Genomic DNA, 71,745 nt, shown 5'->3' with positions numbered 1-71,745 from the left:
CAGAGCACGAGGACGTGGGCATGAATTGTGCAGCCTAAGTTCCCCAGGGTAACTTTGATAGTTCTGCTATAGTAGTTACTTTTTTAAAGGTCAAGATTTACATGTTTATTTTGACTGGTGTTTCTTGGCCTAATCCAGATGGGGGTTCAAAAAAAAAAAGAGGAAGAAAAAGAAGAAGAAATTGACACAAATGGATGAAGGGCTTGCAAGTGAAATCGACAGCACATTTTAGGAAATCTCCCAGGAGAGCTTTGCTTTATTTCATTGAAAAGGTCAAGAAAGAGTGACATTTCTGCGCAGCTCAGGGTGCCCAGGGGGGCAAAAGGCAAGTCCCAGAGAAGAACATCTGGTTGGCTAATTCAAAGAACATAGCACCTGCCCACTCCTCCCATGTTTACTCTGTGACTGGTTGTCCATTATCCACACAGAATAGGTTTCGGGGCTGGAAACAGTCTGTCCGAGCCAAGAAAGTCTGGAATGATAAGGCAGCCTGTTTAGTTTGGAATTCTCCCCATCCCAGCATGGGCGGGCCCTGCTGAGCCAAAACAGCTTTGGAACATTTTTTTGTGCCTCGCGCCTCTTTGCTGAAACCCCAGCAAGTTTGGAGCTGGAGAGCAGAGGAGGGGCGTTGGGGGGAGCGGTGGCGAGAGCGTGGAGAACGACTGGGGCCTCAGGATGCGGTTAGGTTATTATTTATTCCTCTGTGATGATTTTCTGGCGGGGCTTTTCATGTCTTAGCCTCTGGAAGGAGTTGCACATATCAAAAACAACACCAAAACAAACCACTTTAACACCCACACTTACAGGAAACTTTACCCCAGGGGCCCAGAGCGCTTCTAAAGGAACAAGGAAGGCTGCCGTCCGCAGCTCTGTCCTTGGCAGCCACGGCTGACAGCCCCGAGCGTGATTTGTCCTGTCCTTCTTTAAAGCAAGTTTGGTCTAGAAAGAAGCATCCCCTGCCCAGACCCCACTGGAAGCAGCCATTGGTGTCCGTGCAGAAGAGGTGAACCCCCTCACTGCCAGAGGACCCCAAAGCCAGCATCCTGACCTATTATTACTCTGAGTCAAAACTGCAGCAGGAATCTTGGGGACCATTTGAAGCCTAGAATGAAGACGTGGGAAACACGTGAAAAAAACAGCAGAACTCCTATTTATTGGCGTCTCAGCTGAAGACCAGTCGGGACACTTCGCACATTGCATGCTTCTCATATGTTCTCCTGACAACTCTATTCTCCTTATTTCATCAGCAAGGGAAAGGATGCTTTGGGAGATTAGGCAATTCCCCCAAGGTCATGTTACTCAGCCAAATGGAAACACCTGGGGTTTCGATCCGGGGCTATCTGGATTTTTCTCACCACATCACATGGCCTGCAAAAGGTTGCCATGCAGGGATATGTTCCTTTTGCCTCCAGATTTATTCCGAAAGACCCAGCGTGGGGCTGGGTTGCTTGCCTGTTTCTAATGGCAGAGCCTGGTCTCCGTTCTTTCCCTCAAACCTTCTCATCCCAATCTGAGAACAAGAAGAAGGTTCTAGAACAGTGAAGGGGGCGCTAGACTAAAACAGTGAGGAGGGCTCTGTCCTCTCCCTCTCTGTGCTTCGGTTCTCAGTCCAGGCCTGTTTCACACAAGAACCGCAGTGCGTGATGCCTTATATGTTTGCTGGATTGTCTAAGGATGTTCAGTTTGACTCTAGAAAATAAGAGAAACAGACCAATGAGGACAGAGGAGATAAAGTAGAGACACAAGGCCCTGGGGAGACACACTAAACACAGAGGAAGTAAGTGGGGCATGCTGGTGCATACTGGGGGTACGTGGGCAGGATGGAATACTTAAAATGGCACTGAGTATATTTGAGGCACTCAAAATTCACCAGGCCTTAAATAGGCCGTTCGTGGGGGCACCTGGGTGGCTCAGTCAGTTAAGCAACTGACTTCAGCTCAGGTCATGATCTCACAGTTTGTGGGTTCTCGCCCCACGTTGGGCTCCACATTGGCAGTTCAGAGCCAGCTTGGGATTCTCTCTCCCTCTCTCTCTGCCTCTCTTCCTCTCTCTCTCTCTCTCTCTGTCTCTCTCTCTGTCTCTCTCTCTCTGTCTCTCTCTCAAAATAAACTTTAAAAAAATTTTAAAGGAAAAAAAATATGTTGGTGGGTGTTGGGGTTTCAAGAGGAAGAGTGGAGAAGAGAGCCTGGAAGGGAATGGTCTGGAATGAGAGTGTTGGGGATACCTAAAAAGACAGGGAATTGGGGCGCCTGGGTGGCTTAGTCGGTTAAGCGGCCGACTTCGGCTCAGGTCATGATCTCGCGGTCTGTGAGTTCGAGCCCCGCGTCGGGCTCTGTGCTGACAGCTCAGAGCCTGGAGCCTGTTTCAGATTCTGTGTCTCCCTCTCTCTGCCCCTCCCCCGTTCATGCTCTGTCTCTCTCTGTCTCAAAAATAAATAAACGTTAAAAAAATTTTTTTTTTAAAGACGGAAAAAATGATAATGCCAAGAAATGAACTCCTTGGGATAATGGGGCTTCGTCTGAAGTCGTTATGTATGCATGTGATACTGTGACTTCAAATAAGAAATATATATTTTGTCTTCATCCCTATTCTTAGCACAGAGCTCCTAAAACCCTCGAAATTTATGTTAACGAGGTGACTTTGGAAAGCTCCCTGATAACCTGAAGATGAGAGCTGGTTACCAGGGTAACCAACCATGTGATGAGAGGGTTGAAACTTTCAGCCCCACCCCCCCCCAACTTTGGCAGGCGGAGGGCTGGAGATTGGGTTCAATCACCGATGGCCAATGGTTTCATCAAGTGAGCTTTGTAAGGAAGCCATTGTAAAAAGCAAAAGGACAGGCTTCCGAGAACTTTCAGGCTGAGGAACGCCTGGAAGTCCTGGGAGAGTAGCATGCTCAGGAAAGCTCAGGAAGAACATGGAAGTTCCACACCCTTTCCCCATATCCTACCCTCTTCCATCTGGTTGTTCCTGAGTTATACGCTTTTATAATAACCTGGTAATCTAGTAAGTAAGATGTTTCTCCGAGTTTTGTGAGCCTCTCTAGCAAATCAGTCAAACCCAAGGGGAGGGTTATGGGAAGCTCCTATATATAGCTGGTTGGTCAGAAACCCAGGTGAAAACTTGAACTTGAGATTGGCATCTGAAAGAGGGGATAGCCTTGTAGGGACTGAGCCCTTAACCTGTAGGATCTGATGCTATCTCCAGGTAGACTGTATCAGAGTCAAGTTGAATTGTAGGACATCCGGCTTGTGTCAGAGAATTGCTTAGTGGTATGGAAAACACACACACACACACATCACAATGCATCATCTCATTAAACTTTATCATCACAGATTCCATGAAGTATATGTAATTGTGTCCAAATGACAGGTAAGAACACTGAGGCCCAGAGAGCTAAAGACCTTTCCTTACTGTCCCATGGCACCCTGAATCACAAAGGGGTGCTGATGGGTGGGGAGGAAAATGGAAAAGCCTATCAGGCAGGGATGTAATGGATCTTCCATAAAACACCAAGTGTTTGCATTAATCTTCATTTGACCAAGACACAAAAATCAAAGATTTAGATAATTAAAACTGAATGCATTCGCTTGAAAAAGGTAACCCAAAGGTGAATGAAAACATAAAGGAGAGTCACAAATGAGGGCCCAAAAGGTACTTTGCAAAGTTTCTAAACTTGCATCACCCTCCACCTCACTGCAATTATCCCTAAGATCTTGCCCCACAACTGCATGCAATTTGCACCCAGAAATTGCATCGCACTGGAGGAGTTTGGTTATGAACTCACAACTGCCTATAGGAAGGGCGCTGGGGTGGGGTGGGGTGGGGAGGGCGGACGTGGAGAAGCGGGCTGGAAAAGAAAAGATAATTTAATCAGGCAAGGCTGAGCCCCTGAGGTATGATCTTTGAAGAAGATGCCAACCCAAAATGCTGCTGCCCTGGAACTGTGGCAACTGATTGAGGCAGCCGTCAAGTCATGCGCAAAATGGCCTCTTAATCGGGGGGCGGGGGGCATTTCCCTGCTTTTGTATCCAGTTCGCGCGTACTCCTTGAGCCAGATGAAGCGATCTGCGCCGAGGCTCCTTGTGTTAAGTTGTCAGTGAATGCGGTTAACATCCCATCTGCCACAACTATGGAGTTTCCAGAAACTGTGTAACTTAAAAAAATAATAATAAGGTCGGGTTTATGTTTGGCTGAGCCCTTTGCTCACTGTGTGGCCTTGGGCCAGTCAGGTGACCTGCTTGTGTCCTGATAAGTCAAACCAGCTGGGAAATTGAGTAAGAAACAGGGGCCTCCCTGGGAAACAGATGCTACAGCTGAGCTGAACATTTTTTTTAGTAAATAAATTGGGGGCCAGCCCAAGGAGGGAGGAGGGAGTGGTGACTTGTTTGAAATACTCAAGGGCAGCTCCGAGCTGAGAAATGGAGAGTAGTTATTAGAACCTCTTTCCAGCAAGGTTACCAGGGGTAGGTCTTGTTTAGCCAACATGGCGGCCCACCCCGGAGACAGAAAGCAGAACCTTCTGGCACCATTAGGGTCCCAAGATTCTCTGCAAACGCTATTGGATCACAGGTGGCCTCCCCTTAGACAACTTAACCCTTGAAGTGAAGATCTCAGGGATCATATTTGTTAAAATTATCACCTCATTGAAGCTGTTCTGATGCCTCTTGAAATTGTAAGCCCTGGGATGCCTGGGTGGCTCAGTCAGTTAAGTGGGAGACTTCAGCTCAGGTCATGATCTCACGGTTTGTGGGTCTGAGCCGAACGTCGGGCTCTGTGCTGACAGCTCAGAGCCTGGAGCCTGCTTCGGATTCTGTGTCTCCCTCGCTCTCTGTCCCTCCCCTGCTATTGCTTGGTCTGTCTCTCTCTCTCTCTCAAAAATGAAGAAAGAAAGAAAGAAAGAAAGAAAGAAAGAAAAAGAAAATAAGAAAGAAAGAAAGAAAGAAAAAGGGAGGGAGGGAGGAAGGGAGGGAGGAAGGAAGGAAGGAAGGAAGGAAGGAAGGAAGGAAGAAGGAAAGAAAGAAATTGTAAGCCCCCTTCATCCTGGGACTTCCTGGTCTTCTCCCATGTATATTATTGGCCACTGCCTTCATTGCTACCTAGTCTAATGTGGATTACTTATGTTCCTGCATCACCCCAGTAGTATGTGAGCTCTTCCAGGGAAGCGACTTTAGTCCAATTCACTCACTGCTGTGTCCCCATCGCCAGGGATGATCCTCGTGACCAGTCTGTTTTCTGTGGGCTATGAAACCAGAATATTGAGTGTCACAGTTAAGATACACAGAAAAGCCACTAGTATGCTTATTGAACCACTGGTCCGGTCAATCTGGAATTAAGTCGAGTGTGTCCTATCAGAGGTGGTCAAGGTGACAGGGCGAATGCTCCTGACATGACAGTAAGAGACCTACCTGAGGTCATATTGCCCACACCTGAATCTATGAATCACTGGGACCTTTAGGGCCTTGTTCCTACTCCCCTCCCCCCAGGCTCCCCGAGCTCCAATCTAACCCCAACGTGCTATCAACAGGCTCTCCCTGAAACACGAACCTGACCCTGTGTTCCTCCCGTGTGGCTCATCAACTGTATGGTAAAGTTCCGGTCCACACAAGGCTCCCTCTGGTCTCTGCCCAGTCTACCCTTCCTGCCCTCATTCCTGCCCCTACCTCGTCATATTCTCCCTACCGGTCACCCTGCCCCCACCCCTTCCACTTTGCAGGATGGGCCATGTTCTCCAGGTCTTTAAGCATCTTTTTTTCTGCTCTTCTATCCCCAGGCCCCATACAGGTGCCCCTGGCATCTTGGGAGGGGCTCTATGACACTGTACTGCATTGTCTTTTAGCCGCTTGGATTTTCTCTTCCCTGCTAAACGGTTAAGGTCCCGAACTGGGCACATGTACGGGCTCTCCGCAGTGATCAAATGACTGAAAGTTCAAGTCAGCCTCCTTCCTCAGGTTTAAGGGTTCTCTGGCTTCCTTCGCCTTTCTAGATCATTCTAAGATACCAAGTAGGTAGTGGAAAGCTGCTACAATACAGAAAGAAAAAGAAAAAAAAAGAGCTCTTTGGTTGGAACGTCCATCAGGTGTGACAGTTTTGTTGTTCTCGAATTCCCAGGTAGAAAGTTCAGATCGGGGGTGTTAAAAGAGAAACTGAGACATACTGAAAATGTTTTCCGAAGAGTTTGGTTGAGCAAAAATTGATCGCAATCAGGTGGTCAGGGAGCACTCCCCAGACAGGAGCTAGAGGAAAGATTTACAAAGTTCGGAAACAAAGAAAGGAAATTATTTGATTGGCTGTAGCTGAAAGCCTCGTTGGCTGTCCAGGATTGATCATCATTAGGGTTTGGATTTCAGAACACTGGGGCGTTTACTGGCTTAGCTTGTGGTTGGCTTACATAGGCCACTGTGGCATTAGAGTCACCTAGGTCTGTGACCCACCTTGTTTAATTTAACAGGAGTCTTGAAGGGCTAAGTCAAACAGATGCTTACAACCAAGGTGCCTTGCTAGAAAGCACAAATGTGTGGGTAGCAGAGGAAGGGAAAAGGGAGAGGCAGGAAGGGGAGGACTCAGACCAGGTAACTAACAGCCCAGGGGAAATCAAGGCCTGTCTTGGGGTTGGGATTCAGCGCCTCCCAGCTTCATGACTTCCAGAAGTTCCTGAGCACTGTTGGGCCTCCTGGTGGCCTCGGAAGATTTTCCTAACAACCCCCCAGAGGGGTAAAAGCTCCCTGTGACAGAGCCATAGAAATCTGAGAAATCTGAAACCATAGACATGCTTAGGCTCTACCTGCACTGTGCTCTGTGGGCTCTCCATTGAGACTTGGCCCCTTCTGGCTTTTGTAGAGTATGAGGTAATGCTGGGCCAGGGTTTCCTGAAGCTCACAAGTATCTACAAGATTCTTCAAGACTCCATTTTCATGCCTGAAAGTGTACATATTGCAACACCTGTTTAAAGGCTCGCCTTTGTTTCTAGATAAAAAGCTGCTCGGCAGAAGGGGGAGAAAAAACACTTTCAGAAATGAATTTTCTTTAAGGTGGGAGGAAAGAACAATCTAGAAACAAACGGATAAATTTTACTTTTCAAATGAAATGTATCAGAGAAAACTTGCTTCTCCCCCAGTCTCGGGGCTCACGCCTTTCCTTCTCACGCACAGGGAAGACAGCAATGGGGACACAGACATTGCCATTCCAAGCCCATCCCTCTCTTCCAGAACTCACAAGTCCCCTGAAGACGAGGCCAGTTTCCTACAGAGGGAAGCTAACCATGGAAGCACGTGGATTCAGAAGAGCCTGAGCTGACTCAAGGGCAGGGATTGAGGGCCCTTATCTGACCAGCCCTCCCAACATTCCCCATTTCTTGCCCTCACCATTTTCTCCCCAGCCAGCCATCACTCAAAGTACTTGCCTCTTGAATCTGAACTCCCCCCACCTGTGCTGCTCAGGTCCCAGCTTGCTTCTGAAATAATAGATCTAAGTACCATGTGAGCAGGGGACTCCACAGTTTCTACTCAGCCACGCGTTGGCCCCCAGATCCAGCCAGCTCCTGCAGCAGAACGGGCACGCTGGAAATGTCTGTTGAAGAATAAAAGCTAGGCTGTGTGGATTTTCTTTATGATTCCTGATCCCTTTGCTGCCTCTTTAGCCCATGAAAAGGTAGCCCTAGATATACCCTCATGGGCATTCTTCAAAATGCCTTTGCAACTGCTATTTCCCAAAGGACGGTGAAAAAAAATAAACTCCAGGAACCAGAAAGAAAGTAAGAGAGAACTTGCTTACATGGCCCCAGGGCTCAGCAAACCCACTGGTGCCATTGGAGCAGCACCCAAAATGCCCAAAATACCCAAGAGGAGGGATTGCTCTCACCTTAGTCATTCTCTTTATACAAAGTGGTAGTTTGGCTTGGGCTGGTCTTGAGTCATGGATCTGCCCTACAGATCATATCTTGTGTTTTAAAAACCATCTGTGTTTTCAAACTTCTTTCTTCTATTCACGTCCTTCTTTTTTTCAAATTTCTTTTAATGTTTAGTTATTTTTGAGAGACAGAGAGAGACAGAGCACGAGCAAGGGAGGGGCAGAGAGAGAGGGAGACACAGAAACGGAAGCGGGCTCCAGGCTCTGAGCTGTCAGCACAGAGCCCGACGCGGGGGCTCAGCATGGCGAGATCATGACCTGAGCAGAAGTCAGATGCTTAACTGACTGAGCCACCCAGGTGCCCCCACCTCCTTTTTAGAAACCTTAATTGGTTGATACCAAAGTTTTCAATATTCACAAATCTCCTTTCAGTACTATAATCAAAATTCTTCATAGGTCTTCACATTAATTTTCTTGGGTTGCTGTGGCAAAATACCACAGATTGAATGGCTTAAACAACAGACACTTATTTCCTCATAGTTCTGGAGGAACTATGAATTCAGACTAAAGAAGTCTGAATTCAAGGTGTCTTCAGGGTTGGTTCATTCTGAGGCCTCTCTCCCTGATGTGCAGATAGATGGCCACCTTCCCTTCTGAACATCATCTTCCTTCTATGCATCTCTGTGTCCACATTTCCCATTTACATAAGGACACCAGTCATATGGCATTAGGATCTCCCCTAAAGACCTTATCTTAGTATGATTACCTGTATAAATACCTTATCTCCAAATAAGGTCACATTCAGAGATATTAAGGGTGAGGACTCCAACATATTTTGGGAGGATACGATTTAACTTATAACAGTCTTTCTGCACTATTTGAAGCAGTTGATTGAGAATTAGAACATAAAGAAGCTGTTTTTAAAATTTTTTTTAACGTTTTTATTTATTTTTGAGACAGAGAGAGACAGAGCATGAATGGGGAGGGGCAGGGAGAGAGGGAGACACAGAATTGGAAGCAGGCTCCAGGCTCTGAGCCATCAGCCCAGAGCCCGACGCGGGGCTCGAACTCACGGACCATGAGATCGTGACCTGAGCCGAAGTCAGACGCTTAACCGACTGAGCCACCCAGGCGCCCCAAGAAGCTGTTTTTAAAAATCTCCACAATGCTGGAAATTAACTTATTGTACAGATCACCAATTCCTTCATCTCCAACCCCAAACTAAGAGAGAAAGAAAGAAACAAACAGAAAGAAAGAAAGAAAGAAAGAAAGAAAGAAAGAAAGAAAGAAAGAAAGAAAGAAAGAAATTGAAAAGAAGGAGGAAGGAAGGAAGGAAGGAAGGAAGGAAGGAAGGAAGGAAGGAAGGAAAAAAGAAAGGAAGGAAGGGGGAAAGGGGGAAAGGAAGAAAGGAAGACTACGTCCCCAGGTGCCTAACTGCCCTTTAAAGCAATCCAAGCTTGCCTGCTGAACTTCTCCATTCCTGATGGGTCAATAACCCTTTCTCCTTGCTTCTATGTTATTAGAACCCATTTCTGTACATCAGGCCTGTCAGCTTAAAGTAAACCAGTGGGCTTGACTATTATTAGGTAAATCCAACCAAAGAGGAGTGTTTCCCTGACCAAGGTCGGTAATTAGGCATGAATTGCTGAATGCAGCCCCATGAAGCCAGAAAGAAAAAAAGCAGGCCCACCCCCAAGAGTTCACACAGAGAGTAGCCAGCGCAGCACATCTGGACTGAGAGGCAAGAGCCAAGCTGAGGGGGTGAGCTAAGTTCAGTGGTCATAGAAAGACAGTAACAATCGATACGCAGCATTCCCAAAGTCAGAGTCAAGTTCAACCTTTGCGTGGAGAGAGGTTTGAAGAGTTGCTATGGGGACCTCCAACTCCATCCTGCTAGATGGAGTTCTGCCGTTTGGGGCTATTTTTCTTTTCAATGTTTTATTTATTTTTGAGAGAGAGAGAGAGAGAGAGAGAGACTGTGTGTGTGTGTGTGTGTGTGTGTGTGTGTTTGTGTGCAGGGGAGGGGCAGAGAGAGAGAGGTCAGAGGATCTGAAGCGGGCTCTGCGCTGACAGCAGTGAGCCTGATGTGGGGCTCCAACTCACAAACCGTGGGTTCGTGACCTGAGCAGAAGTAGGACGTTCAACAGACCGAGCCACCCAGGTGCCCCCATCTTGGGCTATTTTAAAAGGCCATTGGGATGTGCCAAATATTTCTCAGATGTCTTTCTGTTTCAGCGGTACTTGGCCATTTAGCCACTGACCACAAGTAAATTACACACCTTTGTTAATATCACAGTCCCATGGAGGAAGTGCCAGGGAAACAATAACAATACTCCTGGATCTCTCTGGCAAACCTATTTTCCTGTCTATTACAATATCAAATAAAAGATAAAAAGCAAGGCTGAACCTGCTGGTCTAAATATCTTTGCTGAGCCCTCAAAGATTGCTCGGAAGATACTTGAAGACATCACAAATGGCTATGCTTCCAAAATACTGAAGTTTCTTATAAAATTTTAGGACAGCAGGGGAACACATTTCACAGTGTGTTCCTTAACAGTACGAAGATTAATAACAGACAAAAGAAAACACTGACTATAGTCTAACACTTTTTAAATGTTATCCTTTGCTCTTCAAAATGGCATTTTTAATTGAGCAGGGCTGGTATTATTATCAAACTGCATTCTCCAAAAGGGCTGTTTCCTGATCAAAATACAGTCTATGATAGAAGATGCAGATTTTATATAATATTGAACTGTCTGCAAAAAAAGGGGGGTGGTGCCTGGGTTTCGCAGTAGGTTAAGCACCAGCTTCAGCTCCAGTCATAAATTCAGGGTTTGTGAATTTGAGCCCCACATCAGAACCCACTTTTGGATCTTCTGTTCCCCTCTCTCTGCCCCTACCCCACTCATTCACTCTCTCTCTCAAAAATGAATAAACATGTAATAAAAAAATAAAATAAAATAAAATAAGATAAAGTAAGATAAAATAAGATAAAATAGAAATGTCTCCATTATTAAGAAAAATGCTAGATGCTGATTTTTTTAAATTGATTTTTGAAATCTGAATAAAAGGGGCACCTGGGTGGCTTAGTCAGTTAAGTGCCCAACTTCGGCTCAGGTCATGATCTCACAGTTCATGAGTTCGAGTCCCTACTTGGGCCCTGTGCTGACAGCTCAGAGCCTGGAGCCTGCCCCGAATTCTAGGTCTCCCTCTCTCCCTGCTCATGCTCTGCTCATGTCCCCTGCTCATGCTCTGTCTCTCTCTGTCAAAAATAAGCACTAAAAAAATTTTTTAAATAAATAAAATCTGAATGAGAGATTAACAAGGGAATGTGAGCACACAGGTTTTCTTGCAAAGGGGCAATAATAAGAATACTTTGAAATTTTACAAAGTCTTTCCAGAAATTCAAGATTTTGACCTTAGATTGGGCCAATAACCAATGACCACAAGTCTAATCTCAAAGAGAGAGTCTTCTGACCTTTTAGAGAGGTGGAAAATTCTGCACTGTTTCTACATCCCTTGAACAGAGCCATTTTGCTTTGACAAGAGCTGTTTTTCCAGAAGAATTCATTTTAAAACACTGTCTGGCTTTCAAAATCTACATTTCTATTTTGAGACCAGGAAAGGTATCTTTATCAAAATTTTCAAGTGTTTCAATGTGGGTTCAGGTTCAGGTAAAGAATCAGTAAAAGGGACAGAACAGTCTCTGCTTTCTCCCCACTAGAAGGAATTACAGGCAGGCAATGTCTGAGTTTCCTGCAAGATGTGTGTGGGTTTCCTTCGCTGGCAAAAAAGAGTCTCACTGTGTGGGTGTCCTCGACGGGCCTTAAAGGGTCTCTCCCGCTCGGCTTATTGGCTTACGTTATGGAAATATCTATAGCTTTGGGCCCTATAGCAGTCTTCTCATTAGAATTATTTACTGCTGGGAAATCAGCACAGATTATGTCACCAGGACCCCAATTCAATCACTGAATACAAATAGGCAGGCATCTGCCCAAGGGCCAGAGCGGAAGCTCTCATCCCCATTTATAGACGTGCAGAGTCACAGTCTGAAGTTTCCATGCTCGGCTTTGATTTATGTCTCGTGATTCAGGGAAATGGACTGACCTAAGAATCCTGGTCTCATTCAGTTGACCACCAATGCCAAATGGATTTGGAAGAAAGGGCGATCTATAATGACCACCCCCCCTGTATTAAAGAAAAAAAAAAAAGTTCATCTTTCTCTGCAGGGGTCAACTCAGGCCCATTCCACTATTATTTCCTCATTATTGCCCTACATCTAACAGTAACCTTGTGGCTAAACAAAACCAGCAGGGCAATTACATTTCAAACTTCTCTCGGAATCTAGACTCCATGGTAACCCTACACCTCGCGCTACTGACCTCCTGGGGAGGAAATTGGCGTCCTCTGCTTTTGGAGGAAGTGAATTACACCCCCCTTCCCCCCTCAGAGGCCCCGGGTCACAAGCTGACATTCCATTCTGTTTGTGGGCAAAAGGGTTTCTTTTTTCATTATTTTGCTATTGACACCAGTAGGCAGTGATTTCGTTGACCTAAAAGTGAAATCACCAGAATTTAAGAGAAATCGACGGTTCAAGATATGTTTAAATTCTGGCCAGTAAAGAGATGCCAGGCATATTGCCGATTGCCTACAACTCCTTTTTTTCAGCATGTGGCCTAACTTTCTATTAAAAATTTCATCAAGACGTTTGCTAGAATATGACCCATGTGTCTGAAACATACAACCTTTCGGAGGTTAAAAAAAAAAAAATCTTTAACTCCCCAGTACGAGCAAAATGGAAGTAAAGGGCTGATCCTTTTAAGCCAAGAACAATGGCATCAGATTCAGAGCGTTGACTTTTGTTCCCGTGTCGGACAACAGATTTTCTGCAACGTTCTGAGGTCACTCACACTCCATATTTGTAATCAGATCACAAAAAGACAGAAAAACTGTTTCAGGTACCCATAAAAAAAAAAAGGTATTTATTACAATTTCTTTTTAAAATAAAGGAATTAAGTCACACTGCAGATGGGTACTGGGTTTCTTTTTAGGGTAATGAAAATGATCTGTTATTGTGTGTCTACAATTCTGTGAATGTGCTAAAAAAAATGAATTGTGTGATATGTGAATCACAACTCAATGAAGCTGTGACATTAACAGAAAGAACTAAGTTGCATTGATAGTTTCCTCATCAAACAGTTATTTTTAAGAACTAAGCAAACAGCCCTTTTCATAACGACTAGAGTTTGGGAAGGAGATATTTAAAAACTGTATTAGCAGCAGTTTGACTACCTCAGCAATACATTTTTTAAGATTTTCCACTGAAGGGATCCTGGCTGATTCAGTCTGTAGAGCATGCGACTCTTGATCCTGGGGTTGTAAGTTTTGAGCCCCATGCAGGGTGTAGAGATGACTTAAAAATAAAATCTTTAAAAACGTAATAACGAAAATAAAATAAATAAATAAAATTTTCCAGTGAAATGAAGAATAAATTTTCTATCTGTACATGGAGGGAACACTATATTGTTGCATTATTGTTACAATTTTATTTTGCCAAGTCTATCTGCTTATTGTAAATCTTGAGTGTCAGTATCTGCCTATGTGACCCAGGATGTTAAAGGAGCAGTCAGGGCTCTTGGAGGGTAAAGGAGTCATTGCAGCGAAGTGGATATATCACTGCAAGATTTACAACATGATTTTGAACTGCTACCGCAGATCTGTTACATGGCAGGTGGGAGTATAAACTGGCCCAAGCCCTTAAGAAAGGTAAATAGCGGGGCACCTGGGAGGCTCAGTCAGTTAAGCGTCGGACTTCGGCTCAGGTCACGATCTCATGGTTTGTGAGTTCGAGCCCTGCATCGGGCTCTCGGCTATCCGCTCAGAGCCTGCTTCAGATCCTCTGTCCCCCTCTCTCTCTACCCCTCCCCCACTCACACACACACACTAACACACTCTCTCTGTCTCTCTCTCTCTGTCTCAAAAATAAACATTTTTTTTAACAAAGAAGGGGAAATAGCAAGAAGTATAAAAAGGTTCCTAAAAGACAGCCATGCCTTTGACCCTGTTTTCACACCTGCAGAGATCTATCCCAGTGAAATAATACAAAGAACTACGACCAAAAAATGTGTATCGAGCATCACTTCTGGTAATAGACTTTTGACCTATGACAAGAATGTATGTATGTACATATGTAGAGCTATGTATTGGGGGAAGTTATGAAAATCCACTTTATGGTATAGTGTGCAGCTGTGAAACATTTTTTTCATTATGTTAAAAGGGGAAAAAAAGGGGGGCACCTGGGTGACCCAGTTGGTTCAGCGTCGGACACGTGATTTTGGCTCAAGTCATGATCTCACGGTTTGTGGGTTGGAGCCCCGCGTCGGGTTCTGTGCTGACAGTGCGGAACCTGCTTGGGATTCTGTCTCCCTCTCTCTCTCTCTCTCTCTGCCCCTCCCTTGCTCTCTCTTTCTAAATAAATATTTTAAAAGATAAAAAGCAACTGTATATGTACTACAATAGTACATATTTTAAAGATACGGCGTGCTGCTTTCCAAGGGATGCCCACACCTTCTCTGCTACTCCTTACTTTTCAAGAATGGAACGTAATCCCTCCTTCCTGGAGCCCGAGTGGAACTCAGCGACCTGCTTCTCGTGGGCAGAACCCGGTAGAAGTAGAGGAGTGTCGACTCTAACACGGACTGCCGTTTCCAAGTGGGGGTTCAGTCTCTCCCCGCACTTCCTGCCTCTCCTCCACTCGCTCTGGAGACAACCCTCCCGAAAGGCCATCCTGCCTAATGGAGAGGCACCTGCCACGTGTGGACACTGAGGCAGCCTGTGGAAAGCCGACTCGTGCTGAGAGACCGAGGCCACCCGACAACCACGTGCGTGAGCTCAAAAACGGATCCTTCCCCAGTCGAGCCTTGAAGCAGCCCTGGCCGACAGCTTGGCTGTGGCATCATGAGAGAGGCCATCAAAGCCCCCCAGATAAACCACCCTGGGAGGCTCGACCGGCAGAAACTTTGAAATAACAGTGCCTGTTGTTTTTAAGCCACTCGTTTTAGGACCATCTGCTACGCAGCCATAGACAACGAATACATATAACAGAGGAAAGAATTACGGGAACATATACCAAAATGCAAACGGGGGTATCTTAGTCAGATGACACGACATTTTCCCTCTTTTTGTCTCTCTTTTCAAAGACGCTATAACGGAAAGTGTTCATTGCAGCCTGGTTGACAATTTTTCAGTCCCTTTATTACACAAACGGTAATTGAACTTTTTCCCCCAAGTCCTATGAATCTAAAGGATGTGAACTTCATTACTGTTCAGAGATACACGTGGAGCGGGGAGGGGCATGACTGCCCCTTTCAGATGCAGCGGCTCACGACACAGACATTGACGCATTCGCTGCTGTATACTGTCCCTTTCTAAAGACGCGACGGATTCAGCCACGGTAAGGCAGTTAGTGAACCATTTACCTGCTCCTGTTGGAGTTTATGCTGACGCAGCCACATTCTGTTATCCAGCACTTTTCGGACAAATGCTATGGACTCGTAAGCTGGCCATTTATTAGCTTTGTAATCTTGGGTATTTTATCACTCTGTGCCTCAGTTTCCCCGTGTGTAAAATGATGATAGCCCTACCTTTCTCACAGAGGGGCCGTGTGAATTAAATGAAAATAAAACACCCCAAGCGTCTCCTACAGGGCCTGACGCAGAAGGGTTTGGCTGTGGCAGTTGTTAGCATTCAGAGCAACAGGGGACCGTGAATAACAGGTTATCCGAGAAGCCTGTCTGATGGCGGAGGCCGAGGGCTAAGAAATCTGCCATGGCACGTGCTACTGAGCCAGGCTCACTGCGTTTGTGGATAACCCGGACCATGCCTTCTGGAGGAAAAATTATTCTGCTGACCTGTACCTAGAGCTAATTGGTCTCTGCTGGGAAATGATTACACGAACTCAAAACCTGTGTCCCTTTCCATCTGCCTCGATGTGATTTTATTTTTTAAAACATCCTCAAATTATGGATGTTTATTTTGATCCTGTCTAAAATCGATTCCTCCCGTCAGGAGAATGTGATTCCAGCTCTTGCAAAGCCAAGAAGTCATTAGGTGAGGGTGCCCGCTAGCTTACGAGCCACCTCGGCTAATTATTCTTAAGCACCAATCTGCATTTAATCACAGCATGGAAGCGTTTCACTCCAGAGGTGAATGTGTTCGTAAAAGGGCCCTTAGCCCCGTTTGTTCTTCAGGGCAAAGGACCTTTTCAGGGTTTAATCAAAGACATCGAAAAAAGGTGGAAGTGTGTGAACCTGGCTAAAACAGCGAGTATTTTCAAGGAATCCGAAAGTGCCACTTTCACTTAGGAAATCACATGTACATTTTGGTGACACGGAGTGGAAAAATCATCATCACCGTGGCGTTACCAGGGAGATGGGCGGCCGTGTGCCCTAGGGCCTAACCAAGAAAGACAACCAAGGTACAAAGTAGGGACATCATCTCACCAGCTGCTTTTTTGGAGAACTGTGCCCCCTATACCCCAGAAAACTGATCATCTGAGCCCAGGGAGTGCTCAATTCTGGCCCTCCACAGTAAGGGAAAATGGAAATCAATCTAAACTTCCCAACAAAGTCAACATTAACTTTGGAATTAGAAACAAATGAGCTGCTCATCAAGACGGACCATACTGCTGGCACCAGAGTTAATCAATTCAATTCACTGACTAGATGGACTTAGCGCTAAGCCAAACAGAAGACAAGAGAACAGACTGGAAAGAAAAACTACTTCGAGATTCAGGTAACCCAGGTTCTAGTCCTGTTTCTAACATTTACTAACTGTATGACGTTAGTCGATTCTCTTACTTACCAACTCTGCTGGAAAATGGTCCCATGAGCCCAAACCTTATGACCATTACCGTTTGCATCGATGGGATTTTATCATTTTAAAAATCCTCGGGGCGCCTGGGTGGCTCAGTCGGTTAAGCGTCTGACTTCGGCTCAGGTCACGATCTCACGGTTCTTGAGTTCAAGCCCCACGTCGAGCTCCGTGCAGACAGCTCAGAGCCTGGAGCCTGCTTCGGATTCTGTGTCTTCCTCTCTCTCTGCCCTTCCCCTGCTCTCACTCTGTCTCTCTCTCTCTATCTCAAAAATAAATAAACATTAAATTTTTTTTTCAAAAATCCTCAAGCTGTGAATGTTATTTTTGTCCCTAACTGGAATCGACCTCTGAATTTGGAAGGGTATGATTCCAGCTCTTAGCTCCCTTCTGTCTGAAATGTAGGAGGTGCACTAGCCCAGCAGTGCTTAATTGAATCTCCTGAAAATATCAACTTCTCAAGCCAAATGTTATTCGGGACACCTTGAATCTGGCACTTCTGGGGCTGGGGACTTGGCATGTGTTTCTTGAAAACTCTCCAAGTGGTTCTGATACATGTTAAGAACCAAAAACAGGATGAACTCTGGAGGCCATCCATTCCCATCATCCCATGGGTCTGTCCCTCCTTGCCCATAAAATTTCTCAACGGCTCACTTCGCTTCTTCCAAGAACATTGTGGGAGCCATTTCTTTTCATCCACAACACAAGGCCCTGAGCGGTCCCTACTTATCATGCAAGGAAAGCGACAAAGAACAATTAGGCCACTTAACCAAGGTAAAGGGCTCCTGCTCTGAAAACAAAGAACACAGACATGAAATGGTGAACCGCGGCTCTCCTTGGGAACACTGAAAGTGTGCATACAGAAAGAAGGGTGCAGCAGACAGAAGCCTGGGACTCTCTCACCTTAGTTCTTCACACATCAATCTTACCTGTTCGCTTTTGAATGAATACTGGTCAAGCACCCATCCACGGGAAAGGGACCCACGCCTCCCAAGTAACCAAACTTGGACAGGCTCTTACATTTGAAAACAAAGAGGCTCCCGGTGTTCAGGAACACAAGGAGGCACGTGACCTTGAAATGCTCTAGAGGGGTCGTGACTGTAGCAAACTCCACGACTGAGTGACACGTTCAGTCACTCAGGGGCTGCACTCGAAGCCTCTGCGGTTGGCTTAAGGCTCCGCTATCGCTGTCTTGAAACCGTTAACCCTTTTTTAACATGGGGCCATGTTTTCTTTTGCACCGGCCCCCACAAATTACATCGCTGGTCCCAGCCATGGCAGTTGTTCAGAGGAATAGAACTCTAAGGATATTTTCCACGACATGAGTTCTCAGCTCTTAGAGCATATATAGCATCAGCTGGGTTGCCTGTGGAGAGGCCGATCTCGTCATTTGCAGTTTGTAGGACGAAGATGTGGTCTCCAGGCTGGCCGCACCGAAAGCCTGTGACCCCGAGGCGGAGAGGTAACGTGACTTCCTGGGACACAGAAGGACAAGCCACCCAGACTTAAGGTCTTGAGCTCCAATCTGGTGCAAACGGGGTCTGTCACGGCAGCGAGCACAGGTCTTAGAAAATGACTCTGGCTGTCACACAGACAACAATCACTGTCTTCTTGGCCAGACTAACTCCAGTTCACGGCATTGGCCAGCATGGCTCTCTCCCTAAAGCCCCACAGCCCTGGAGGGCTAACCACAGGAACACCTGTGAGTGCCAAGGCGGTCTGCATGAGGGGGTAGAGAGCGGGACGAGAATGCAGAGGCCCAGGTTTGGAGCGGAGGCGAAGGGGACCAAGCCAGCGCTGATTCTGTCCCTCCTTTTCCCCTTAGGAAATGTCTGAATATGAAACACAGACCTGGAGCCAAATCTGTGAGGTCGAGTCTGGGGAGAGAGAACCAGGCTGCAAGAGGGAGACAGGCGGAAGGTGCAACCCAGCACACGAGAGCAGGAATGAGATGGTCACGTGCTCCGGGGGAAGGAGGGTTGACATAGCACCCTGATGGGGCGGTCTCAGAAAGAAAGCTGCGGGATACACAGCTCCTAGAAGGCCTGGCCCTCACAGTCAGCCACGTGGGAGGGCTCCCTCTCAGTCAGGGCCTGGCCCTGGAGCTGCCCGCCCAAAAGAAGCAAGACAGACTGCCCCAGCGAGAGAGGCTCATCAGTGCAAAGACACTGGGGCAAGAACAAGCTTAATATGTCCCAAGAAGAATGAAGACCAGACAGCGGGGGGAGGGAGAGAGGGGGGCATTTTGGATGCGGGCAGAGGCCAGATAAAACGGAAGCTTGGGTCCCCAGGACATCAGAAACACCTGTCCTCCTACATCTGAAAGACCTGCTCCCAGAGAACCCTTTACCTACCCCATTCACAGAAGCAACAACTGTAAGGGGGCTGTGCACGTTGCCTCGTGGGAAAGTCAAGGGCGAGGCCGCCTCAAGTCATCTGACTCACCCCGAGAAGCTGTGACCCTCACACCAGAGCCTGCGTCCGCCAGGCCCTCGCCTCGTCACCCAATTCCCTCAGCCGTCTAGAGATTGGTGCTGCGTTCCCATTCTGCAGATAAGAGCACTGAGCCTCGAAGAGGCCAAGCTCTAGAGCAAAGCCACCCTGTCTGCCAAGTAGCAGAGTCAAAGCTACAGTCCAAGCAAGTCTGGAGCTACCCTGCTTGCACTCTGTCTGCCAGGCTACACCCTGACCCTTCCGGCCAGCCTCAGACTTTGAGCCCACACCCGACAGATCCCACTGTCCCCGTCCACTGCTACGGTCCACGCCGCCTCCCTGCGCTGCCGCTGGCCGTCGCTGCCCTTCCCCACCCCCGTGCCTTTTCAGACCCGAGAACCTTAAAGCAATGGAAGCGTTGTTGGAGTCAGAACAGTGGTTTTCAAGCAGCTTTGAAGCTTACTTTCCTTAGCCCTTTCGCTACCCAAGGTGGGGCATTAACTCAATACCATTAATGGTGTGGTTTTAGCCTTCACCACCGACCAAACGCACCGTTTATACGTGAACAGATTTGCCTCGGTGAGGGATCTTATCATTCTCACCAGTGAGGTCCCAACCCGACTATGCTTCCTGGAGTCTCATGGAAGAAACACTCCCGCCCTCCATACAAGCTGCTATCTGACCAGGTGCCAAGAATCTGGATTAAAGTAGGCTACCGGTGCTGATCCCCACATGTCATGGGTAGGGATGTAGAAACCCCATCCTAAGATCTAATTCCTTGTTCTCAGCACAATAGGCCAGTTTGCTTGGTGCTTTTGTGTCCGAAAGTTTGGCTGCCACAGGCTGAGAGAAAGAGCATAGTTCTTTTTTTTTTTATTTTTTAGAAAATTTTTTGGGTTTGTTTTTAATTTTTTTTAAGGTCTATTTATTTTTGAGAGAGACAGAGACAGAATGCGAGTGGGTTAGGGGCAGAGAGAGAGGGAGACACAGAAGCCGAAGCAGGCTCCAGGCTCCGAGCTGTCAGCACAGAGCCCAATGTGGGGCTCGAACTCACGAGCTGTGAGATCATGACGGGAGCCGAAGTCAGACACTCAACCGACCGAGCCACCCAGGCGTTCCTGGATTTGTTTTTAAATGCTTATTTATTTTGGAGAGACAGAGAGAGAACACAAGCAGGGGACAGGCAGAGACAGAGGGGAACAGAGGATCCGAGGCAGGCTCCACACTTAGAGCAGAGAGCCTGACACAGGGCTCGAACCCACAAACTGTGACATCACGACCTGAGCCAAAATCGGACGCTTAACCGACTGAGCCACCCAGGCGCCCCAAGAGCATAGCTCTTGAGTCCCTGCTCTGCCACTCCCTGGCCAGGAGACAACACCCAAGTCTCTTCCAGGCACTGAACCTTACTTCTCACTGGCAAATAAGAATTCCAGCTTCCTTCCCTGGACCAGTGGTCTGAGCGACATCGTGAGCTAGACTCCATATGCCTTGGGTCTGAAACTTCTAAAAACTCTCAAAGGTGTTAACGTTATTTTGTCCCCATTTTAAAGATTAAGAAACTGAGTCTCCAAGAGATGATGTAGCTTGCTGAGGGTCACATAAGTAACAGGTAAGTGAGCCAAGTTCTGAGTCAGGGTCGGTTGGCCAACGAAGTCCGACCCCTTCTTAAACTCGTGACCTCCCCTACAGAGCCCCTGCAGATGCCTGTTCCTGGAGAAGCAGAAGCACACATAAGGAGGAGGGAGAAGAGTCACAGTAAAGGAGCCTGGGTCCGGACCCTGCTTATGTGCGGCCCACCTCCCACGGACGGGCCTGCGCTGGCAGTGCTCGTGCCAAGGACACGCAGACGCCCAGGCCTTTAGGGGGCATTCGTCTGCGAGATAGGCCAACAGCCTTCCCCAAACGTGGTCAGGCTCACAGACGGTCCCAGGACTCCGTGCAAGCGAGACGGCAGTCGGAACTTCTGGAGTGCCTGCGTGTGCGGCAGGACCCCTGCCCGACCGAGAAAACACTCTCCCTCTAGTTGCTAATTATGTCTCTCTTTCCGTGAAAGATAAACCAATAGCTGCCCTTGACAGCTGTTTTCTCCGGGGTCATTCCTTCTATCCGCCCAGCTACTCTTTCTTTGGGGATTTGAGCGATGTAATGTTAGGACTATCAATTTCATTCAGTCCCTCCAAGGTAGTCTACAGGGACTGGGGAGGCAGCCAGGCCGAATGCCCTTAACCATTTGTGCACTGCGCAAGCCAGAGAGGGAGGGAACGAAGGACGTAGAGAGCAAGGTTCCAAAATAGAACACAAACAGACAAACAAACTTCTAATCCTGAATGTGTGGAAAGTAGACAAGGAAGAATGGGGATTGGAGGCAAACGAACTCAGAGCAAACCCTGTCCGTTACCGGGGCCAGCGGCCAGCTCGCAGTGCCTGCCTCCAAAGAGACACCGAGCCGTGGAAGCACACAGAGCAGGCACACCCAGCAAATTATCGAGGGAGTCCGCTCCCTTGCCCTTTTAGGTGGCTCATTTTGGCCATTTCATTGTAGAGACACCTCGAAGGAGATCCAGCCTGTGGATGCACGGTGGAAGGGGTTCCTACACCATGGGACGTTGGGTTGGAGGTGGGGAAGACAGACTCGGGTTTTCTGGGAATTGAGTGAAGGGGTCGGTCAGCATTCGACCAGCGTTAACTCGCGGTGACCGTGAAGGGCAGACGCGGTGATCGCCAGTGTCCAAGTGGGTAAACTGGGGTTCTTGGAGTTTTGGGTAACTCGCCAAAGACCGTGCAACTGAGAAATAACATGGCGAAGCGTAGAATAAAGGGGAAACTAGTGATTCTCACGCGGGGGTGACTTTGTCCTCCGGGGAACTGCGTCAAAGTCTGGAGATGTTTTGGGTTGTCGCGGCGGGGTGCCGCTATTCGTGTCTGGCGTGTAGATTCCAGCGACGCAGCTAAACATCCTATAATCCACAAGACAACCCCTGCAACAAAAATTTATCCAGCCCCACATGCCAATAGCGTCGTAGCTGAGAAACCTGGGTCAGCTGACTCAGAGTCCATTGAGCCATGAGCGTCGGGGAGACCCGCGAAGGAACGACACAAATCATTCAAAGTAACTCAAAACTGCCCATAGCGTTTCATAATTTTCATTTTTAATCAGGGCCTTGGTGCCTCCCCAACTGAATGGGGCACATGGAGAAGGGACCTCCCCAGGCCCTACAGATGCTTTCCGTGCATGATTATGATGGCTTGTCTTGTAGAAACCATGCGGACAAATCCTCAGGCAAAGCCTTGACGTTTCCTCTCCAAGTTCTTCCCTTGCCTGAACTAAATTCCCTCAACATGTTGCATTTTTTGGATGGTGGGGGGAAACAAAAAAAACCAACCACCAAACCCTTCCTGCATGGAAAATGAAACACGGGTCCGGTGTGGCAAGGAGACCCCTTGCAGAGCTCTTCGGAGGCATCTTTATGCTTCAGCAGCCCTCGGGGCTGGAGTCAGCCTGACAGTGGCCCGGGCTCTTGTTCCCCAGCAGAGTACGCGCCCCGACGCAGGCCTGGAACTCCCAGGGGATTTCCTTCCAGCCTGGGAGGAACACAGCCCATGTAGAGACCAGGGAGAAAAAAACACCTGCAAACAGAGTAGAGGTGGAGGGAGGGCGCTCACACCAGGTCTGGAAATAGAAGGGCCCGTACAGTGAGGTAAGCTGCAAACACTCGTTAAACCCCAACCCCGCCCCCCCAGTCCCGAGGAAGGGGGGCCCTTCCTGATTTGGCTCCGTGCAGCCCACCCCAGGTCCCCCCCTAATGACCGCCCTCCAACCCCCTGCAGGGGCATCTGGCCATGCTGGGCTTCTCTGGAAGCTTCCTTGTAGCCACCCTGACTCATCGGCCTGGGCAGTCAGCCTTCTTTCATCCGTGTTCCTACAGCACTGGGGTCCTCTTCGGTGGGAGCGCTGGGTTCAGCTCCCCGCCACATCCTCAGGCACAGAGCCTTCCTCTTGCACATCTCCGTCCCCAGCACTGGCGGATGGTATAGCTACTTCAGTAAGATGAGCGGATGAAGAAAAGGTGGGGGGGGGGGGGGGGGTTGTCGCAAGTCACAAGTGGCGACAGATACCAGATACTCACTCAGTGACGCTTTTGGGTCAAAAGGCTTGGGAGTCAGAAAGCTTAGGTTATCTCGCACCTCAGCTATGTCACTACCTTGGGCATGTGACTTAACCTCTCTAGACCTCAGTTTCCTTATCTGCACAGTGGAGGATGAAAAGCTATGCCCATCAGGGTAGGATTATTTCGAGGACCCATGAGATAATGCATGGGAAGCATTTAATTAGCGCTAGGCCTAGAGAAAACACTCCATTCTGAAAAGAAAGAAAAGAGAAGAGAAGAAAAGAAAAGAAAAGAAAAGAAAAGAAAAGAAAAGAAAAAAGAAAGGAAAGAAAGAAAGAAAGAAAAAAGAAAGAAGAAAAAAGAAAAAGGAAGGAAGGAAGGAAGAAATGTCTCCTTTTGGGGGGAAACGTGACACTGCACAGCAAGAGGCATCTGACTTTAGTTCCACATCAATGAACAGAGAATTAAATGGACTCATCCAGAATCCCAGGGTCCCGGTCTCCCTTGCCACCAGGCTGGAGAGGGGTTTGCAATAGGGTTTGGCCAGAGCGTGGCTGTCACATGCCCTCAGTAACCAGCGGCTGATGGAAGGGAAGAGAAGGCCCCACACACTGTCCAGCAAGGGCAGGGCCAAATGCAAGCCACAATTGGTGTAGCTGAGAAAGGCTCCATGCCTTCTCTGTCCTGGAAGAAACAGAACATCGTGTCCTTAAAAGAAATGGCCCTTTTCTCAGGCACTTCGAAGAGAAGGAAGCCATCTCCATCACTGGGGAAGGGAATGAGTTGAGGCAAAACTACAAAATGCTTTTTCTGGAATCCTACGCCCCCCTCCCTGCCTCCCCCTGCCCTGTGTCCCAGCACCCCCCCGCCGCCCGCTCGTGGGGACCACCTTCTCTGGTGTCCACTGCGGGCTTCTCATTAGCGCTCTGGGGAGGCAGGGAGGTGTAACCAGACCAGGGCGGGCGATGCTATCAGCTGCCCCCGGTGACGGGCACTTTGACTAAAAGCCTCCTCCCTCCTCCTGCAACTGTGATTGAGTTTCCCCCTCCTGGTCCCCACCCGCCCCTCTCCTTAGAGACAGTGTCACTGCCAAAGGGCCGGGAGCTCGCCACCCCCGCCCTCCCCCACCAGCCTCGCACCTGAGAACGGGAACCAGCCAGCTCGTCTGAATTGGGAAATCTCTCCTGGTTGGGCAGGCGGCCCTGTTAGCCCTGGGCAGGCTTGGGAGCGGGACAGAGGGACCCTGGGTGCCTGGGATTCCGGGGTTCAAATGCCGGGAGGAGGGACAGGCGGTAACAGGGACCTCTCCGCTGCTGGATATCTGAAGGCAGTCCCGAGTGCTGGAATCGGAAAGAAGCAGGAGGCCCAGCGGACACAGAGCCATTTTCCTGCCCCAGCAAAATGGTGACGAGGGTGGGGACCCCAGTGCTATCAGAGGAACTGGGCCCCTGAGAGGTGTAGCCAAGAGCCCCCTACTGCTGATAATCGACAGGCAAAGCCACCCCCAGGGAGAGAGAGGGTTCCTCTGGGCAGAACCAAAACCTCTGCTTGCAACCTTCACACAAAACACGAATGACCCTGTGCCATCAGATGCAACGTTTCCTTCTTACCATCCCCCCCTCCTCCCAGTCTCTTATTTTTTTTTTTAATTTTTTTTTTTTAACATTTATTTATTTTTGAGACAGAAAGAGACAGAGCATGAACGGGGGAGGGTCAGAGAGAGGGAGACACAGAATCTGAAACAGGCTCCTGGCTCTGAGCTGTCAGCACAGAGCCCGACACGGGGCTCGAACTCACGGACCGCGAGATCATGACCTGAGCCGAAGTTGGCAGCTCAACCGACTGAGCCACCGAGGTGCCCCTACCCAGTCTCTTATGATAATCGACTTGTCAGTCCCCCATAAGGCCACTTAAAAAAAAAAGGCTTAGCAGAGCTAAATCTGCTGAGAACAACTTCAGCAAGAAAGGCCCAGCTTCATCAGCCAAAGGCAGCGCAGCAGTAATCCAAAATTCAGCTGCAAACTTAGCCATGCTGTAGCCCCGATGTCTTCATTTAATTTCCCAACAATAAATTTAGAACTTACCCGTCCCAGGAGACAATGAGCTAACATTTATGGGGATCCTACTGTGTGTTGGCGGGGCCCAAACATCACCTCATAGAATCCACACACTGCCTGGGGGACTGGGGTGCGGCCGGGGCGGGGGATGGGGGGGAGTAGTTTCTCTCTCCCCATTTATTCGAAATCTCATGAAAACCTGGGAACTGCCTAGCAGTCTCCCCTCTCTGCTGCTGTCAGCAGGCACCAGGCACTATCAGTTTTCCGTCCCCAACGGTTTCTGATTTTGTTCCACCCGCCCATCGAACTTCTGCCAGGTTTGCAAACAGCCGCGTAATTCCCACCTCCTCCAGGTGGCCCACAAAGAGCTGGGTTCCCCTCTGTGCTCTCTGCCCCCAGCTTTTGATCGCCTTTCCTTTTTATTCTTTCAGTCAGATCCTGTAGGGTTTTTTTAGTATCTGTCTTTCCCTAACAGGCCGTCAGCAGCGTGCAGACGTCAGCCTTCTGCGTCCAGCACAGGTGGGATGAGGGAGGAAACCAAGATTTGCAAAAGCAAACGGTAGACACGGCCCCCGGGGCCCGGATCCTCACCAGGGCTGACTGCTGCAGAGCCTCGGGTTAAATCTTATCCTACAGCCAGCCCTGCAATTCAGCAGCCTTATGGGCTAGGAAAGCTTTCGCAGGCTATCCTACAAAGGTCATCAACCTCGTTTCTGAATCCTGAGTGATTAATTCATAGCATTTTAGATCCCAAAATGTGCTCAGTGCTTGATAGACACTAGCTTGACTGATCTTCCTAAGGATCCTTTGAAGTGGTAAATATTATTTAATCACTCCTACTTTAGGGGGGAGGAAAGTGAAGCAAAGAGTAAGGGATTTGTCCAAACAATTTCGCTCCAAAGTTCCCTTAACCCCTATGCCGAACTTCACCTTACTTAGATGTCAATATATGTTATTTAGAAGAAGTTTAGAAAATATTATCTGGAAAAGATCCAAGAGAAAATCTAATATAATCGCCATTAAATTTGGTTAAGAAAAAGAATGCCTTCCTTCATAGCCTATTTACTCTTAGTTTACACGTAATTCTAACAAGTTGCCTTGCTTCCTGATCAAAATACACAAAATGCAGCAAACTACAGAGGCAAGAAAGCTGTTATGTATTAGCTAACAGCCTAATCTGTCAGGGAAAGGGGGAAAAAAGCATGTAACGGCAGGCTGAAAATGCACAGCAATGGGGATATTTGTAGAAGGGCAAAAGCCTTACAATGACCGTGCTTCAGCACAAGACCCGACTCATGTCCATCATGATGACCTTACATTAGCAAGAAAATGGTAAGTTATGTTACCATCTATTTAAGAAGGAAGGCGAGCACACAACACATTTAACAAAGATTTCCATCAACAAAGTTAAGACACTAAGGAATTTTTTATTGTAAGGGAGTGAATTGGTAGATTCTAATCCTGTAATTGAACATATGCCCTATAGTAGATGTTGAATAGAATTAAATGAAAATAAAACTTACATGGATGATCATTTTCTAGACAAAAAAAAAAAAAAATTATTTAGGGAAAATTACCTAAAGTCCTCAACTGGCCCAACACTTGATGAAGATTGGTAAGCCAAAAAGAAAGCTCCATTCCATAGAAATGATATACACGCTCAATGAATCTCTTAGTATCACTTGTATTTTAGACTTTAGCTCCTTTCAAGGTTGGAAACTAGCCACCTATTCTTACAGGGGTTTTATACCCAAATAGCATTTCATCTGAGAGGCCCCTCCCTACCAACTTCCCAGCATCCCTCTTTCCTTCCACCCCATCCTGGTGGCTTCTCCCGTACTGATGTGGCCTGCACTCACATGATCTTTTCATCAATCTTAAACCAAAGCACACCAGTCTGGTAATTGGGGGCGTTGGAAACCACATGGAATGGTCCAGATTCGCTGGTGCTTTTAAATTAGAAACCGATTGGCAAAACAGAATAGATAGATAGATAGATAGAGATAGAGATAGAGAGATAGTAGAGATAATACACATAAGATACAAAGAGTCCTAAACTAATGAGCACCCACGGACTCCCCTCCAGGGTAGGAAAACGAACAATAAAATGGTCTCTGAAATCCCTTTCAGTCCTTTTGAGATACCGTGCATTCATTCCGTCCTCACCAAATGTAGCCACTCTGCTGACTTTTGCCGTTCTGTGTAATCTTACCACATTGTTTGCCTGCATGCACCCCTTCTGCATGTTTTTAAATTTTAATGATGTCAAAGACGCAATATATATTCCTCTCTCGCTTGCTTTGATTTTTTTTAACTCCATTTTATTTTCTTGGAGTTCAACCAGGTTGCTGCGCAAGGCTATAATTCATGCTGTAAAATACGCCATTGTATGACTATACATACTTATCCGTCCTATTATTGATGACGTTAGAGTTATTTTCAGCTGTTGTTATCATCCATAGTGCTGTCATGAACAGTCTCGTTTATTCCTCCTGGCTCACACATGCAAGAACTTCTCACAAAATGCCTCCTCTCCCGTGACTGTCTAGTGTTTTAGTTTGCTCCTTTTTGAGTCCCACGGAGTATTATTCTTTTCTTACATAGTCAAAGACTGCTTATGTTAAGCCACAGATTTTAATACCCTTAATTTGCTCCTATCTCTCAAATCTCCCATCTGGCATCGTTTTCTATCTGCTTGTGTTGCGTTCTTGACACTTGACTAATTTAGGAAAAGCGTATTAGGGAAAAAAAAAAAAAGTTTGTGTTTATGTTTGGGTGACACGGCTTTCATTTGCCCCCATTTATAAAAGATATTTTTGCTGAGTATATAATTCTAGTTTCTCAATTGCCTTCCCCTAGCCCACAAACTTACATATTTTATTGTTGCTGTTCAGTAGTATTATATAGTTTGGCTGTCATTTAAGATATTCAATACATTCTCACAGGCTTTTTTAAGATCCCCCTGTCTTGGGTAATATCCAGTTTTTCCAAGACGTTTCTAGATGTGGGTTTGTTTTCTTATGCTCAGAACGCATTTGGCTTCTCATGTCTGTGCATTGATGTCTTTCAAAGTTCTTGAAAATTGTTAACCATTTCCAATATTGCTGCTATCCTGATTTTTTTCCCTGTTCTCCTTCTGAAATGCAAGAAGGAGAATATCTCTGAGAATATCTCAGTTCATCCTGTTTGTGTATATGATTAACTGTATATGTATATGTATATATACACATACATATATGTATGTGTATATAACTGTATATGTATATGATAGCATTAGTGAGGCACAATTTACACACAAGATACACCAAGGGTATGTGTGTATTTCAGTGAGCTTTGGAAAATGTACTCAGTTGTGTGACCACAATCATGAGAATTGTAGAATACATCCATCACCACCAAAAAGTTCCATTGTGGCTCTTTCAGTGAATTCCCTGCCCCTTGAGGCTTAGAAATCACTGATCTGCTTTCCATCACTATCCTTCTTCCTTGGATAGAATTTCATTCACATACAGGGAAAATTTCGAATACAATACATATTCTTTTGCATCCGTATTCTTTTACTGATCATAATGCCTTTAAAATTCATCTTTGTCGCGTATCTGTGGTTCCTCCTTCCTTTTTATTCCCTTTTATTGCTATACTACAATGTTTATCCATTCACTTGTTGATGAAGATTTGGGGTGTTGGCAATTTTCAGCTATTGTGAACACAACTGCTCCAAACTTTCGAGCACAAATTTTTGCGTGAATACATGCTTCCATTTCCAGTGAGTAAGTAAACTGTTTTTCCAACGTTTCTGTACCATTTGATATTCCAGCCAGTCATATATGAGAATCCCTGTTGCTACATGTGCTTACCAACACTTGCCATGGTCAGTCATTTTAATTGTAGCCATCCTGGGGCAGCTGGGTGGCTCAGTCAGTTAAGCGTCCGACTTTGGCTCAGGTCATGATCTCTTGGTTTGTGAGTTCGAGCCCCGCGTCGGGCTCTGTGCTGACAGCTCAGAGCTGGAGCCTGCTTCAGATTCTGTCTCTCTGTCTCACTCTCTCTCTCTCTCTCTCTCTGCCCCTCCCCCACTTGTGCCCTGTCTCTATCAGAAGTAAATAAATATAAAAATTTAAAAAAATAATAATAATAATTGTAGCCATCCTAATGAATTTGTAGTGGTACCCATTTCATTATGGGTATTTTTTTAAGACTTTATTTTTAAGTAATCTCTACAGACAACACGGGACTCGAACTTACAAACACGAGGTCCAGAATCGCATGCTCTACTGACCGAGCCAGCCAGGCACCCCGTTTCATTATGGTTTGATTTTGCATTTCCCTAATACTAATGATGTTCAGCATCTTTTCAGGTGGTTATTTTCCAATTGCACATCTTGGTGAAGTGTGTATTGAAACTTCTGTCCGTTTTTTACTTGGGTTGTTATTTCTTATTATTGAGTTGTAAATGTTCTTAATTTATTCTGGCTACAAGTACTTTATCAGGGTTCTGTTTTACGTGTATTTTCCTTCATTTTATTGATTGCCTTTTCATTTTCTTAACAGTGTCTACTTAGGAACAGAGTTTTTACTTTTGATGAAGTGTGATTTATCATTGTTTTCTTTGATGGTTTTATGTCCAAACTATGAAATCTTTGACTACTCCAAACTCACAGTAAAAAATCTTCTGCTATATTTTCTTCTAGACATTTTGTCACTTTACCTCTTATATCTAGATTTGTTTTCCACTTTGAGTTAATTTAGTGCACGATGTGAGATAAGAGCCAGGGTTCGCTTTTATAAATATGGATATCCGGTGGTTCAAGTAAGAGTTGTTGAAAAATTGGTCCTTTCCTCACTAAATCACCTTGGCATCTTTGTAAAAAATTAATTAACCAAATGGATCTATTTCTAAGTTCTCTATCAGGTTTTATTGTTCTATATCTTTATCCTTATGCCAATAGCACACCCCCTGACTACTATAAATTTATAGTCGGTCTTTAAATCAGATTGTGCAATTTTTCCCAATTTGTTCTTTCTCAAAATTGTTTTGGTCTCTTCGAGGTACTTTGCATTTCCACATAAATTTGAGAATTTGCTGCTGACCTTCTGTTTTTAAAAAAGCTTGCAGGGACTTTGAGGTTCCAACGGACATAGAGATAGGTCAAATTTTGGAAAATCGATAGCCTGATGATAGTAAGTTTTTCAATCTATGATCATTGCTTTTATGTAGCTTTCCTTTCATTGCTCTTGGTAATATTTCATCATTTTTAATGCATAGGCATTGCATATGTTTTTTAAGTGATCTCTCAATGCTTTAGGTATTGATAATATTTTAAATGATATTTTTTAATGATATTTTTTAAATTTCCATTTCTGAGTGTCTTGCTAGTATGTAGAAGCACAACGGACTCTTTTGGTTCCGAGACCTTTTGCCAAATTCACCTATTCATGCTAGTCATAGCTCTGTAAGTTCCCTAGGATTTTCTACATAAACAGTTATGCTCTCTGTGAATAAAGACAGTCTTATTCCTTTATTTTCCATCTGTATACCTTTTATTTCCTTGCTTTGCCTGGACTGCACTGACTAGGACCTCCAGAATAATACTGAATACAAGGGACAATGAAAAAGAATAGCCTTACCTAGTTACCGGTCTTAGAAAAAGAAGCATTCACTCTTTTACCATTAAGTAGGATGTGAGCTGTAGGGATTTTATTATACATGTCCCTTATCATGTCGAGGAAGTTCTCTTCTATTACTAGTTTCCTAAGAATTGTTATGATGAATATATATTAAACTGTATCAATTTTTTTCAGGATCTATCAAGATGATTTTTTTTTTTTTGCTCTGTTAATATGGTAAACTACAATGTTTTGTGAATGTTAAACTAATCATGTATTCTTGGCATGAACTCCACTTGGTAATGATCTCTTATTCTGTTTATATGTTGTTAAATTTGATTTGCTAAAATTTGTTAATTTGTTAATTAACTTTGCCTCCTTGTCCGCGAGGTGAATCAGTCTGTAGCTTGCTTTTCTTGAACTGGATTTGTGTTGTTTTGGTCTCAAGGTCAGGCTGAACTTATAAAGTGAGTGAGGGGATGTACCCTCCTCTTCTATTTGCTGGGAAGAGGTTGTGTAGAATTGTTTACTAAAGTAAACTGAGAAGCCCCTCTCTGTAGGAAGGTTTTTCACCATAAATTAGAATTACTGAGTAGATAGAAAGCTCTTCGGGTTATTTATTTCTTCTTCAGTGAGCTCTGGTAGTCTGTGTCTTTCTAAGAATGTGTCCGTTTCATCTAACTTGTTGCAAATATCGGCATAATGTTGTTCACGGTATTCTTATCATCCTCATACTCTTAGGATCCCTGTCAGTGCTTTATCAACCCAGACATTCACTTGAGTTTTTACTTTTGCCTCTTAATCACCCTGGCTCATGTCTTATCAGTTTTATTACTGCTTTCAGAGAACCAGCTTTTGGGTTAACTGACTTAGATTTATCAGTTTTATTTCCCTTTTCAAAGAACCAGATTTGGGGTGTATTGATTTTTCTCTCCTGTTTTTCTATTTTATAGATTCCTGCTTCACTTTTATTCTATTTTTTTGTTTTAATTGTTTTTAAATGTTTATTTATTTTTGAGAGAGAGCAAGAAGAGAGAGAGAGAGATTGAGCACGGGTGAAAGAGGTACAGAGAGAGAGGGAGACAGAGTATCTGATGGGCTCTGCACTGACAACAAAACGTCTGATGCGGGGCTCGAACTCACGAACCTGAGATCACGACCTGAGCTGAAGTCGGAAGCTTGACCAACTGAGCCACCCCTCTATATAGGTCTATTTTCATAAGGTGGATCTGTAGATTTTTGACTTGGGAACTTTCATTCTTTTCTAATAAGTATATGAATTTGCAAGGGCCACCACAACAAGGCACCAGAGAGTAAGCAGCATAAGCAACTGAAATTTATTTTCTCACAATTCTGGAGGCCGGAAGATCAAGATCAAGGTATCAGCAGGGTCGGTTCCATCCGAGGCCTCTCTCCTTGGCTTGCAACTGGCCATCTTCTCCCCATGTGTCTTCCTTCTGTGTGTGTCTGTGTCCTATCTCCTCTTCTTATAGGGACGCCAATCCTATTGGGTTGGAGCCCAGTCTAATGGCCTCATTTTAACTTATTTACCTCTTTAAAGACACTCTCCAACTTCAAATTCTGAGGTACAGGGGATTAGGATTTCAACATAGGGATGAGAGGGGGACGAGGGGAAGAGACACAGTTCAGTTCGTAACAGTAAATATGCAATGCCACACGTCCCTCTCTAACCATTGTTTCAGCTGCACACCCCAAATTTTGATATGGTATCTTTTTTTCTCTTCATTCCCTTCAAAACAAGTTCAAATCTTCTTTGTGACTTTGTCCTTGACCCATGGTTTATTTAGAATGATTTTGTTTACTTTCCAAACATTTGGGGAATTTTCTTCAGACCTGTCTCTGTTTCTTCTTTGTGGGTTCATGTTTTTGTAGGCAGAAAACGCACTTTGTGCGACTTCGATACCTTACATTTATCGAGACGTGTTTTGTTCAGTGTTATGGTCCATGTTGGTGAATGTTCCTCGTACACTTGAAATGAATGTGTCTCTTTCCAGTTTGGGCGATTTATAAATATCAGTTGGAGCACATTGGTTTTGGGCTTGTTCAAGTCTTCCATACCCTTACTGATGTTCTGGCAACTTGTTCATTCAATTCCGGATATATTAGTGCTGAAATCACCGACAGGAATCACGGATTTGTCTATGTGTCCTTTCAGTTCTAAAAGTTTTTGGGTAGCATATTTTGAAGCTCTGTTCTCATGAGCATGCACGTTTGGGGCTGTTATATCATCCTGATCAGTATGAAAATGGCCCTTTTTATCACTGGTGACATTCCTTGTTCTGAATTTTACTTTGGCTGATATTAACATGCCAATGGTAGTAGTTTGATTAGTGTTTGCACAGGATGTATGTTTTCATCCTTTTGCTTGTAAACTATCTGTATCATTATGTTAAGGTGTGTTTCTCACAGGCGGCAGATAATCAAGCGTTCCTTTTGTTCATCCGTAACTATCTGTCTTTTGATTGCACTGTTTATATCATTTACAGCTCATGTAATTATGAATATAGCTGGGCTTAAATCTGTCATTTTGTCATTCGTTTTCTACTTATTCTGTCTTCTGTTTGTCTCTTTTTAAATTTTTTCCCTGCCTTCTTTTGCATTCTTTTTTTAACTGCTTACATATTTTTGAGCGGGGTGGGGGGACGGAGAGAGAGAAAGAGAGAGTATCTCAGGCAGGCTCTACACTGTCAGTGCAGAGCCCAACTGAGGACTCGAACTCACGAATCATGCATGAGATCATGACCCGAGCCAAAATCAAGAGTCGGGCGCTCAACCAACTAAGCCACCCAGGAGCCCCTAGTGTAGTATTAATTTAGATCCATTATTAAGGTGATACCCTTTTGAGGATTATTCTGACGTCTCATATATTATGAGGGCTTTCCACTCTGCTTGATGGGAACCAAATTATTCTAATTCTTGTTGAGGGCTGAGAGGTCCTTGTCTGCCTGCTGCCCAATGTCTAAAAACTCGTGTTTCTTATGTTTGGCCTCCTTTTCTAGTTGTTTAAGGCAACAGTATAAAAATCTGGTACCTGTCACTCAATTCTGACTGCACGCAAAAACATCTAACCCTTGAGTTTCAAATTTCAGTTATCTTTAATTTCTGGACTATCTGATTCTTTTACAAATCTCTTTGTCCTGTATTCAGTTTCAGGTTGTTCTTTTGCATTTTGAAACTTATTTAACAGATGTGTTTTTCTGCATCCGATAACTTCCATATCTGAAACCTTCAAGAATCTGATGTTTCTGTGTCTGCTGGCTTTCACTCCAGGTAGTTTGTTTCTGCGTGTGTCTTGTAATTTTTTTTTTATTGTGAGCTGCTGATTTTCTTCCAGAATTTAATTGAGAGGGAGGATGAATTCTTCCAGATGGAATCGGCGTTTGCTTCTGCCAGACATGTATGGAAATTTCCAGTCCAGAATCACTTAAGCTAAATTCTCAAACTGAGACTCTAGAGACCTGTCAGGTGGCAGGCGTTGGGGGCAGCAAACAGGCAAACGGTGAAGTTTGTTACAATTTCTCAGGGAAAGTCCCAGCTCCTCAATTCGATTCCAAGTGTTACGTCCAACGTCCAATGGTTATTTTTGCAGTCCCCTGCAGATGTGGGAGGTGGGTTTTTCCGGTTTGCCCTTAAAAGGATAATTTCTTTAGAATCACAATTGCATGGAGGGGATCTCCTATTCAAACCTGCAACCTGCATGGATGTTGGGAATTGAGTCCTACCCATGACTTTGGAAACCATGCAAGCAATGGCCTAAGCCAACACCTAACTTAGGATCTTAACTCTTCGAAGACATGACATTCATTGTATTTTTGCCTTCATGTTCTTTATATTGTGTGTCATCATGTACGCATCTGGGGATTTTAAAAAATACATTTGCTCCAATATTTCTAGCTGTGTTCAGCGACAGAGCCATTCCAAATGCCTCGTTCATCATCCTGGCAGAAACCCAAATATCACCAGATTCTTAATTTTGACTCTAACGTGTTTGGCAAAGATATTTCTTTTTTTTAAGTTTTTATTTATTTATTTTGAGGGAGGGAGAGAGAGAGAGTGGGGGAAGGACAGAGATAGAGGGAGAGAGAGAATCCCAAGCAGGCTCTGCACTGTCAACGCCGAGCCTGACGCAGTGCTAGGTCTCACGAACCATGAGATCGGGACCTGAGCCGAAATCAAGAGTCAGAGGCTTAACCGACTGAGCCCCCCAGGCACCCTGACAAAGAGAATTCAATGAAGCGCATTTTAACATCCTTTTCCTTTGTATCTACTATCATTGCTTCATATTAAGTGATCCAAAACAAAATAATAATTCTCCGGGGGTTGTTTTGTCCCATATACTTTATAGCTTCATTATTTATATTTATCTATTTGATCATTTGATTTTCTGAAAGATCCAAATTTATGTTTTTCAAAATAGACAACCATTTGTCTTGGCACTTAAAGGTGAGCAATTTGTTTCCGGTTTGTGCCGTGATCTGTATATCCTTAACTGTCACATAGACGGTTATCTGTCCTGAACTAACCGTATTGGTTCACCAGCCCATCCCTGGGTCTTTGCAGTAAGCCCGTGAGTTCCTGCAAATATTAGGATTTGATTCACCCTCTGGCAAGGTAAGCTGCACCTGTTTTTATTCTTTCCTGCACTTTTTCTTTCTTCCTCGGTGAACTTTGCCACGGTCTTCCCAAGCTCACGGTGAGCCAGATTTGGACTTAGGATGTCATCGACGTGTGTAAGCTCATTTGGCAAGATCTGAAATTGGACTCAATTACAAATGAACTGTACTCAGTTCTCATACCAGCGCTTCATCAAGGGTCCTTTTACACCGTTCCACCAAGAAAAGCCAGCCTTCCCATGACTTTTGTGGCCACTCTTAAGAAACACGGAGTCCTGCGGTCGCTTTGTCATAGAACCTTCTCAGTCCAGAAGTTAAAATGTCACGTCATAGCATACTTTACAGTTCAGTCTTCTTCCATATTGACCCCTGTCCCCCAGGACCCCCAGCCAGGGCCTGCAGGGAGGCAGAGACCCGTGGACAGGACAATGGTGTGAGCTCTGCTCCTCCCCTCTTCCCCGTTCACCTCTCCCTCTGCAAATACATGCAGTGCTGACCCCTCCAGGGTTGGCTGGATGAAACAGAGGGAGAAATAAGGAAAGTTCTTACTGCCCCCAGCACTGTGAGAAGCTGGCCCGGTGTCCTGGGCGTGGCTGATGTTTCTACCTGATGGGACACTTTCACCATCCTTTAGAACTCACCTCCGGACCATCAGAAACCATCGCTTTCTTTTAGGTGCTCAGACGCTTGGCTTCTTCAGATGACCCCTTACTCCTGTGGTCCCCCGGAAGCCAGCACCCCCTTCAGCCTCTCCCCACGGAGTTCCAGTTGCCTTCACGGTGAGTCCTTCCAAACGAGTCCTTAGATAACCTCACATCTGGATTCACACAGGGCCCACCACTGGTGCACAAAAACAACCTTCTTTGCCCCAACCCACTCTGGAAACGCTATGCAGGCAAAACAGCCACCTTCACCCACACCTGCCTGGCTCGTTTCCTGTCTTTTACTCAAAATAGGAGCCAGGCACCAGCCACTGTGGTTCTTACTGAAAGTGACATGTGTAACTTTTTTTACACGTTTTTGTTGACCTGAAGTGATCAACACCACACACACACACACACACACACGCGCGCGCGCGCGCTTCTTGCTCTGTATGAGGAAGTAAAGTGTCCTCAGCAAAGTTCTTTTCAAGAAAAATTCTCAAAAAAATTGCCTTCAAAGTCTGGTGTGTGTGTTTTTTTTGGTTTTTTTTGTTTGTTTGTTTGTTTTGTTTTTTTGGCTATTAGATACATTTACTGCTATGCTTGTCCGCTTTTCCTTATTGATTTTGATGTGATGTGCTCCCCATTTCAAATTGGGCTCTTGAAGTCTTCGATATTAGCATGCAACTATTTCTCTTTCAATTCAGTTGATATTTACTCCTATATTTGGAGGACTTTTTTTTTTCCTAAAGGTTACTTACTTGTTTGTTTTTAAGTAATCTCTCCACCCAACATGGAGCTCGATCTCACGAGCCTGAGATCAAGAGTCATAAACGCTCCTCTGACTTAGCCAAACAGGTGCCCACCCCCCGCTTTGGGGGGTAACTTTCATGGGTGTTTTCAAATGTTTTACATACGTATATGTATTTTTGGTAATTTACCCTTACCAATACCTTATACCCTTCTTTGTCTATTGTAAGAGTTTTTGACTTCGAGTCAATTTTTTTTTTCAATTATTATAGACCTCACATCTCTCTTCTCTTTCACTCCTTACCTAGAACATCTTTTCTCATACTTTCATTTTCACCTTTTCTCAATGTGACATCTAAAGCAAATTATAGGTGGACAAGACAAAATTGGATCTTGGTGTTTCCCTTCCATTCCGTCACTCACTGAATTTTGGAAACTTTAACACATTACCTGTAATTACTAAAGAGGACCTCTGCCATTTTTCTCTTTGATTTCTTCTTTTTTTTTTTTTTTAATGTTTAGTTATTTTTGAGAGACAGAATGAGCAATCCAGCAGGGGAGGGGCAGAGAGAGGGGGACAGAAGATCCAAAGCAGGCTCCATGCTGACGGCACAGAGCCCAGTGCAGGACTCAAACTCGCAAACCGTGAGATCATGACCTGACCTAAAGTCAGACCGCTGAACCGACTGAGCTACCCGGGCACCCCTCTCTTTGATTATATTTGTCTACTCCAATACTATGTTCTTTTGAGTTTCATTGATTTCATTGTTGTGAGCTGTTTTCTCTTTATTTCCTATCGTTTTTGAATATATACCTATATACTTTAGATATTTAGTTATTTCTTAAATATTGCACCGATCACAATTGATCTCCTAAATTTATAGCAGTCAGTTTGAATTGATATTTTAGCTTCAACACACACACACACGCACACACACAGCCTATTGCCTTCATGCCTCAACCAGAAATAGAAAGGGTCCCTGTGAAAGTGGTGCCAGGAAGTGACGTGAAGGGAGGACATGTTATATCGTTGCTTTGAGAATGATGTGTTTGATGCTCAGACTGAGGGCTCAGATCACTTTACATTGTAACTGTCCCCCCTCCAAGAAGCCCTAGGCCCTTAATGGTCCCCAGCATCCCCCCCAGACGCTTCTTGACCACAGAGCCTGCTGTGCTTCTCTGCTCCCCGAGTTACGTCCTTCCTATGCCCCCCACCACCTCTAGCTCCCACATTCACACACCGTTTCCCCTTTACCCTCATATTTATAAGACTGTCAGGTAACCTCGTCTCTGGAATTGCCACATTCCTCATGAAAGAGGCACAGAAGCATCTTATAAGCCGTTACTGACTGGAAGGGGATGCCCAGCTTCCTCACCACGTGAGCTTTTCAGCGGCAATCTGCTCCCACATCGCCAGGTAAGCACCTTCTTCCACAGAGAACACTCATGACCGCATCCCATCAAATGTCAAGGTTGTCTGAATGGCTGCCTGGGTCCCTAGGGACCTCGCCTGTCACAGAACACGGTCCCACGGACCCCGAGAGGAGCAGAAATGTGGCCACGGCGCAGACTCTGCCTCCAGGCCCAGGTAGGAGAATTCACCACAGAGAAAATAAGAACTTTGATTTATTTATAACTTTTATCCAGTTCATATGTTTAAAAAAAAATAGGATAGTTTTTAAAGACCCAGAGTTCTGATCCTAGCCCCACATATCCCTGGCCATTGAGGAAGGAAACTATTGTCCTTTGCAATAATTTCTGACACATTATCGGCAGGCCAGTGTTGATCACACACAAGCGTGTCATGGGGGTAAATAGGCCTTAGATCAGTCTATGAAAAATAGGATATTGGGTGGAATGTCTTCTCTGGTCCCTCCCCAATCTAAAGACCCAACATTCTGATCACAAATAGCTTAATTTTCCTTTTGTTTCTTCAGTCGGGCCATGAATGAGCATTGGCATGGAGTTGAAAGGGAAAGACAGGTGGGCCTTTAAAGGCAGTGAGTTCTAGACTCTCCAGAATCTTCTGGGTCTCCAGTTCCATACCACGTCATGCATCTATCTCCACCCAAATCCGAGGACTTGATGAAATTCTGAACAGATATCTTGTCTTCGGGTTTCCTTTCACTGAGGGGCCTCTGTGCTGAGAGCAAGTGAACAAAATCACGGGACAGCAGCACTGGGAAATCTTCTCCCCAGCTGTGCTTATCAGAGGCCTCTTCCCTTCCATAAACAGCACCAGATGGAGTTTAATTAGGATCTTAGAAAGTAAATAACGCAAAACCCAAGTTAGTGTTTTTCCTGTCACCCAATGGACAAGAGGCTGTGAGAGAAAAATACAGGACATTAAACAAGATTACTTCCCCGGAGACTGAGAGACAAGCTGAAAGTGTCCTGGCTGGGCAGAAGTGAAGCTCTTCAGTTAAGGCTTACTTCACGCTGAAGGCCATCTGAGGTCTCGGAACACAGTGGCCTCCACTGGCTACCAAAGTCTCCTTTCTTCAGAGCTCACATTTGTAAACATATTTTTTTCTAGAGAAAAAAAAAAATGAATAGCCTGAGTTTCCTTCATACCCTGTGGGCAGAGACCCGAGGCAGCTGGGGTCATTTTCCCAGTGTACTCATCCCCAGTGTAACTCAAGCATCCACCTAAAGGTAGAGGTAAGTTCTGTCAGCCCAGTTGGCTTATCCCAAATCATGCAACGTCCAGCTTCTAAGCAAATAAACTCCTGTATGTAAAACCTTCACCTTAAAGCCAACAACAACGGGACATTATAGACATAGAAACAGCATCCCTGAAGGGTACCGATGTCAGCCATGTTCCAGGGAAAGGCCCTCCGTTAAAGGCATCGACTCACTGGACTGGGGTTGTACCACCCTCTGTGAGCAAACTGAGGGGTAATGTTCTCAGGTGCCATCTTATCTGTTGCCTGCAGAGACGTGATGAGACATAAAGTCCCTCTTAGCCTTACCCCTTCCAGCTTCTCCCCAGCAGAGGCACTAACGTAAATTACGGTTCAAGAAAATGATTTGACCAGGCACCCAGAACTTCCGTTACCCTGTTGTCCTACTACATTCTCAAACAGGTAAAGCTAACATGGAGACATATATGCACTATGACTGAGAGGCAATCTTCAGGTAAACGGAGCGGCATTTAGAAACTTCTGCCAACTTAGGTTAGTTTAAATGAAAACAACCAAAGCCGCTGTATTTTTCAACCATATGAAATAATGCTGCTTTATTGTCTTTAAAAAAAAAAGAAAAGGAAAACATTTAGCCCACCCCCTGCAAGTCTACCCAATCAGAGAGTTGGGATCCATCCAAACAGAACGGTAGGTGGCTGTCTCTCTTCTGCACAATGGATGCCCTTGAGGCAGGCATCACGATACTCTCACCCACAACCTCTGTTCATCTGGTTGCTCCACTATGGCACTGAAACTCCCAGGAAACAGGAGCCCGGGGAAGCCAGCAAAGACAGGACAGGGTAAGCAGCTGCAAGATGTGACATAGAAATAAGATCCTTCAAGGGGCGTCTGGGTGGCTCAGTTGGCTGAGCATCCAACTTCGGCTCAGGTCATGAGTTCACGGTTTGTGGGTTCAAGCCCCACGTCGGGTTCTGTGCTGACAGCTCAGAACCTGGAGTCTGTCTCAGATTCTGTGTCTCCTTCTCTCTCTGCCCCTCCCCCACTTCCCCACTTATGCTCTGTCTCTCTTTCTCTCTCTCTCTCTCTCTCTCGAAAATAAACAAAGAAAAAAATAATAATAAAATTTAAAAAAAAGAAAATAAACAAAGAAGAAGAAGAAAGGGAAGGGAAGGGAAGGGAAGGGAAGGGAAGGGAAGGGAAGGAAAGGAAAGGAAAGGAAAGGAAAGGAAAGGAAAGGAAAGGAAAGGAAAGGAAAGGAAAGGAAGAGGCTCCCTCACAGTAAATTCTGTGGGAGAGTCCGAAACACAAAAACCTCAGGGAGCTAAGCTTGATGAACATAAATTTTTCATTCTTCCCATCAGAGCCATAGAAATACAGGTCCAAAGAACCTTCCACAAGCTGGGAGGTGCCCTGAGAGCTACTGGACTTAACCTAACTTCAGCCACAGACGTGATTAAGGAAAATCTGCACACTGTAGATTGGCAAATGCTGGGACTAGGCACATACTGGAGAGTTGGGGAGCAGGCAGGCAGGTCACACATGCTCACAGACTCACACATGCACACACACACGTACACACAAAGACAAATAAATATTAGGTCTACATAACCATGGATTCATCGACAGCATTTCGCAGTTTCGTTGATAATGGTTCAGAATCATTGGAGCTTGCTTTGGGCACAGTTGGGCTCTCCAGTCCCCTGCCCTACATTTCTCTGAGTTTGAGCTTTAAACAATAGACCCAAAAGACACAACCATAGCACAATGATTACAGAGTCAAAGGATCAGAATCAGACTTCCTTCATTCTGTCATTCCATCTGACCCCTTGGAGTTCTTTGTGTTTAGTTTCAGAGGTGAACACGGCGTGATTCTTTAAGATGTAGGGGTTGGGTTTTTTTTGGGGGGGGGGTTGGGGGTGAAGGGCAAATATACATAATTAAGGTCATTATGCAATATTTTTCTGAAATTGAATATTATCTTGAAAATGAAATGTAACCTCTTTAAATTGATTTAAAACCAAAGAGGGCATCAAGACGACAATTTCTAGTTATTGCACGATTACTGACACTAATTACTGGACAGAGGAAGAGGTATAAAAACTGACCCACTTCGGGCAGCCAATCCACCCGTTGTTCCTTTTCATTTGCGACACCCACTTCCCGGAACGTTGTCGCCCAGATAGCAACATGGCATGCACCTGCACGTCCTCTGGCGTCTTCCCAAGTGCCCCAGTTCACCCAAGAAGTCTTCCTTGACCACAGCCAGCAGCTTCTGTCTCCACAGCCAGATTCACCTTCTGGGGTGGTTCCTAGTTCACTGTGCCTCTCCTTCCCTAAAAACTGGCCGCTCCCTGGGACAGCAAAGACTTCATTTGTTTTGTTCACGTGCTGGTTTGCAACACCCACAACAATGCCCAGCTTGCCCCCGAGCAGGCACTCAGTAATTACTCACCGAAAAATAATAATAATAAAAATAATAATAATGTAATTTCTGGGCCAATGATTGTATGACGTACACTTACCCGCTGACTTGGAATGCCACGTTCATTCAGTGAAATCACCGACTCAATATACTGAAGGATACGGGCCTTCGTTTATAATCTACAGGGTGGCCAGGTTGGTGCGGGGCGGGGGTAGAGAGCGCGCAGATGCATTTCAGAAAACAGGAAAACCATTTTCAGAAGCGGCGAGTGAATGTGGAGACACGGCATTCGCTTGCCCCGGCTCTGTAGGATGTTAGAGGCCTCACGCTGCCCTCCTTCGCCTTTGTGTTCACACCTTTAAAGAAAACCAAGAACACCAGCTAGTCAGCAAACACAGAACTCACAGCTCTCAGGGTTCCAGCTATAAAAAGTAGTAAAGACCAAAAGGAAGATTGCTAAGCCGCTGAACACAGCATGACATGATGTGAAACAATGGCGCTCTTGGCTGGTGTTGCCCTCACCCTAGTCTTTGCGCCACAACGGCAATGAACGGGGGGCACTTACCTTGCTTTGCTCCGAACAGTGATGCATCTATTGTACTCAAAGTCCTAAATGGAAATGACAGATAAGGCAAAAATAAACCCATATCTGGGCTTTGTATTCTTTATCGTTGGCCTCTTTGGCCACTAGCTTCTTACCGTTCAAAAGATTTCAAATTTAAAGCGTGTTTCAGAATCTAACAATGCAAGCTTTTACTTGTTGATCTTAGAGTGTGTGTGTGCGCGTGCACACGGGAGTTTTTGTTTCTCCAAAATGAATTCTTCCAAATACATATTAGAAATACCTTTCCAAGTGCACAAAGCTCTCACTGCAATTTTCATCGGAATTGGGTCAAAGGCAGGGATCCATTCGGGGAGGACTGACAACTTGGCAATGTGAGGTCTTCCTTCCATGAGATGCACTGAGTTCCCTCCATTCTTGTGGAGTCGGGAGTCTGCCCACGCACTGCTGACAGGTGGCTGTTAGTGGAAAAAGAGACAGGTGCAAGACAGGAAATGGTTAGACCCTTCATGTCCGGCCCCCTGTCCCTGCACAATGCTCCCCTACAAGCCCAAGCAGCTCTGAGCTGGCCTCCCAGTTTCTCCTCCTGATTTCCTTTGCCATTCTGTCATTTCCGCTAATCCTGAATAAGTTTGGTTTCCTTCCCTTGACCCAGCTCCCCTTCTTGTTCAGAGCCCTTAGTTTCTCTTGGCCCCTTCTATACTTTTCTCTTCCAAATGCCTTCCTTAGTCCCTCCTCTTTACCTACACAAGGCCATTCATACAAGTTCACATTTTCAGTTCCAAAAGTCAAAGTCGCTTTTAGCTTGAGGGGTTTTCCATGGACCCTTGTGGAAGTGCCCTTGAACATGGGGCCCAGACTCTGCAAGGAATAGCCACAAACAGAAACCTATGGTGTCACAAAAGTCAGTCCCTTCTCCTTCTGACCTTCCCTTCCTGGAAGAAAAAGACCCTCTCCCCGCCCCCTTAACCATTTCCTTCCCTTCCAGAGGGTTCCCCTCTCAACTGAAGGGCATCTGAGAGCCCCTCCACTAGAATGTTTGTTTTGGTGCTTTTGTCTTTTGAAAGAGTAGCTGAGAAAATGTCTTTATCGGGACATGATCTTGCCAAGTCCTGTTTAGGCAACATCTTCAACTGGTTGATGTTTATTTCCCCTTAAATGTTCTCAAAATCACCAATACAATAACAATCAGAAAACTCCACCTGGAAACTGTAGACACAGGCTGGGTAGTCACCAATGCCCAGCAGTGACACTATGATATCATGAGCAGCACAGCATCTTCCATGGGCTTCATATTAAAAGAGGAACCATGGCAATGTCTGATGCCCCACCGTCCAGCCCAGGGGTATACCTCCTCCCCAGAGTACGGCAGTTCCTGGATTCACTCATCTGTAGCACTTGTCCTGCTTCACTGTGAGTGTGGAATAAGATGGTTTTTTGCAAACCCACAGATAGTTTTCATCCCCGTCTCCCAGACTCCTTTATAGCCCAGAAATTGCAGGGTAACCTGGCAGTGCTCCCCCTGGATGCCTCCCATCTTGGAGTGTCCTTCAGTGCATCAAACATTTGGTAATTACCTACTGGATGGAAGTCACAGCTCTGAGTACCCCGGGAAAAGCATGTCTGCCTATTTCCAGAACTTCGTGGCGAAGCTTGGCAAAGATTAAATAACGTTGACTATGCCCTTCCCTGAGGATGGGTCCCAGAAGGGTTCGTGTCTACTGAGCACTGCAATATGTACCAACTACCCCACACTAAAATTTCTCCAGCTTTTAAGCTTTACAAAAAACTGGAGTCTCTCCCACTCGTCTCCTACAGCTCAGCTCAGCCATCTTCTCTCCAGAGAATCACCTTTGTGTCCCTTCCACACCCCTCTCACCTTGCACAGCTCTTCATGACGCCAAGGTCACATATTCTCAACATGGTCTTTAGCCACTGCCCCTCCCGGACAGACCTCGTGTACTACAGTCGTGTTAGACACAGAAACCAAATTGAATGCATAGAAAAAGTGAAAGGAAATTGTCAGTGAGTTCTTCCCTCCTAGATTCTTTGTGCATCTGTCTGTGCTTAACAAAATTCTTTCACATCATTTCATTGTATCCTCACCTCAGCTCTGTTGTGGTCAGTTGGATAGGTAGGCTTATCTTCATTTTACAAATGTAGAAATTGGTGCTCGCAGGGTTGCCTAAGATTGGGAAAGGAAATCATTTTCTAACCCAGAATACCCCCCACCTCCCAGACACCTCCATAACCACTTTTGAGTGGCCAAAAGTTGGCTTCATGTCAACTTATCAGAGAAGATCTTCATGACCTAAAGTTAGATGCCTTCTCTGTTATTCTTCCCCTTGGGGATTTTCCCCTTGGTGGCACTAATCCTAATTTGTAACTTTTTAAAAACTTTTGTCTCCCCAACTGAGTCATCAGCTCTGTTAATGCAAGTACCATTTCTATCACAGTGGCCATTGAAGTCTAGCATATGGAAGATGCTAGAACAAATATCTGCGGTCTTCTGACACCTGACTCTGTATCCTTTCCACTCTAATAAGCATTCGTGGAAAAGTTCTTCAAAATGATCCCAATATGTAATTCTGGAATTAAATCTCCTCATTACTATTAAATCATTAAACTGGAATGCCTACTTTTCGAGCAGTGTAGAGTCACATCGGTAGGAAATGTGTTATGTGCCCACAAAGTCCAAGAATTTCATGTAAATGGACAGTGTCTCGTGAAATCGTGATAGTATTTACTATCATTTGTGATGTGTCTGGCTGTTCTAAGTATCCTATATAAAAATTAACTCGTAAAATCCTCAACATTTCTCTCAGGTAGACTCTTCCATGACCCCCCGTTCTACAAGTGGGGAAATTGAGGGCTGGAAGTGCAAGCATTGCCTGCCCCCTGCCCCCCATCCTGGGGAGAACCACTCCAAAATTGTCCCTTCAGGGTCATGGTGGCCATCTCTGGTACCCACACTGAGTCTCCTGTTTCCCCCTGAAAACCTATTTCTTTGTCCCAATGTATCTTGCCTTGGAAGTCATGAGGAAGCCACACTCCAAAGGGGGTCTGAAAGTACTCTTTCTTCCCCGTCCATGGACTTAAGCCTGCACTTTGGCAGGACTGCTCTTTCCGTGGTAAGGCTTTACCGTGAGGGACTCCAGTTGGGGGCTGTCTGAAATAGCCAGACACAAGATGGCAGCCAGACCCAGTGCTTTGGCGAGGGGTGAAGGAGTCTGTCCGTGCTAGCTGTGGTATGCTGGCCCAGAGAGTGGTGGAGAGGATCTGATGGTTGCCTCTATCTGCTGAAGTCGTCTTAACCTGTGGCCCACGCTGACCCTCCCTGCTTCTTTCAGCCTGCCTCTCCACTGCCCCTTTTCTCTGGGCCCTAGGCATGCCCCATATGCTTTGAGCAGCTCTAAAAAAGGCTAGAGGGGCTTTAGAAATTTTCTCGGTGCCTGAATACATTTGGGACAACAGTCCTGGAGTACTGGCCTGTTCCCTTTCAGATCCTCACTGGTTTCCCTTATGTGATCTTCTCCTCCCCTCTGATTGTTCTCTTACCTTGACAAACTCTTACTCCTTGCTTCTCCAAGAAACATGCCCATATGACAAGGGGTGGGAAATAGCTTCTATCTCAAGACCCAACAGGCCATGGAAGCTGGCCTTCTTGGAAGCCAGTGGTCAGAACTGGCCTTGCTCTTCCCTCTCACTACCTCTCCCAAATCGAGCTTGTTAGTCCCCACAACCTCCAAAGAGACCCCGCATCTCCTGTCCCTTGGTCTCCTTGTTCTCTTTCTTTATAATGTCCCTGAACTCACAGTCCATGGACCTGTAGACAGAGAAAATTCTCCCACCCAGCCTTGAACTGCCACAAGCTTCTCCATGCCTGTCCCCAACTCTCTGATGTGCCTGCCGTTGCCACCTAATCTCACGGAGTTTGCCAGAATCCTCCTTGGCCCTCCTGCCCAGGCTGAGGGCCCACATGCCCTTTCCAGAGGGCATTAGCACCAGACTAGTTTGCCCCCTGATCCCTACATCTAACATGCAGGATGAAGGAGATGTGTTTGTGATTAAGGCAAATGGTCGTGGAGAAACACAGAGATACTCCTTCAAGGCTATTGTGACCCTACCACTCCCTGGCATCCCTCCTACTTCTCTGGCCATTCCTCCTCAACCTCCTTGGACAGATGCACCTCCCTGACCCCAAGGCACCCTCGCTTTTCCAGTCTGTCTCCCTGGCAAGTTCCACCATTCCTATGGAGTAACTACATATAGCAGATAATTCACCAATGGCTATCTATAGGCCACACCTCTCCCCTGAGCTTTTGACCTGAATATCGCCTCCTTTCAAAGGCACCTCAACTCAATACGCTCCACGCCTGGCAGTTGTGTCCCTGCTCCAGTGTCTGCCTTCAGTGTTGGTCAACTGCCTCTGCAATCTACACCCACGGTCTGCCATCCTCCTCTACGTGGGTTATGTTCTCAACCCCTTCTCCCCAAGCCCCTCCAATCCTAGACACTGGCCTTTCCTGATGGGTTCCCTGACCGATCCCCACTCCCCTCCCCCTTCTAACTGGTGTTAGAAGCTAAGGTCTTTTCCCAAAAACCACACAGCAGCTAGGGTCTTTTTCCAAAAACCCAAATGTGACCATTTCTCTCCGCTGCTTAAAATCTTTCCATGGTTCCCTGAGGCTTCTAGGACAAAACACGAAAATTTCAAACCCGATCTACAAGTTCTCACAGCCTCTTGACTTTTATCCCCAGCTTGCATGGCTCACTCACATACCTCCCCACATCCAAGAGCCCCCTTCGTTAGACAAGGGGTTCTCTAAGGATCAGCACCCGTTTCTATTTGCCTGACACTTTTGGTATCCCCAGGACCTAGCTAGTGCTTGGCACATAGGAGTTCAACAGATATTAAATGAACGAATGGATGAATGAATGCATGAATGAGAGAGGAGCACACTATGCCCTGTCCCAGGAGCACCAAGAGTGGCCAGACTAAGACCCAGGGCCCAAAGCCAACTCGGAGCAGATGGGCCTTTAGCCCAGGGTTTTATTAAAGACACAATCAAATAAGAGAGGAAGCCCCAACTTGCACAGCTGAGATAGAACCTCAGAAGAAAGACGGCCAAGCCTGAAGGATTTAAGGGGTAGGGAAGACAAGCTCATATTTCTTAAAGATAAACACGTTTGTGACCAAGGGGAAGCCACTCTAAATGACACATTTGCACTGTCTCTTTGAGCCATGAACATGGCCTTCCCTCCTCCTCAAGGTGTGGCCCCAGCCCTGGGATAGAGAGGCCGATGTGGTTCCAGTCTTAGGAGTAGACGCTGCTTTGGGACAGTTGCAACCAAGGGCTGCTGCACCCTGGGGTCAGAGTTGCCTTGCAGGGGCTGGACCACGTGAGGCGACGGGAAGTGCTTTGGCCCCCCAATTTCCCTCAGCTGGGTCTGCCAAAGTTCCCACGAGAGGGTTCTTTTCAGCTAAGGCAGGGAGAGTCCAGTGAGGTTGTGAAACCACGCCAGAGGGCTCAGGCAGGCAGCCATGACTGCCTTGAAAAAGTTGAGTAAGAATTTGGTCAGAAAATCGAATCGCCATGCATGGCTGTGTGGTTATTGAAGGCTGAGCCAACCGTCAAGGTGAAAGCCTAGACTTTGGGCTCAAAGCCTTGGAGTCCACCTAGCTGCAGAGGGCAGGCACCAACCCCTGAGAATTTTAAGGATAGAACATTCTGACGGCAGTTGAAGGCAACCGTTGGAGCCTTCCCTGTGTCCGGGGAAGGACACAGACACCCCAAAGAGGAGCTCAGAGAGCAGAAGGTCCCCGGAGGCCCCACAGCCAGGGATGGAAAAGGTTTCTGGAGACAGAACAGAACAGAAATGCAGGCATAGGAGCCTGCCAAGATATGGAAGAAGATCTGAGGGTCCGGGGCACATTGTAGGGGTGGGAACCCAAAGACGCCAATGGGCCAGAAGGCAAACTGGCCACTCTGTATGGCTCTGCTGGGGGCCTGTCCTGGAAAAGACAAGGCTCAGAGTCTTTTCTGCAGCCAATGGCTAACAGACTCTTTGCTCCACAAGCAGGGACCATGGCTGCTTCTGACTCTAGAGCTTTGCAAAAGATGTTCATTCGGAATCAGGATAACCTCAAGTCCAGAGGCGTCCTCTCTAGAGGCACAAACACAAGTTCCAAATACTAAACCCACTCATTCATTCATTCACTCATTCATTCGGTCACTCAACAAATACTTATTGGGTACCTATCGTGTGCTGGACTTGAGGAGTATAATAGTGAACAGAAGGACAGCCCCTGCCTAATGGAGATTACAAGTAACTCTATAATACTTCTCCGTGTTAGGTATCTTAAAGGCACAGTTCATGGCACTTGGAGAGCTTTAAGCCCCAATGTAATGTAGGTATAGGGCTTCTCTAAGAACAATGGAGGTGGAATCTGGAAGATGAGTAGGAATTACCTAGTTGAAAAGGGTGTGAGGAGAGGGAGGGCAATGGTGCTCTAGGCAGAAGGAACTTCAGGAGAAATGTCTAAGTGCAGAGAGGAAACGTGGCAGATCTAAAATGTCCACAGTGGGGCAGGGGGCGGGAGCTCAGAGAGGCCTGGGAGAAATGAGGCTGGAGAGGCAGGCATGGGCCAAACCACGAACGCTCATAAAGGGCAGGTAGAATTTTTATGTTGGGAGTTCATGTTGAATGGTTCTGGTCTTGATGCCGAAGGCAAAAACACAGGCAGCCGTTGGCAAGACCTTTGCAGGAGGCAAATACACAAGGTCCAATAATGCACATCCTAGGAAAAGATGAGTGTATGTATATTCATAAGCAAGGGGGTCGGGCTCCATAATCCATCAGTAGTAGGGAATCCCTATGCTTATTCCCTGGGCATCAATTATGGAAGAGAGAAAACACACACACACACACACACACACACACACACACACACACCAGGCATCTCAGGCACAGAAACTTTGTTGTGGACGTGGGTCTATGTGCATAATTCTCCAACCCAAGTCTATGTATCGAGGTAAAGGACACGTATTGCCATCCTATTTGCAAATAAGGAACTAAGTCTTAGAGTCGTTAAGTGGTTTGCCAAAAGTCATAAAGGGACAGAATGAAGACTAGAAACTACCTTCTAGCCCATGTCACAACACGCTTGCTCTAAATACGTCAGCCCCAGAAGAAGAGAGTAAACTAAGATTTATTTCTGCAAAAATAATTGCATTCCTATATGCTTAATGAAACAGTTGGATAATATGGTGACCGAGTTCCACCCCTACGTTTGTAACGAAAGATAATAAATAGTGGATGATTTACCCATCTTCAAAGTGATTCGCTTAAAGCAAAGAAGGCCTCAAAATTATCAAAGGGAAAAAAGAGAAGCAGGAAAAATTGGAGAGCTATTGCCGTCAATTGTAATGAGGTAAAGGCGTCCAAATATCACGTGGGTTGGCGATACTAATTAATACTCAGCGGTGTCCATTGTAAGACTTGAAAACTTCATGCCGAAATTCATCTGGAAGATAAAGTTGTCACATCTATCAGAGGACGAATGCCTTGGCCACTCCACATTGACTGTAGGCAACATGAACATTACAACCACCATCCCGGCCCTTCTCAAGTGGGTTGATGAAGGAGGGAGAGTGGATTAGCAGTGGTTTGAGAAAGAGATTCTGACAAATACAGGCGTGATAGCCTGTGGAGGAAAACACAGGTGCTAGACACAGCCTTCTGGAAACTCCCGGCCCTGGGCCCTCCTACTCGCTGCTACTTACCAGTCAGCTCTGACATCCCCAAAACTATGCACCACGACCCCCTACCCCCCCCCCCCCGCCACCGTCACCTGCCAGAGCTTCTTGGGACAAGCTCTCCAGTGGCTCTCTGGTCCCCAGTCCCACGCAGCCCAGGCCCATACATATCACTCTGAGATTCTGTCCATCGGGACAGAATTTGGGACGCCCCCAAATCCAACAAGTCCTCAGCTCACTTCCTTCAGCTGACACGTACCAGCAGCTTCACAGAAGCTCCATGGATGGTGCGTCCATTAGCAGCAACGTCCTAAGGTCCCCTAAAGCAACCAGGGCCCTTTCCAAACCAGGCGTTCTGCCTGGTTCCTGGCTGGCCTTTGGTCCCCAAAAGTGTGAGAACAAGAGAACCTTCAGAACCGAAATGGTTTAGCTGTTCCAGAAGGAGACACAGAGGCGCTGTGTTCCTTGGTCCTGACCCTTCCCACACGGGCACTGGCCCCACTCTGTGTTAACTCCAGAATGAACTGGACACAGTTGTGAGGCTCAAGGAAATGCAGCACGGCCCCCAGCTTTCTTTGAAGGAATATAGAATTGATCCGAGGGGTCCTCCTCCCCCTTCCCCGTCCCCCAGGGGAGGCTGCAAGGTGGCTGCTGCTGTGCCCGCATAGGGAGCTGGATGTCCAGCAAAGTCTCAGGGAGGCCAGGCCGGGCGTGGGAGGACCCGGCCTGCATCCCTCTCCATGGCTGTCTTCCCTGAACCCCTGCACCTGCCTCTCTCCATGATGTTTATGAGTTGTTGAGGTGAATGGTCGCTGAGCCCCGGCAGGAGGGGAAGGGGCAGGGAGAGGTGGGCATGAGGCAGAGAAAGAGAAGGCGTCGCCGGGATGACGCCTGTCGGCACCACATCCTGGGCACCGGCCTTTGCCCCCCTGCCTTCCTCCCGCCGGGCAGAGGACCCCCATCTTTCAGATCCCAACCCCTTTTCTCCACCCAGAAAACCCCTTCCGTGTCACAGGCCTTCCCTGACCCTGAGAATCCAGAGAAGGGTGGGTTGTCACCCCCACCCCGCGATGGCTGGGGTTTTGTCCCTCCCTGCATCTGTTGGATGAGTCCCTTCCCCTTCCTTCTCCTCCCCTCCCTTTTCCTCTGCTTTCATGAGATGCTGTGAACCAAAAAAGAATGATAGTGATGCCTGTTCATCACTCTCATTTTCCTTGGCATACATCCACACCCCACCCAGGCCTCCCTGCCCCAAGAAATATTCAGCTTTGGGCATCATGACGTTTCGTGCCAGGGCAGAGCCGGGCCCAACCGCTTCTTCTAGAAGGTCCTTGCTTTTGACATTCCTTCCTTCTCAATCTTCTTTTAAAACCCATTTATGTGTTTGCCGCCCAGGGCACAACGAGAATTTCAGCAACCCGATGGAGGCTGTCGTATAATTTCTCTTATGATATCTAAATGTTGCATGCTTCTCTATGTCAAGTTGAAATAAATCTCCCCAGACACTCCAAAAAAATCTTCAGTGCCTCGCACTACCCTCCACAAACATTGACGAAGCACCACGCCTTGTTGTGAGAATTCACGGAGGGGCCTCTGGGGAGACTCAAACGTGCTCCCCACAGCGGTAGACAAACTGGCTTATTCTAAGGAGCGAGGCGGGGGCTGGATTCACATTTTAAGTCTACCCGCTGGAGCTAAAAACCTGAGTGGGGCTCAGTTTAGCAAATCAAACACTTGCTTTCTGAGCACGTGCCATGGACTAAGCACCGTTTTTGATTTTGAAAAGTGTGAGGCCTTTAACGTGGGAATACGCAATGCACGCGGACAGAGTCAGAATTGTAAACTCACGTAAATATTTTCACCTGCTGAGCAGAAATACCCCAGCAGGGGCGGGGGGTAGAGTGGGCTCTCCTCTCAATCTGTTGGAGTGTTTTTATCCCATGGTTTGGTAGTGCTCCCCTTTGCCTGAAGCGGGATGGGAATAAAGAGAAAGGGCACAATCCTGAAGTGTTTGAAGCCCGTGAACAAAGGCTCAGCCACATCTCCCGGAGCCGACAGGGGAAGGTAGAGGTAGAATGAAGTGACCTGGAAGGAGGTACTCCTGGATGAGTCCCAACTCTGCAGGGACGCACGCCGGCCCCACCTCCTCTGTTCATGAGCTGCTCTTTCCAAGGCAAAATATCTTGGGGGTGGGTTCTTTTGTGTCTTTTCCGATAAACTCGACTTTGATTGTGCGTTGGTCCTCTTATCAAGCCCGGGCTTCAGTGGGCCAATGCTGGATCTATTACCTCCAGCATCTCGTCATAAAACACTCAATAGCTAGAGCCTTCCTCCTGCCCCCTTGGAGAGAGGGTTCTCTAGAAGTATGTCCAAGCACATGAAGAGGAAGCCCCAGAGTAAGTAGCAGAAGCCGCTACTGGCTGGGAGCGGACAATCCGAGCTCAGCTCGAGGTGTCCCTGCTGAGCCCTGGGGAAGGAGGTCTAGCCTTCAGATTCTTGCTCCCCCAGAGTCAGGCACCTGCGGAGGCCTTTCCAGAAGAGAACCCAGGCTGCTTTCCTCCAAGCACGCCACATACACATCTCTCAGGATTGTTTTTCTCTCCTGATGGGCTGGACACCACGCCGTGTCTCTTATCATCCTCTGAATGAAGGAAGGGTGCTGGAAGCCGAGCCACCCAGCCTGAGTGGCAGGGCCCGGGCTGTGGACGGATTGGCGACCGCAGGGCGGCCCGCCGACAGTGAAGCTTCTTGTCGTCCCGCTTTTAGGCAATTTGGCCTTAAAAGTACCTGGGGTATCGTCTGTTGGGGAATTGCGCTCGGCAGGCCCCCTGGGAAAAGAACCATTAGGGAAGAAAATAAGGCTCCGCAAGAAAGTGTGCGGCCTTACGTTTAGCCCTTGCCATCCCCTATGGAGACCCCTCTACTTGCAGGAAGGATAGCCTCACGCATTTGCCAGCAAAGAGGGCCCGTAAAGGAGAGACCTATGGATTTGAAAGCCCCACTCCGGCAACTAAGGAGTGTATCTCTGGGCACGGGTGACTTCAACCCCTAGGCCCACCTGGCCCCCCGGAGGCATTCCAGATGATGACTGAACCTAGTCGGTTAAGCTACAGAATGGTTCATTGGTTCCTAGGTGCATGGTCTCTCTCAGAATGTATGAGGCATGGGTTTCTAAGGCTTTTTCGGCCCCTTTCTGGCACCTCGGGCCGAGGCAAACACATTGTTCTTCTGGCCTCCTGTGGTTAAGAGGTCATGTCCCTGTAACTGTTCCACTTGAGGTGTTGAGAGATGGAGGGCCTTTCACGAGAACGGCAAAGCAAACGCTTTGTAGATTATAGATAAACGCAGATGCATAATGGAATAATGCAAGAAATTAATCTATAATCAAAGGGTATGCGGGAAAGTTAGGGGAAAATCACCATGTTATTTCTGAAAGGTCGCTCATACATAGGAACATTTTCAAAATTAGGTAATGTTAGAAAAACATCGTTGACGGATGCTACAAGGAAGTCACTAGCATATATAATGCCACGTTCACTGCGATAAATCGGCCAGTTCAACACACTGCCGTTGTCTGTGTCCATTTTTATTTTAGTTTTAGTTTTTTATTTTCCAGTTTTTTATTCTAGTTTTATTTTCTTTTCACCGACGCCGTTCTTCCTTTGGGAACCCCTGGACCTGCTGGAGCTGGACTCGGGCAGAAGGGGATGAGACCAAGGGTGTACGTGGAGAGTTTGAGAAGGAAGGAACTCACCAGACTGGATCTTCCTTTGCACCATACGTAGAGATTAGGGTGCAAATACTCCAGGCTATACTGGAAGTGGCATTCTTGTCTGAGTCTCAGAGAAAAACAAACAAACAAACATGAAAATCCTAGAAACTGTAGGTCCCTTTTCCTGTAATGGAAGTTAGAGACTTTGGCATCTTGATGGTCTCCAGGCTCCCCTTGAACCTAACGCTCAGACTGAGAAGGCTTCCCTGTGGGGACTCAGCGGGCCCCCCTTCCTCCACGCGGGGATTCTCGGAGACACCTCTGGGGGGCAGAACATGTCAACACCATATGTCAAGGTCCGGGTCTAGTGCTGCCCTTCATAATCACACTTGATGGTTAAAAATGCGCGTGCTCTGAGGCAAAAAGCCAAAGCTTCAAAGCCAACACTTGTGGAATTTTGCAAAGCATTTTCCTCCCACCAACATTTACTGCGTGCTCATTATGGGCCATGTGCAAGGACGGGTAGTGGGTTAAAAAGCAGTCCCTGCCCCCGAGGGGTTCACAGTCTAATTGTGAGGAAGTGGGAGTGGGGTGGGGGGGCGGTCTATAGAAAATGGATGCCCCTGGAGGGACTGACCCAAGCCAGGGAGCAATGCCCCACCTTCAAATTAGCAGGTGACAGAGAGAAGGTGCCAGGCTGGAGGAGGTTTTAGGAATGACCATTCCCTTCGTAAGTGTCTCTGCGACATTTGCTACGAGCTACGTAAGGGTGTATCCTCAACTCCATTCTCTTTTGCTTTTCCTAGAGTACAAAACACTGTCCAATCAGCAATTGTCCTTGTGCACCAAAGATTGGACAAAATGAAGCTTGGGTGGCATGGGTTTTATTGGAACCAGCTCACTGTAGCCCTGTTACTACCCAATGTTACTGGAACAGAGACAAGGCTGTTATCCGGAAACTTATAAGGAATTTATCCCTGGCTCTGAAAACAAGGTTTAGGAAGTAAAATCATATGAAGGGCAAGACTGGTGTCCTAAGAAGGAGAAGGCTTTCATTGCTTTATTCAGATTGAAAGCTAAGGGGGCCAGCCACACGCGATTCCAAGAGTAGTGATCGTTTCCTCCCCACATTCAAGAATGCCTATCAGAGCAGGAATCACGGGCCTGTAGAGTTATAAATGTTTTTGCTGGGTTTTATTATTATTATTATTGTCGTTCAGATCCATCCAATGAAGGCGTTAAGTCGGACTTGTGTGTATTTCAGAATCCTGAAAATAGAACTACAAAGTTCACGGACCTGTCCCCGCCCCCCACACCGCACACACTCTCTCTCGTGGTCTCCAGCTTTCCACTTCTGCCTGAGGGTTTGCTTCTCATGTGCCCCATCAGAGCCTCCAAGAAGCTTTAGGGTTCTGCCCTCCTCAATGGGGCAGTGATACTGGTTTTGAATCCTTCCCGGGGATGTCTTCCACTCAGAACTTCTTCCCGATTCACTGCCTTCGGGGCCTTGATCATCTTTCCCGGGGTTGTCCCCCTGCGCCCCTCTCCTCGGTCTGATTTCCTGATGCCCAGAGACTTCGTGTGTCCCCAGGACCAGTTCGGTTTCTCATATCTGCCCTTCGCCCAGCCGGGGTTCCAGGGGCCTTTCCCCATACACCCTCGTACACACAAGAGTGCATCATCCCGTAGCGTGGGGCAGCCCCTCAAGACCGGGTCTTACAAACAATGTAAAGCACCTGCTTCTGGAAGCTGACTCCCTACCCATCTCCATTGCCAAACGACCTAAACAGGTCCCTCTTCGCCCAGCCTCCTGGCTCTGCAGCGAGGCTCTGTTCTGGCTGCCCGCTCTGCTTGGCCAGGCCCCCAAGCCAGGCCTCAGCGACACAAACTTTGGCAAAGCCTCTGTCCAGCCATCCAGACGGAAGCCCTTCTGACGGCCCCCACGACAGGAGTCTTGCACGTGTGCCTCATCTTTCTAGATGAAGGGGAAGAAGAAGGGGAAGAAGATGGTCTGAGACACCATCACCTGCTCTTGGCAACAATAGTGGTCGGGCCAAGCGACCATTGGCTGGCGATGCTTCCCTGATGAAACCGGGTCTCCGGAGGCAGAGGAGCTCTCTCACAGGGAGGCCCCAGCAGCCACCAGTCAAAAGCCCCACTGAGGACCCGCAAATCCCTTAGGACGGTGAATGGGCAAAAACTCCAGGGGCGCCTGGCCGGCTCAGCCGGTTGAGCGTCTGACTTCGTGTCAGGTCACGATCTCGAGGTCCGTGGGTTCGAGCCCCGCGTCGGGCGCTGTGCTGACCGCTCGGAGCCTGGAGCCTGCTTCGGATTCTGTGTCTCCCTCTCTCTCTCTCTCTCTCTCTCTCTCTGCCCCTCCCCCGCTCATGCCCTGTGTCTGTCATAAAAAAAAAAAAAAAAAATACCCCACATGGAGCCTGAGGAAGGAGTTTAGTGCAATGATAGAACAGGAAAACAGAAAGCCAGCCAGACCGGCACTTGCAAAAGAGGGATCCCAGTTGAGCAGAAAGGAGACTTATCACAAAACAGAGAACAGAAACCGGAAGAGCTGTCTCAGCGTCTCCATCTCTGTCTCACGCAATACTTGCAGGTCTTCCCAGGGTCCCTGGGGCCAGAGGAGCCTGCCTGTTTCCACACGGGCCGCCCTGGGGAGGTCCGCAGGCCGCCGCACACAGCCCTGCCCCAGGACAGTCTCTGTTTCTCAAATTCTCCAGTGGGAGGCCCTGAGAACCAGCAGTCACCAGCAGAATCATTAGCCAACCCCCCCACCCCCACCCCCAGGGACCGTCCCAGTCAATCCCTTGGGGACAGGCCCAGCAAGGGAGGTGGGGGACGGGAGCTCACCTCCATATGGGGAGGTGAAAGTAACATGAGAAAAGGGGTGGGGAGGCAGGAGAAATCACCGCCAGGAAACTGGGGAGCCGGATCCCCCAGAAAAGGCGTCAGGGACTCGGCCCAAAGAAAGTTTCACTGGTGTTTGGCTGTCCCAGGCAGCGATAGCAGAGGGAAAAAGAAACAAGTTGACCAGCCGCCCAGGCAGAAACCACACGAAGACAGGAAGGAAGGGCTGAACTGAGGGGCTGAGTTGAGACTTTCTGGAGAAAGAGAGGATTGAAATGAAGAGCGGAGGTGCAGGAGGCCGGGCCTTTGGTGGCCCCTCTGTCCCAGAGGGCAAAGCGTCCACCAGAGGAGGGATGCACTTTAGGTTTGAACCTCAGTTCTGGAACTAATTCTAGAGCTCTGCTCTGTGCCTCAGTTTCCTCTTCTGTAAAGCAAAAATGGTCCATATTTCACAGGGATGGTATGTGAGGTCATTTATGTCCCTTTCTTGGCCCACCCTGGGTTCACGGGAAGGGTTCCATAAGTGGAGCCTATTAATAGTCCAGAAGCTTCCCCCATGTGAGGAGAAACGATGCCCTCCTCTGGGTGCACATCACCCGCGCTGATTTTCTCTCAGACCTTAGCATACGCCACCCGGGGGTCTCCCAGCTCCCTATCTAGCTGGACTGGGCAGGAGGGCCCCATCCTGCCTGCCAGGCCGGCCTACCCTCAGCCAGTGCTATAGGGCCAGGTGCCCAGCAGACGCATAGGGCCCTCTGTGACTTGCCCGTCCCTAAAAAGTAATGTAGATGGAGAACTGAGGGGGACTCCTTCTGAGCCCCAGCTTGGTCCAGTCACTGGCCACATGCAAACAAAGGATGATGTCAGTGGGCCTCAGTGTTCTTGTCTATAAAATGGGAGGCTTGGCCTTTGAGTCCTCTGGAGGCCTCTCTTTAGGAAGCTGATTTTATTTTTTAAAGGAGACAGATCCATCTTCTGGATTTAATACACTGAGAAACATAGGAAAGTTACACTCACAGAAATGCCCTGTTTCAAAGATGTCATTAGATTTCAGGAAGTGGTAAAGTTGACCCCAAGCAGCACCCTCAGGGTTCAGAGTAGCGTTAGAGTTTAAAACAAAACAAAACAAAACAAAACAAACACAAACAAACAAAACACACAAAAAACAAAACAAACCAACAAACAAGAACGACTGTAAAAAAGATGTATGTCAAGAAGGAAAAAATGCAGAAGTGAAGCTGCATTTCCTTAGTGAGCCGAATCACAATGTCCTGCTGTCCCCTGTCACATAAACCTCTGCATGAGAGGCTGTCCCTCACGGAGCCTAGGCCAATGCTGCGAATGCGGGCTTTACAGACTTCCAACCGGGCCTTATACCTGCTAGGAGTCTCCCGGCCCACGTGCAGCCCAGCCGGACAGAACAAATGTTTGCCCTCCTCGCCTCCCCTCCCCCAGCCGGGCTCGGATCCACCGCACGTGTCCTGCTGCTGCGTCCCCACGGGCTGGCATGTCCGCTTCCCCCGCTAGACTGTGAGCTCCTTGAGGGCAGGGACACTGTCTTCCTCTCCCTCCCCAACGAACACTCACATTTTCAGACAGCTGGCCTCTGTAGATGACTGACGAATATTTGAGACGTGTTTTCATTAGATAACCGGCTTTGAGAAATGGAAACGGAACTCAAACATAGACAGAAGAGACAGTGTTGAGTGGGGGGCAGAGCAGGAGTCGATTTAGGGGCACTGAGATCAGTGTGTCAACCAAAAAGTTCCAGCAAAGTGAAAGCATCTTCACGTACAAGACTAGTACTCCGGGGAGCAGCCGGGAATATGGGGGAACTGATGTGGCACGTGTAAGGAACGTGTATAAGCCGGGAATATGGGGGAACACCATGGGCACGTATAAGATAAGCTTGGGAGAGAAGGGTGGCCCGGGCACTGAGGCCATGATTCTGGAGAATTCCCGTCTCTTAAAGGACAGGGAGGTTGGCTTCAAAGAGCAGAGAAGCAGAAAGATCATGGAAGAAAAGAGAGGAGGGAGTTTCAAGAAGAAAAGGCTGAAAATTGAGTCAGGGTCTCTAACAGAGTGGTTTTGAGAGACATGCCTCGGTCAAGGGCAGAACCAAGGCCAAGGAAGGGGCAGCACCAGTGGTAAAATTCTGCCCACCAACTCAAGAGTGAGGGGATAAACTGAGGCATGGCAATAATACCATGAGGAAAAGGGGATGTACCAAAGATTTCTTATAAACAACAACAACAAAAAGCAACCATAGGAGCCTTAGCAAGCCCTCTGTTTTATTTTTCTTTTTACAGCAAAAATAAGATTTTCTGCACTCTAATAACCAAGTTTTAACCGGGGAGGCAAGGAGTCGAGGTTTCCCAAGACTTCTTCAAACTCCTCGTTGGTCAGCCCCCATCTCACGGGAGAATGTCAAGTGTGAGAAACCCCATTATGGAAAGTCTCCCCAAAAGGACAAATCAGAACCCCAGTACCCCCTTGGGCTCCATGTCTGACTGCCCAGGGAGGGCACGGGAAGCGTGAGATCCTCCAGAAGCTGAAATAGAAAACTTGCCTTCCCCACATCACAGGCATAAACTACACGTACAGACCCAAAGGTAGCCTCCTACCTCCTACGCTCTCCAGGGATCTCTCGGAGGAAAGCAAGGAGTGATGGAGGAAATAGTGACAGCCTCAAATAGCTGCCCTGCAAAACGTGGCCCTCGGGTGGTCTCTGTAATTCCATGCAAAAGCGCCAAGGTTCTCTTAAGTTTGGGCATCCCCCACACCTGAGTCTGGGGACACTGGACCCACCAAACTGCTAGCTTGAGTCAGAAACATTAACTCCCTGGGCCTGTGTCTTTGCCCATGAAGCAAGAGGAATTTCTCACTGTTGTGTGTGTGAGTGCTGGAGTCGTGTGTTCAGAGCACTTGGCACGGCGGCTGGCACACACACTCGAGAATTGCTTATCGCTATGATGTCATGCAGGGATGGAGGGCAAGGTGGGCAGGAAAAATGGAAGGGGCTTCTGGGAGGAAGTGGCAATTAAAATTAGCCTTTGAAAATAAAAAGAGGGGCGCCTGGGTGGCTCAGTCTGTTGAGCAACCGACTTCGGCTCAGGTCATGATCTCCCGGTTTGTGAGTTCGAGCCCCGCATCAGGCTCTGTGCTGACAGCTCAGAGCCTGGAGCCTGCTCCGGATTCTGTGTCTCCTTCTCTCTGCCCCTCCCCCACTCATGCTCTGTCCCTCTCTCTCTCTCTCTCTCTCTCTCAAAAATAAATAAACATTAAAAAAATAAAAAATAAATAAAAATAACCTTTAAAGATACACAGGGCTTTAAAACGTAAACAAAGTGCTGCTTGTCAAGTTTTGTCCATCCATCCATCCATCCATCCATCTATCCATCCCTTTGTTCATTCATTCATTCAACAAACATTTTTGGAGTGCCTAGAATGTACCAGGTACATGAGGAGCATTAGGAATGCTCACAATGAGTCTTGAATTTCATCTTCATTGTGCAGACATTAACACTGAGGCTCGGGCACTTGGTCCGGGTGATAGTTAAGCGATCATGGTCTTCCAATGAAATATCAGGAGATTAGCCAAATCTCAAGCCGGGTAATTCCTATTTTACTTTTCCTTCCACATACTGGAAATGCCATAGAGAAATGATCTGTGGCCTGGATCTCCAAAGCCAATGCTCCTTTTTCTTAGTGGAATTTTGTTTTTCCTTTTCTTTTCAGCAGCGCTGGCCTTTTGCTGAGAGTCGGGGGTCCACGGTGTAGAAGTTCTGCTGGAAACAGAACCTCTTTCCTTCCCGTGTATAGTGGCTTTCTAAAGCACTTTGCGAGGGGTTCTTGTGTTGCTCTTTGCCAGAGAACCACTCTTCACTCCCCACAGGGAGCTGATTCTTCACAGCAGAAGCAAGAGCAGATGAACGTGAAAACGGGGATGACTGGGGGAGGGGGAGGGTAGAGATTTGGGGGTCCTTTTCTCGGCCAGAACCTCACTTTTGCAAACAAAATTCCAAGTACTTACAAAGTGTGACTGATGCGTTCTTTGTTATCCAGGCCCATATGCCTGTTTTTCCAGGTTCTCCGCAAAATTCAAGGCCATGCGTTTGCACTGCGTTGCTCCCTCTTATAACGGAAAGCCAAGCAGTTGGCTATCCCGACCCCAACAGTGCCCGTAGCTAAAATTCCTGCAAAGAAAAAGGGTAGAAGCTGCTGGACGTTGTCCCGGACTTTTGAGCCCAAACCCTGGGGTTTGAAAGGATCCTCCACTGTCTACCTAGCTGTTTGCACACGGAAAGTCCCATGTCCTGCTCAGAAAGAAAAGGCCAGGTGTCCCGTCTTCCAACTTGATGGAGAGCTGGAAGATCCGCAGTGATAACTTTTGTCCACTGTGAAGTTATTTTTCCCGGTGGCTGAATCATCTGGCCCATCGCTGTGGGTGGCTTGGATTCTCCCTCCAGAATAAAGCCACGCTAACCCTCTGCAGGTATCTGGCCAGAAAGAGAGCTTAGGTAGCAAGTAAATGTCTTTAGAAAACTTTCTAGTGGGCAAAGCACATGTAAAGCAATAATTGAGATACACTTCCAGTCTTTCTTATGGGTCCTAACAATGGCTACTTATTATGGCAGGTGCTGTTCTTGGTGTTTATTACATGTGTGGACTCACATAATCTTCAAAACAACCATTAAGAGCCACTGAGCCACTCAGCCTGTGGTCTGTGAACCAGCATCATTAACACCACCTGGGAGCTAATTGAAGATGCAGAATCTCGGGCTCTGCTACAGGCCAAGTACATCAGGATCTGCACTGTAAGAAGCCGATGTGTGTTCACATTCCAATACGAGAAACTCTCCTCTGGTTGCTCCTATTGTCCCCATTTTATAGATAATAAAACCAAGGCACAGAGAGACTAGGTGACATGCACAAGAATATGCAAACAGTAAGTGGCAGAGCCGGGATTCAAACCCAAGAAGTCGGGGGTCAGAGCCCGTGCTCCCCACGCCGCAAACCACTGACGTTTAATCACAAGCGAACTAGCTTCCCAGAGCAGTTTCTCGTTCCCAGCCCCTGCCATGAGCCAGAGAGTCCCCTCCCCTTTGTTACCAGAGTCTATCCAAAATATTGCTCTCATCGTACTTCCCCGGAGAGCATGTCCAGTGTTACCGCTCCCCCCACCCCCCAAAAGACTTGCCAGACCAGGTCTAAATCCTATCTCATATGGTAAGACCTCTGACAATATGGCCCCAAAGCAAAGCCTTACCAACTTCATCTTTCAGCTCTTCCTGCCTCCCCACTCCTGTCACCCAAACTCGGGGTACTTTGTATCTTCCCACAGACTGGGTATGGGTATGCCCTCTAGAATTTCCTCCTTATCCACCTGGCAAAAGCCAGATCCCCCCACAAATCAAGGCCAAGTGTCCTTTCAACATGGAAGCATTTCCCAGCTGCCCAGCCCAACGATTATTACCTCGGGCCCTCTGTTCTCACCCAGTTCATACCACGCTGGTAAATCTTACATGTGTTGAAGGATGTACATCTTTCCTCCAAACCCAAGGTGTCATGTCCATGTTCAGAGACCATACTGTATATGTTTTGGGGCCCACTGTGTCCACTGCAGTGCCCTGCCCGTGGCAGTGAGGGCTTCTACTGGGAGTCGGTGCCATGCGTGGGCTGCCTGGCTCTATGGATAAATGGAGGAAAAAGAGCGTCTTATTTAATGAACACTTCGCTTGGTGGAAAAATGTGCCACCTTCCATACTGTGTCTTCACCCTAATGAGCCCTGGAAGAAAAGCCCAGACTATTCAACGCACAGCTCACCTTAAAAGGCACCAAGCTGTGGAGCAGAGGTTGGAGAGTGTGGTGTTGCTACTTCTCTCTGCACCGGATACCGGAAGGAATTCTCTGTGTCCCTGCCGATTGCAATGTTCTGTGAGCCAAAAACGACATTGTGTACGAAGCCGACACCCAGGCTGTTTGGCATGGTGCAACCAGACCCTTCAGGCTGGGAGAGGGAATGATTTCAGTTGTTCATAATTTGGGGCCACTGGTTACTCTGGGGCACATTTCCTTTTGCTAAATTTCAATCTCTTATGCCAAATCAACTTACCCTTTGCAATAGGTTTCGGGGAAGTCCGGGCCCTTTCAGAGGCTGCCCTGAACACAAAACCCAATTCCTTGGCCGTATCCCCTTGCATGGGAGTATTTGGTTTTTTGTTTGTTTGTTTGTTTGTTTGTTTGTTTGTTTGAAAACTCTCAGATGTCAACACTTCCTCCAAAATATTCAAAGAAAAAGCAAAAGAGTAGGCCAAAGGCTGCATCAGAAGAGGGAACCTAAACAGCTTCACTATTTTTTTCTTTATCACTAGAGAACATGCCTATGTGGAGAGAAATCTTCATCCTCAATATTGTAACTGGCAGTTTCATTACCCCCTGAATTCTGAAGCCTTTTTAATATTCACATGTGGCCTCAGGAAAAAAAAAAAAAAGTGATCCTAGGGGCGCCCAGGTGGCTCAGTGAAGTGTCCAACTTCGGCTCAGGTCATGATCTCACAGTTGGTGAGTTCGAGCCCCACATCGGGCTCTGTGCTGACAGCTCAGAGCCCGGAGCCTGCTTCTGATTCAGTGTCTCCCTCTCTCCCTGCCCCTCCCCTGCTCACGCTCTGTCTCTCTCTTTTTCAAAAATAAGCATGAAACATTTTTTTTAAGAAGTGATCCAGAGGATGTACAAGACCCTTGTCTACTTCTCACCTCCTACCTCCTACTGTGTGGAGACTGTAGGAGTGGTCTGTGCATGTCTGCCATGGAACATTCCCTTGCCCAGTGCCACTGCGGGCCCTCCATGCTGTCAGCCGTCGTCTTCCCAGCTCTCAACCTCTGTGAAAACAAACCGGACAAGCAACTCCAGGTCTTTAACCGTGCTCCCCTAGGTACCTGTGGTGCTGCCTCACACCTGCCTATTTGTCACCATTCTAAATCCAACCAGTCTGTCAACGCCCAGGTGCTTAGCTACCATGACGTAGGACATCTGGAGATCTGGGCCGTGAAGGGATACTCCCACCATGCTCTCTTCTAAGCTCTCCCTATCGCCTCCCTCCCTGGTGAAGAACTTTTGAAACTCCGTGGTAATTGACATTTAACATATCCGACCCCATGTTTCCACCATATTGATGGCAGGAGCCCAATTACACTCCAATTTGTTTCTTCCCACAGTGCCTGGCACCTTAGCAAGTACTCAATAAATATTTGTTGGATTCATTGGATGCATAAAGTTCCCTTCATTTACAGAAATACTCCTCTGTGATTATAGAAAGACCTACGTCTACATACTTAATAGTCTTTCCTAAGTGCAAATGGAAATATTGCTGTATTAAAATGAGGCCAATCCAAAGGGGTAAGAATATTCAGAAGAGGCTGACTCATTAAATGTTTTTCTTTTATTTTAGGAAAGTGCTAGTAGTATCCAGTAAAATGGTGCTTAAGCCCCCCCACCCCCATGTAGTGGGTAGGGAGCAGTAAGGCAGAAAGCCCAGGTGAGCCAGAATCTCGCTGCACAAAGGCAGCTTTTAACCTCAATCACTACTGCTGACATGGGCAGGGGATGGGAGGGATTTGTAAGGATATTGGAAAATGCCATCGAGGAAAAGGTTTTGATTAGAGTGAACAAATCTTTTCTGGACAACCCTCAGACAGAGGCTTTTTGTCCTTTTTTCTTCCTGAAAAACCATTACAAAGCCTTTCTCAGTACCACAAGAAGCACTACAGTTGAAAGACACCTTCCTGGGGGCATCGAAGTCCCAACTGTGGGAGACTTTAAAAGGCACCTCCACTGTGAAAATTTGCATCGTCGCCATCAGAAATAGAAACAGCTATGAAAATAAAAATAAAGATCCTGCGTTCTGGGTATCTAAACCCCAGTGCTCCTGATCTCATAAACGGTTGCAAATTCAACTTGAAAAACTGCAGCAGACATCCCTTGTGGCCTCCCCCCTTGCAGCGAGAAGCATGCGTAGTGGTTAAGAGCTTGGAGGCAGGCTGCCTGGGCTGGGATCTAGATCCTCCGTGGACGAGCTGCTCTTTTTAGCAAGCAACCTCCTAGCCTCGCTAGGTCTCGGTTTCTTCCTCTGTGAAATGAAGATAATACCTGATAAGGTTGCTTTGAGAACGAGATAGGTTAATATTGAGGAATCAGTGAGTTAACACTGTCAAGCGCTTGGAACGTGTTTGGCACGTTGAAGCACCGTTGTTAAACAAAGAACAACGTGCAACACACAAGTGACAAGTGTGAATTGGAGAAGGGTACAAAGCCAAAGATACGGTTTTCATACTGGCTTCTTTTGTGAAGTGTCTGTTCAAGTATTTTGCCCACTGTCATTGGACGCTTTGTCTTTTTATTACTGATTTCTAAGGGTTCTTTACATATTCTTTTGTCAGCCCTGTGTATTCGAAACGCATTTAAAGACGCTCAATATCATGAGTCATTACAGGAATGCAAATTAGAACCACAATGACGACACTTGCCCACTAGACTAGCTAACATTAAAAAGACAGGTGCCACCAAGTGTTGGTGAGGATGACGAGCCATCGGCACGTCTAAGTGCACTGCTGGAGGGAGTATAAAGTGATGGGACCATTTTGGAAAACAGTCTGGCACTTTGTCACAGAATTAAACATTTACCTACCGTACGACTTGGGCATTTGCCCAAGAGAAATGAACACATGGGTTTACACATAGGCTTGTACCAGAATGTTCACAGCTGCTTTGTTCATAATAGCCAAGCACTGGAAACAACCCAAACGTCCATCAGCAGGGGAAACGGATGACATTCCTTGGTATATTGATATAGCGAGACTGATACAATGACCCAGACGAATCTCACGGACAGTATGTTGAGATCAAGATGCCAGACACAAAAGAGTGCATACTGTGTGCTTTCATTTATGTAAAGTTCAAGGACAGCAAGACTCCTCTATAGAGCTAGAAATCAGAAAGGTGTTACCTCTGGGAGGGAGCGGGATTGATGGAAAAGGGCCAGGAAGGAATATTCTATGGCAGTGGTTCTAACCTGGGGGAGGGGAGAGACGGGGGGGGGGGGGGGGGGGGGTTGATTTTGCCTCCCAGGGGACATTTAGCAATGTCTGGAGACATTTTGATCTTCGTGCTTCTGGCAGTTAGCGCCCAGATGCTGTTAAGTACCCCACAATTAACAGGACAGCCCCCAACAAAGAAAGATCCACCCCCACATGTCAATAATAGTGCAAGAAATCTTGCTCTAGGGTAATGGCAATGCCCTACATCTTGATTGGCTACATGGGTGTCAAACATATTGGTCAAAACCCCCCAAGCTATTTTGCTTTAAGTAATTATACCCCAATTTAGAAAGACACTGAACAAAAGCAAATCTTTTAGGGCGGCCCTACAAATCCTGCGCTAACCACAGTGCCCTCTGGGGTTGAGAAGAGATCTTAACCAGGAAGAGCCCATCAATACCCTGGCGATGAGAAACCTGACGCACAATGAATGGGTAACCAATATATGGGACACTTTCCCCAAGAAGTTTAGAACATACCGATAGAGTTTTTAGTAATTTTAAAAACATTTCAGAAATAGGTCTATGGAAGAGCATACGAAGCTAGGAAGAGAGAACTTTTTAAGAAAACATCAGGGCACCAACAGACCTTGCCACAGACCACGCCTCAATGCAACAGTCAGGGAAGTGTTCATAAAGGGTAACAATCCCATTAGACTGTGTATAGCTGGAGCATTTATTCCACAAGTGTCTTCATAGATCATAAATTAATAAGTTAATTGTCACAGCAACTCTCCAAGATACAGAAGGTGTTAATCTTGCCACGAATAAGCTGCATCTTAAGAGTTTAGATGCTGTGCTGAAGTCACCCACTCCCGGGGGTGGTCATGGATGGAGGAAACACAGAGCAGGGACTGAATGGGGCCAGGGCCACATGCAGCCCGCAGCCTGAGCCTCCCGTTCCACGCCTGGACCTCACTCTGGGTACCTGGGAACCCAAGTTCTTTGTCCAGTGACCCCCCAAGCCCACTTCTGTGACCAGGATGAGTCTCTTCCCTGGGTCTGTTGTCCTGCAAATAGACCACCCCACCAGTGTGAACATGCCGTGTTCACAGGGCAAGAGAGGAAGGTACAGTGAAAGCTTGGGTTTGTGGCTGGGTCATTCACATGCAAAGTTGTCCCTGTGCCTTTGTTCTCAGCAAGCACAAGCTTCTACCTAAACAGTCCCTCACGGAGTAAAGAGCCCCTGTCTCAGCTCTTTGGGTAGATGTGTGCTGGCCAAAGGCTCAATTACCCCTTCACGCTTCCTCAATGGGAATTTTTTCTTCTGTGGTCACAATGTCACGGCCCTGACCCATTGCAGTTCAGGTTAGATTTATGCGGCCAAATCCATTTTGGTGTCAAGTTTGGAAACAAAGCTACGCTTTCTTGGGGCGCCTGGGTGGCTCAGTTGAGCGTCCAACTCTCTGATTTCGTCTCAGGTCATGATCTCACGCCTATTGAGATGGAGCCCTACATGGGGCTCTGCACTGACAGCCTGGAGCCTGCTTGGGATTCTCTCTCTCTCCCTCCCTCTCTGTGCCCCTCCCCTGCACTCTTTAAATAAATAAACATTAAATTTTTAAAAATTAGAAACTGCTTTCTCAAACCGACTCACATTTTGGAATTGCATATATGGGACCTCAGGCCTATACTAGGAGTTTCATTGAGATCTCTTACTGCACACCCCCCCCCCCCGCCCGCGCCGCCCCCCTGCAGACTCATGGCCCAAGCAAGCTGTTTCTTTAAGGAAGTGAAATGGCCGGCAAATTCCTCCTCGATCCAGGAATATCGTTGCAGCAGAAATTCCTCGAAGTTTCCAGAATGTGGATGCCACACTAGAGCGCTGAGGTAGCTTCTGTTTTATTTTCCAGCGGAAATCAGGGAGGGGAGAAATGTGTTTTCTCAGTGTGCTCTCTTAACCCAAAAGTCCTGCTTTTGACATATAACCCTGGAAACGGGGTCAGGGAGGTCAAGAGCCGTGCACTTTCCAGTAAGGTGTCCTGTTTTGCTAATCAAGGTCTTTACTACTATGAGCAAGTACTAAGTTCTTTCACAGGTATTTACTGCAGTGTCTGCCAGTGTGTGCATGTGTGTGGGTGTGTGTGTGTGTGTGTGTGTGTTCTGCTTCATGTTTCATGGCATCATTTCAAATACCCCCTTCAATATGCAAACCGTCTATAAGCTGCTGTTGTGTGTTTTATCATATAGCTGGCCTCATTTATGTGTTAGGAACATTTTATCCATTAATTTATACCAACCAATTATCTATAGACCCAAGTATTACAAGCCCTTGCTTTGGCAATTTGGAAATCAACACATAAGTTCTTCTGGCTTTAGGGGACAAAACACTCTAGTTCACCACTGTGTCCATCAGATTGGAAATGTCTCACCTAGAGCAGCAAAGTTGTCAAAGAACTCTAATGCGGGAAACAGACATGTAGGGAAAATAAAAAATTTCTTGTGTATCTTCCTTGGTCCGTCATAAGAACCAAATTTTGAATATTTATTGGTATGTCCAACGGAAACAATGGTCTGCAGCATACCTCGACTCAACTAGTTGTGGAAGGTTTAATCCTCTGTAGACCAGTGTGAAAGAGGTGACCAGGAAGCCAGATTAGAATGAGCCCCATTCGGCACCCCGGTGGCTCAGTCGGTTAAGTGTTCAACTTCAGCTCAGGTCATGATCTCATGGTCCGTAAGTTCAAGCCCCACATCTGACTCTGTATTGACAGCTCAGAGCTTGGAGTCTGCTTCAGATTCTGTGTCTTCGTCTCTCTCTGCTCCTGCCCAGCTTGCTCACTCACTCTCGCTCTCTCTCAAAAATAACATTAAAAAAAAATATTTAAGGAATGAGCCCCCATCTGTATGCAAAACTCTAACTCAAATCTCACACATGAAGAGTCAGTGGATCATCAGTGAGACTTTGGTCTTTATCTCCAGCTTCTACATACCTTGAAACCCAAATTCTGGACAAAGAAGTGTTTTAGGACCGGAATGCAGGTCAGCAAGGGCTCTGAAACCAAGCAGCCCTGATCTCACCAGGTCTAGGTCTAGTGTTGGAAATTAATTTCACCTCTAAAACCTCACAAACCTAACTGCTCATTATTGAAGTGTGCCTCTTCCCATCTACCCCATAGATTGGTTGGGAAATTTAGAGAACGTTCTTGAAAGCGCTGGCCAACTCAGAAAAGGCACTCAAAAGAGGTGGCTTTGATCATTGTCACAAGTGAAAAATTCTCACCCCAAGCCACTATCTTTGTCAAAAGACCATGATCTATTATAGCTATTATGTTCTCCAGTCTGCACTATCTTCTAAAAAGTTGACTAGAAACCTGGCTTCCGTTGTGATGATGCCCAGTCAGCCACCAACCTGTAGAAGGTGCATTTCTTGCCACAGGTGTTGGCCAACAGAAGTGCACACGCCAGCTGCTGGGCCAACTTGCTGGAGGTGAGCAGGGGCCAAAGATGGTTACTCAGAGCTTCAGGTTGAAGGGCTTTCTCCACGTGCATGACACTGAGCTAGGAGCTGGAAACCCAACTCAAAAGAGAGTCCTTGTCTTCAAAACAGCTACCAAAGGCAATGGAATAAGGCAGCCAATGCCCAGCTCCATAAGAGTACAGAATACAGAGCTTTGAGCTTACTAAGCCCAGCATCTGGGGGGAGCCTTGAAGATGGGCAAAATTTGAAGACGGGAAACTGGAAGCAAATACGTTGCAGCGGGCGGGGGCGGGGAGTCACTTCCCTTTCACCAGCAAAATTATCAGAAAAAGGTAAGAGTTGACCCCCCCCCCCCAGAGCCCCATGGAGTCAGGCTGGCCTCTTGGGCCAGGCATGACTCCGTGTGGGTGTTATATGGGGACATGGGCACAAGCACTTCTCTGTCCCGTTCCCTCTGTGGAACTTCAGCTTTGCTTTTTTTTTCTCCTAACAACATAAATCTAGGGACACACTGAAAAGGAATGTTCCTGTGCCCACTGAAGGCTAAAACTAGAGCAGACAAAAATGGATTCAACGATGCTTTAGCAATGTGTATGCAGTCAGCTTCTATAGCTTGAAACATGGGGGCACAGAATCTCGAAATTCTGCCTCCTAAGCTACTGACTTAGGAACAGACCTCAGATAATCTCCTCCACTGCCATAGGCAGAATCTGCAGGAGAAGTCATTCCAGAAAGTTCCCCCGAGCTTGAACATCTGTGGCTCTCAGAGATTTCATTCCTGGCCCAGACTTCCTGTCTCTGCCAACCACTATGATTAAAAATGCATCCAAAGTAAACCTCAGACAACTGAACCTTCCTCATCAACGTGGGGGGCACTTGGTGCTAGAGGGTGGTCACCCCAAGTCATTTGTAAACGTTGCCCCAGGTGCTCAGCAGCTGGCTGGAATGGCTCATGAAATTCTATCCCAGCTCCCAGCACACCAAGAAGTAACCCAGGGAAGCCAACAACCCCATCCCACCTGTGGAAATTAATGGCGCCAGCTCAGCATGTTGGCAGAGAAAAGAAATTTACACAGCAAACAAACCTGCTGAAAAAATTGGAAATATTTGCTTAACAGGAGCACATTGATTAAAGTCACTCCAAGATCAAATTACTCTCCCAGCCCCGGGCGATTTCACCCCGGAGGGCAGCAGACTTGTATTGGCAGAGTATTGATGAAAAGCTCTCTCTATGTCTAGATGCGCCATATTAAGGGCGTTAATCTCAGAAGTGGCCCATAATTTTACTCCTACACTCTTCATTTGGAAGAGTTTAATTCCAATACAAACAGTAATAAGGAAATAAAACCATGGATGTATGTCTTTCCAATACCCGTCTTTGGTAAGAATCTTTCATCTTTATGGTCAATTAAAGCTCATCTTAAACATAAAGTTAAGCTCGTTTCAAACAGTCTTCCAAGGTTATTCGGGCTTTCTGAAATCCTCTACAATTTAAAGGAAACTAAAAAGCAGAGCCAAAGCCACTTCTTAACTACAAAGGCAAACAAGTCATCAAATAAATGTTTAACAGGAGCGTTATCACATCACCTATATGGACAGCATATTTGTATACGAGGAGGACATACATAAGGAGGGAGCCATATCAGAGAAATTAGCTGTTCCAAGAAAGGTCTCTCACCTGGTACCTGAAGAGAAGGGCATTTGAGGGACAGGCCAAGGTGGGAAAGCTACATAGGGTAGTTTATCGGCTGTTTGAAGAGGCTGGTTGGGTCTCTAGGCCAATGCAGCTAGCCAGCAGAGAAACAAGTTCCCCATGGCCACCCTGAAAATAATTCATATTCCATTTGCCACAGCACTGAGTAGGGGCAGCCTGGGCTTTGTGTGCCTCTGCTCCCTGAGATCAGCCATGATGAAGCAAGAACATCTCACACCCTGGCTCAGGTGGCTTCTCCTGTGACCCTTCGAGAGATGAAAGAGCCCGTGCCTCACGCTAGAAAAGGACACTTCGGTGCATGTCTTCTTGGCCCAGGTGCCTAAATATGCAATAGCACCAAGGCCCAAGGACCTAAAGGTAGCAAGAAAAAAAAGCAAGATGCCTTGGCACCGACTGCCTACGCATGCCTGGACCTCCTAGCTTCTGCTGCCCTGTCTCCAGCCAGTAGCACTCCGGGCTGCCCACCCCTCCCACGCAGGGTGTTTGGACAATGCTGAGCTCGGGCCTGGAATCACCCTCCCTTCTTCACTCCCAAGCGTCCATCTCCAAGCCATAGGAACATGCACCTCTCCCCCCATTCAGGCCCCCCGTCTCCAGC

The 71,745-nt window shown here is 46.9% G+C and overlaps 2 long non-coding RNA genes across 2 annotated transcripts; both read right to left on the bottom strand.

Moving 5' to 3' along the window:
* Nucleotides 1-38,561: 38,561 nt before the first annotated feature.
* Nucleotides 38,562-40,651, bottom strand: LOC128772758 (uncharacterized). Its single transcript, XR_008416908.1, has 2 exons — nt 39,387-40,651; nt 38,562-39,276 (listed from the first exon to the last, which is right to left on the bottom strand). It is a non-coding gene; the product is annotated as an uncharacterized LOC128772758 (long non-coding RNA).
* A 1,518-nt stretch (nt 40,652-42,169) lies between these two features.
* On the bottom strand, nt 42,170-48,307 carry LOC109273378 (uncharacterized). Its single transcript, XR_002083008.2, has 4 exons — nt 47,806-48,307; nt 44,689-44,767; nt 42,866-43,040; nt 42,170-42,376 (listed from the first exon to the last, which is right to left on the bottom strand). It is a non-coding gene; the product is annotated as an uncharacterized LOC109273378 (long non-coding RNA).
* Nucleotides 48,308-71,745: the final 23,438 nt, after the last annotated feature.

This window comes from Panthera pardus, unplaced genomic scaffold (assembly GCF_024362965.1).
Source record: "Panthera pardus isolate Hobbes unplaced genomic scaffold, ASM2436296v1 HiC_scaffold_24, whole genome shotgun sequence".
Lineage (NCBI taxonomy): Eukaryota > Metazoa > Chordata > Mammalia > Carnivora > Felidae > Panthera > Panthera pardus.
This window is presented reverse-complemented; position numbering and strand designations above follow the sequence as displayed.